The sequence below is a fragment of the Homalodisca vitripennis genome, chromosome 5 (genome assembly GCF_021130785.1).
Source record: "Homalodisca vitripennis isolate AUS2020 chromosome 5, UT_GWSS_2.1, whole genome shotgun sequence".
Taxonomy (NCBI): domain Eukaryota; kingdom Metazoa; phylum Arthropoda; class Insecta; order Hemiptera; family Cicadellidae; genus Homalodisca; species Homalodisca vitripennis.
In genome coordinates, this window is record NC_060211.1 from 183,397,995 (window position 1) to 183,470,083 (window position 72,089).

The window sequence follows — 72,089 nt, forward strand, 5'->3', positions numbered from 1 at the left end:
AAGGAAATCAATAATCTATTTTTTATCCTGGTCTGGAACGTTTCCGGCAGTCCACTGGGGCTCGGATCAGCTGTTCCCGTCGACTCGCCCTCAAACATACGTGAAAGGGCGTCTGCCAGCGCATTATCGGTGGAACTTTTAAATTCCACCCTCAAATGGCAAATTCAAAATCCTCTCGATCCACCGGGCAAGTCTTCCTACCTTCCTTTTGTGATTGAGGACATAGGATAAAGCTTGGTTATCAGTTATTAATTTAAAGGTTCTTACTTCTAAAAAATTCGTGCCATTTTTCTATGCAAATTAGTGCACTCAAAGCTTCTTTTTCATAAACAGTATATTTTAATTCGGCATCAGTAAATTTCCTAGAGTAATAGGCTATTGGCATTAATTCATTTTGGTCGTTTTCCTGTAACAAACAAACCACCTGCGGCTATTCCACTAGCATCTGTCATTACTATAAATTGCTTTGAAAAATCGGCTAACTGGAGTACAGGAGGATCATTATAGCTTCTTTTTAACTTTACAAAAACGAATCTTGACATTTCACTTGTCCAAACAAATTTAGCGTTTTTTCCTTCTTAAAACGATTTAAAGGATTACATAATTCGGCATAATTATTTTATAAAATTTTGAAAAAGAAAATTGGTCAATACCTAAAAACTGTGAAATTTGTTTGGCGTTCTTAGGCGGCATAAATTCTCTTATACTCCTTGTTTCGCTCGGGATCTATAGTTACTGTATTATTTCTAATTAAATTCCCCAAAAAGGAGATTTCCTCAAAACAAAACTTTGCTTTCTCTAGGTTTGCCGTTAAGCCATGTTTGCTTAGTCTATTTACAATCTCTCTGACATGCACTAAATGCGAAATTAAGGTCTTTACTGTACACTAAGATATCATCACAAAAATTTATCACATATTTAAATTTTATATTGTCTAGGACTTTGTCCAGATAGGCGGACAATACAGCACTACTCAACATGTAAACCAAAGGGTACTCGTTTAAATTTATATTTACCAAATATTGTGCTAAATGAGGTAAGATCTTGACTATCAGGTGATAAAGGACATTGCAAAAAAACTTTTTCTTAAATCTATTATTGAAAAAATATTTGGGCTCCACTAAGATGTTGATAATAATTATTTAAATCACCAATGGGAAAATCAATTTTCTGTAACTTTTTATTTAATTCGGTATAATTGACTACAAAGTCCTGTCCTTTTTGGTTTAAAAAGGCTGGACTGGAGTAGGCTGAAGTACTGGGTTCAATTATTCCTTGGTCCAACCAATCCTGTATTATTGTTTTCATCTTATTTACAGTAGGAGGGCTCATAAAATAAGCCTAATATTTTACAGGTGTGGGGTCATTGAGAACTAATTTCACTTCCAAATCTAGAGCTCTCCTAATTTTGGGAGTAAAAACATTTGGAAAATCCCCTATAAGGTTTTGTATCTCAGCCTCAGCTCTAGTGCACCCTATTTTTACATCAATGCTGTTTACTTCATGTTCAAAAGGCTGTTGTCTGACAATAGTTATTTTCTCATTACAATTGAATTTAAAATAACATGAATCTCCATCAAGATCTAAAATTAATTTGCTATTAGATATAAATGGGTTTCCCAATACAATGTCCCATTTTAAAATTATCCAATACAATAAATTTTACTTTCCAACAAAATTTAGAAATTTTTATCTTAGCATAACAGTAACCAAAACATTTTATTTCAGTGTTATTTTGCAGCAAACATTCTATCATCTGACTTCATTAATTTAGAAACATTTTTATTCAACAATAGGCTATCATAAAATTCTTTACTAATTATATCTCTTGTAGCACCAGTATCTAATAAGCAGTTTGTTTTTACATTTTTACCCACTATTAGCTTCAATTAAAGGCATATTGTTACACTGTCTAACATTTAGTCTTAAATTAGGTTTTCTATAGTTTAATTTACTCCAATTTTTAATTACCTTACCATAGACTCTCATAAAATAGTGTTTTTCTTTTCTTACTGTATTACTATTTATAAAATTATTATTCTTAAACTTATGAAACCGGGGGAGGGATATTTTTAGGTGTTGTGTGTAATACCACTCCCCTGTCCAACTAGTTTTTTGGATTCCTAAAACAATTTTTTGCTAAGTGACCAGGCCTATTACAATTGAAACATAACTTTGGGTTTTTGACAGTAGGCCCTACTTTTTCTAAGTTTCAACATGTGGTGGATACATGTTGTTAACATATGTCTTACTTAAATTGTCCCTTAAGTTATCATTAAAGGTTATATTGTTTACTAGCTATAACACACATTTTCCAAATCTGTAAAACAAATGGGATTGTTTTCAAAAATTAACTTATTTCTATCTGTAGGCTTAATACCTCTTTTTATACAAGTTACCAAGTCCTGTTCACTTATGTTACACAATAAAACTTGACTGAGCTCTTTGATTCATAGATGTATTCATACAGTGGCCTCATCAAACCTTTGTGGCCTATAAACTAAATCTAGTCTCAGTCTTTCAATTAGGCCTACAGGGATAAAAGCACTAATTAATTCCCTGTGTAGATAGTTGACATTTGGCATGACAGACTTACACTGTATTATTTTTGGCTAAAAGTGGACCTTTTGCATAACATGGTAACAATGCTAAAATTTCATTTTCTGATAGGCTAGTTTCACATTTTAGTTTTAACAAAGTTTTCAAAAAGTTTATTAGCTCAGTACTACTAAGCCATTTGTTACTGTAAAATTTTGTAAATAACATTCTACTACAGGGTTGTTTAACTTATTAAACATATTTAAACCAGGACATAGGTGACTAATACAATCATTGTTTGCATTATAAAGAGGCATTATAGGCAAAGTGGGGGTACTGGCAGTAGGCTGTGATATTGTTGGTGGTTGTACAGAAATAGGGCCTATTTGTTCTTTCACTGCCAGTTCCATAGCCTCATATTGTTCTAATGATTCATTTAAATTGGCTTCTAACACTTTAAAGCTGTTCTAGGTTCACTGTAAGTAGCAAGTTTTTAGCTAACTGTTGTTCAACATTTACTAGCCTACACTTTAAAGCTGATAAAGTTTCACTATGTACAAGAACTTAGTTCAAGCTGGTTGTCTAAAAAATAAACGGTTTATTAAATGTTTACACTTTTCTTGGAATTTGGTGATTTCTAAAGGTGAACTAGCACTGTTCAATTCACTGCACCCATGTTTCTAATAATATCACTTTTTCACTGAGAAGTTTTACTTCCTGATTGTGGTCTATTTTTAATAGGCTACTAGGAGTAGGTAAAATATTGTTTCTCAAACACTGTCTTAAGGACTTTCTGAGTTCATTTACTGTACTGTCATTATTTAATTTTAATACCTCTAGACATCAGTTCAAATACCAACTCATCTTTAGACAAATATTCTATTTTAATGGGCAGGCATTGTGGCGTTTTCACTCAGTTTTCACCCAGTTGATGGCAGAGTAGGCACATCAATAGCAGATTGGCGCAATAAAATTGTGTAACCGTATGACGATAACACATGGGGGTGGTGACTTCTGAGGTCTCGTAGTAATAATACTAGAAATACAAAGTTTTACTTATAAGTTCAGTTTAATTACGAAAACTTAAAAAGCACCACTTTTAGATGGTAAAGGAAAAGTTATGTAATGCCACGTTGCTGCCAATTAGAATATAATAACTAAAAAGTATATCTTCTAGGTGGGCCTAAGATATCCAATGTTCTATTGAATTATGCGTACGACGTATTACTTTACAAAACAATAATATTTCACTTCCCTTCGCAATAGGTAGACTCACAACCCGGGTGTCGGCGTCTTGGCACGAGACATTGAAGCTGTAGTCTAAGAAACGGTTATTTCTTGAAGAGGAGTAGAAGTTAGGAAGTGGTAGCCATCTATTCAAACAACACGTGAGATACATCAGCTACGTAAACTCGCCTAAAACAAATTCGCGACGGTATTTAGCCATTTAATGATACAAATTACTATTTATAACAATGTGCTCGTCGCCATAAGGACGACGCCACAACCTTATCTATCTCCATCAAGCAAAATAAAAGATCTTCAAGGGTAAGTTACTTTACTATTCACATCTTTACTTTACGTTACATTCATTTTATACGTTTGGCATCAAAGGGCTAATTTAATAATACGAAAAAGATAAATTTTTACTTACGAACATAGCGCGCGAGGTGAAATCGGTCACGTAGTTGGGCTGCTACGAAGGGTTACAATAAAATATTCATACGCGTGCCAATTAGGTAGTTAGTCCGTCGATAATTTAGTTCCAGAACATTGGATAAAAAAATAATATTAAGTTATACTAGCTAACTAGGTTGTGAAATGTTGCATTTATATAAATTGGAACTAACTAAACGTACAATGCAATAATAAAATTGACTCCACGATTCCTAATCTTCGTATAACCTAAAAACACAACCTACCATCTAGGCTAAAGTCGATGCTACGTAGACTGCCATTGGATAATTATTGTTAGCCAAGCTATTAAAAAAGGAAAAGTAAAAGTAAAGATACCCTTATTTTACCAGGCAAAATTATAAATAAAGAAACCTTCTCTAACATTACCTGGGGGACCAACGGGCTTTCGACCCACCACCTATGGCCGGGCAGGAGGGTCTGCTTGCATGGACAGGATCGGCTCTGCTGTCACACATTACAAGGCACAGCAGCCACGCTCGACGTTGCTTGATCCGGATTATCTCGCGATATCACGGACGTACCCGCTACTCTGCGCCATTATCTACACTATCTTTAAAAATACATTTAATATAAACTAAAACTAACTACTCGTATATTGTTATGACTGAACTAAAGATCCAAGCGTATATAGTCTTCTATGTGTGACTCTGTGTTCTTATATTACGGAGGAACTGATTCATGATAGGCCTATTCTTAAGTTGATACATTCATTTATACTGATAAATGTTATCCATGGGGCAGGACTGTAAAAATCTAGCCTTGATGCACACAGTGACAGCGATGTGGTACGAATGATCGTCAGTAGCCTACCTGTGATGCTTCTATTACATAATGTGATTTTTAAACGTTTAATCATTGTATTTTGTATAAAATTGGAGTAGTCTATATATTTAACCAATCTAATTTTCTGGGAGCCGAGAGGCCAATTACATTGTATAAGCACAAAACCTGGGTCTCTTAATATCTTTTAGGGATGTTTGTTCTGATAAGGCAATAAAGGTCTTCAGCCCCGGCTAGTTTTTGGTAGGGGGCGAAAAGGACTCCAGTACTAAAGGAAAGTGTTAAAAAATTATGAACACCTCTCTATTTTTCTCAGACTAACATATTCGTCTAGCTTATCACGTATATAAACAGTTATGTGACTTTTGACAACTGCAGTAAGAGATGAAAATTCCTCTCTGTCTGAATGATGATTTACATTTTTATTTTTTGTTTTATGTGTTGTTGGGGGGTCAGTATCAAAGTTAAGAAAAGTTATGTATGAGAAATTTGCATCATTTATTTTGTTCAACCAACAATGTAGGACCTCTACATTTAGATCCCCATATAAATTACTAAGGCTTGCAATCAAAACATCTTTCTATCAAGTTTCTCCGATAAGATTTTTTAAAACTAGGTATTGTTTAAAACTAAGCAAATTGGTCCTAGCTTTGATTATAATACTACATGATCAATAACAAACAATGCCTCAATGTGCCATTGTTTCTTAGACTTACAGTCCGATAAACTATAAATTTTCAATATTTCATTCCCATTCCCTTCCATGTGACCTCCTCAATATTAGTTTGGGTTTCGAAGTGTAGAGAGTACATTATGTCGCTGCGTATTGAAGCAGCGGACGGGGTCGGTGTTTCCACGACTACGCTTCGTTTTCAATATTTTCATTCCATCCCTTCAATGTGACTCCGCAATATTAGTATGGATGTCGACGTGTAGAGAGTACATTATGACGCTGGTATTGATGCAGCGACGGGGTCGGTGTCTCTCGTTACGCTCGTATTCAACTATTTTCATCTCCATCCCTTCAATGTGGCTCCTAAATATTAGTATGGATTTCGACGTGTAGACAGTACAATTATGACGCTGGTATTGAAGCAGCGACGGGGTCGGTGTTTCACGAATTCCGTCGTATTTCAATATTTTTCATTCCATCCACTTCAATGTGACGTCCTCAATTTAGTATGGATTTCGACGTGTAGCAGTACATTATGACGCTGGTATTGAAGACAGCGAGCGGGGTCGGTGTTCTAACGATTACGGCTCGTATTCAACCATTTTCATACCATTTCCCTTCAACTGGGCTCCCAATATTTAGTATGGATTTCGACGAGTTGTTGCGAGTCTTTTATTCGCTGGTATTGAAGCAGCGGTCGGGGTCGGTGCTAGTCACGATCGGCGTATTCATATATTTTCATTACCATCCCTTCAACTTGGATCCTCAAATTATTTAGTATGGCATATCGAAGTGTAGAGTGTACTTTATGACGTGGTATTGAGCAGCGACGGGGTCGGTGTCTCACGATTACGGTTCGTATTCAATATTTTCTTCTCCATCCCTTCAATGTGACTCCTCAATATTAGTATGGTTTTCGAACGTGTAGACTGTACATTATGACGCTGGTATTGAAGAAGCGGACGGGTCGGTGTCTCACTCTCGATTACGCTTGTAATATTCATTATTTTTATTCCCATCCCGTCAATGTGGCTCACTCCAATATTAGTATGGATATCGAGTGTATAGTGTACTTTATGACGCTGGTATTGATAAGCAGCGACGCGGGGTCGGTGTCTCCCGATTACGGGTCGTATTCAATATTTTCATTCCATCCCTTCAACTTGGCTTCTCAATATTAGTATGGATTTCGATCGTGTAGAGGTACTTATGACGCGGTGATTGAAGCGCCTCGACGGGGACGGTGTCTCACGATTCGCTCGTATTCACATAACTTTCATACCATCCCTTCAATGTGGCCTCTCAATATTAGTATGGATTTCGACCGTGTAGACTGTACCTTATGGCGCTGGTATTGAAGCAGGCGACGGGGTCGGGGGTCTTTTTTTGGTTGTTTTTTTAGGTGTTTCACGCCTACCGCTCGTCTTCAATATTTTCATTCCATCCCTTCAATGTGACTCTCAATATTAGTATGGATTTTCGACGTGTAGACAAATACATTATGACTGCTGGTTATTGAAGCAAGCGACGGGGTCGGTGTCTCCGATTACGCTTTGTATTCATCTATTTCATTCATCCCTTCTCAATGTGGCTCCTACTATTAGTATGGATATCGACGTGTTAGAGTGTACATTTATGGACGCTGGTATTGAAGCACGGGACGGGGTCGGTGTCTCACGATTACGGTCGTATTCAATATTTTCATACCATCCCTTCAACGTGGCTCCTCAATATTAGTATGGATTTCGACGTGTAGAGAGTACATTATGACGCTGGTATTGAAGCAGCGACGGGGTCGGTGTCTCACGATTACGCTCGTATTCAATATTTTCATACCATCCCTTCAATGTGACTCCTCAATATTAGTATGGATTTCGACGTGTAGAGAGTACATTATGACGCTGGTATTGAAGCAGCGACGGGGTCGGTGTCTCACGATTACGCTCGTATTCAATATTTTCATACCATCCCTTCAACGTGGCTCCTCAATATTAGTATGGGTTTCGACGTGTAGAGAGTACATTATGACGCTGGTATTGAAGCAGCGACGGGGTCGGTGTCTCACGATTACGCTCGTATTCAATAATTTTCATACCATCCCTTCCATGTGACTCCTCAATATTAGTATGGATTTCGACGTGTAGAGAGTACATTATGACGCTGGTATTGAAGCAGCGACGGGGTCGGTGTCTCACGATTACGCTCGTATTCAATATTTTCATTCCATCCCTTCCATGTTGGACTCCTCAATTATTAGTATGGATTTTCGACGTGTCGAGAGTACATTATGACGCTGGTAATTGAAGCAGGGAACGGGGCCGGTGTCTCACGATTACGCATACGCTCGTATTCAATATTTTCATTCCATCCTCTTCCAATGTGACTCCTCAATATTAGTAATGGGATTTCGGACGTGTATAGTGTACCTTATGACTGCTGGTATTGAAAGCAGGGACGGTGGTCCGTGTGTCCACGATTACGCTTGTATTCAATATTTTCCCATACCATCCCATTTCCAATGTGACTCCTCAATATTTAGTATGCGAATTTCGACGTGTAGAGTGTAACATTATGACGCTGGTATTGAAGCAGCGACGGGGTTCGGTGTCTTCACGATTACGCTCGTAATTCATATTTTTCAATATCATCCCATCTCCACGTGGACTCCTCAATATTAGTAATGGATTTCGACGTGTAAGAGAGTACATTATGACGCTGGTATTAGAAGCAGGGACGGGGTCGGTGTCCTCACGATTACGCTCGTATTCAAGAATAATTTTCAGTACCATCCCTTCAACGTGAGCCTCCTCAATATTACTATGGTGTTCGACGAGTAAGAGAGTACGATTATGACGCTGGTATTTGAATGCAGCGACGGGGTCCGGTGGTCTCACGATTACGCTCAGTATCTCCAATATTTTCATACCATCCCTTCAATAGTGGTACTCCTCACTATATTAGTATGGGTTTTCGACGTGGTAGAGATTAACATTATGACGCTGGTATTGAAGTCATGCGACGGGGTCGGTGTCTCACGATTTACGCTCACGTAAGTCAATATTTTTCATACCAACCATTCCAATGTACTCCTCCAATATTATAGTAGGGATTTCGTTCGACGTGTAGAGAGTAACATTATGACGCTGGGTATTGAAGCAGTCGACGGGGCTCGGTGTCTCACGATTTACGCTCGTATTCAATATTTTTCCATATCATACACATTCCATGTGACTACTCCTCAATATTATTTAGTATGGATTTCGCCGGTGTAGAGAGTACATTATGACGCTGGTAATTGAAAGCAGCGACGGTGCTCGGTTTGTCCTCACGATAACGCTCGTATTCCCAATTATTTACATATCCATCCCTTCCATGTGACTACCTCAATATAGTTATGGATTTCGACGTGTAAGAGAGTACATTATGACGCTGGTATTGAAGCAGCTGACGGGGTCGGTGTCTCACGATTACGCTCGTATTCAATAATTTTTCATTCCATCCCTTCCATGTGACTCCATCAATATAAGTATGGGATTTCAGACGTGTAGAGAGTCACATTATGACGCTGGTTATTGAAGCAGCGACGGGGTCGGTGTCTCGACGATTACGCTCGGTATTCAATATTTTCATTTCCATCCCTTTCAACGTTTGGCTCCTCAATATTAGTATGTGGTTTCGACCGTGTAGAGAGTACATTAATGACGCTTGTTAATTGAAGCAAGCGACTGGGGTCGGTGTCCTCAACGATTACGCTCCGTATTCAATAATTTTCATTCCATCCCTTCAACGTGGCTCCTCAATATTAAGTATGTGGCTGTTTGGTTTCGACCTTGTTAATAGAGCGTAACATTATGACGCTGTATTGAAGCAGCGAGTGACGGAGTATCGGTGGGTCCTGGTGTCACCACTATTACGCTTCGAAATTCAATATTTTCATACCATCCCTTCAACGTGTGCTTCCTCCAATATTAGTATGGGTTTCGACCTGGTAAGAGAGTATCATTAATTACTCTGGTATTGAAAGCAGCGAGACGGGGTCGGTGTCCTCAACGATTTTACGCCACGTATTCAATATTTTAACTATTTCCATCCTCCTTCAAAACGTGTTGCTCCTCAATATTAGTACAATGGGATTCTCGACGTGTTAGAGAGTGTACATTATGACGCTGTGTATTGAATAGCGCGACGGGGGTCGGTTGTCCTCACTGAATAACGCTCGTATTCAAATATTTTTCCATACCATCCCTTACAACGGTGGCTCCTCAATATTAGATGAATGTGGATTTTCGAACGTGGTAGAGTGTAAGACATTTATGACGACTGGTATTGAAGTAGCGACGGGGGTCCGGGTAGTCGTCCACGATTACGCTCGAATTCAATATATTTTAAAAACATAAACCAATCCCTTCAAAATGTGACTCCTCAATATTAGTATGGAAGGGTTTTCGACGGTGTCTACTCGATAAGTACATGCCTCATGAAGCGGGTAATCTAGTTAACGTGCAGCTTGACGTTGACTTGATACACCGCGTAAGTCTCACTCGATATAATCTCTGGTCAATCGTATACAATTCCATATAATTTTTCATTATCATCCCATTCCATGTGACTCCTCACATATTAGTAATGGAGTTTCGACGTGTAGAGAGAGTACATTATGACGCTGGTATTGAAGCAGCGACGGTGCTCGTTGTCCTCAGCGATATCACGCTCGGTATTCAATAATTACAATTCATATCCATCCCTTCCATGTGAACTCCTCAAATAATTTAAGTAATGGTAATTTCGCCGATGTAAGATAGTAACATTATGACCGCCTGGTATTGAAGCACAGCGACGGGGTCGGTAGTCTCACGATTACGCTCGTATTCAGTATTTTTTTCATTCCCATCCCTTCCATGTGACTCCTCAATAATTAGTATGGGTTTACTGACGTGTAGAGAGTACATTATGACGCTGGTATTTGAATGCAGATCGAACGGGGTCGGTTGTCTCACGATTAACCGCTTCGTATTCAATATTTTCATTCCAATCCCCTTTCAACGGTGGCTCCATACCAAATATTAGTGATGGTGTTTCGACGTGTAGAGAGTATCGATTATGACGCAGGTATTGAAAGCAGCTGACGGGGACGTGTACCTCACGAATTACGCTCGTAATTCAAAATATATCATACATCCACAACAACCGTTGCACCACAAAAAAAGAAAATGGTTACGACGTGTAAAGAGAACATAATGCACGCTGGTTCATTGAAGCAGCGACGGGTACTGTGTCACACGAGTTACCCTTCGAATTATCACTAGTATACATTCCATCCCTTCACCGTGGCTCACCACAATATTAGTAAGGGTTTTCGACCTGTAGAGAGTACATTATGACGCTGGTAATTGAAAGCAGGCGACGGGGTCGGTGTCTCACGATTACGCTCGTATTCAATATTTTCATACCATCCCTTCAATGGTATTGCTCAGCTTCTTATTGGGGTTTAAATGGGGCCTACATTCTGGTGACGTATTTAGGCCAATATTGTTGTACGAATTGATCATTGCAATATCAGAGAATTGTAATGATAGATTTCTCTCTTTTAAATCTCTGTGGAAAACTTAATGTTTATGACAGTGCATAGCGTCCTAACCATCATGTAAAGTTCAGTAAACTAACAGAACCCACTACTTTTTTAAAATTAACTCTCACGTGTTTCAGAGCGCTCTGCACGTCCTTTTCAGAGTGGCAAGGAACTCCTGAAATTCTTGTATGTTAGAGAAAGTACTTGTAGTAAAATTTTGCCTTTTCAAGTTATTTATGTCAATTCCTTTTTAATTTTCCCACTAACATGCTGGCGTAAGTTCTACGTTTCTCACTGACGAGGTCCAAGAGAGGAACTCTTGCCTCCTGCTGCCCTTCCATCATGGGTGGTCGCAGACACTTTCAATTCCAGGGGTTTCCTGCTGGTATTTATGAATATACCACTAGTCAACATCTGTGATACCCTGCTATTTGTTTAACTTATTTATTTCGTTATTGTTGCTAGTTATTATAGTTTATATTTTGTTATTTAGTTTTAAGTTTAGTTTAAATGGTATTTAGTTTCATTTCTAGGTTTTCATTAGGAGCCCGCCCTTAGCCGAAGGATACCGGGTGGAATTGGCAGTTCTTGTTTTAAATTATGGCTGTTTCTATTTTTTTTATTTATCCAGGTGCACCTTAGACACATGACAGAAATTTTGGGTTAACTGTAGTCATGAGTGTTTTTTTTTTTTTTTTTTTTTTTTTTTTTTTTTTTTTTTTTTTTTTTTTTAATTTGTCAGGCCAACAATTGTTAAATCGACAGGGAGGTTCTTATCTTGGTTGAAGATGTCTTTGATTTTTTTTCAACTCTGTGTTTTGGTGACCTTCAAATAAGTAAATTAATCTGATCACGCTATCCACGGTGTTCTTTTTTCCTTCTAGGTTTAGTTCTGATCCGCCACCCCGTTCACCACCATGGGTGCTCGCTTCCTAATTCTTTACTTTGGGTGTGTGAACGGGGATGTGCGGTTTTAGTAGTTGGGCTCTTTACTGGAACAGGCCACATATGTCTTTGGAAGTCAATGTTTCCATCTCCAACACTGATTAGAATTCATATGATTGCCTCAAACATTATTCGTAATTCCCTTAAGTGGCCATTAATTAATGGCCACGAACTAATCATCACGGCAGTGTTACGTAACTCTTAGCCTCAACAAATGATTGATCGAATCCATTAACCAAATTTGCTGTTTCTCCTAAAAGGTTGAAATGTATTATATTTTCACTCCATAAGAAAGGAAACAAAAGACTCTCAATCCCTCCTAAATTAGTAAAACAGTTTGTAAATAAATTTGTGTCAAGTGTATATTATTATCAAAAATAGCTACAGAACTACAGTCCATCCAATCTTTACCGGCACGATAAAAATATTGATTGTTAACTGTATTTCTCAATAGTTTTATATTAATAAATAAAGTTTTACTTCAGAAGTTTAAATTTATCATTGTTATATTAAAATTGTCAGATTGATATAAATTGGGGAGGTGTTGGAGGACGTGTTACGTAATTTTTGAGGGGTTAGGGTGACCGTTACAATAAGGGAGGGGAGGAGTAAAGTAAAGTAGTCTTGTTTTACCAGGCGAAGTTAGAGGTAAGAAGTCGTCTCTAACACTTAACCTGGGGACCAACGGCTTAAAGGTGACTTCCGAACCACCACCAACGGCCGGGCAGGCGGGCTGCTTGCAAGGACAGGATCGCTCAGTGGCTACCCATCCAAGCATCAGCCACGCTCGACGTTGCTTGATCAGATTATCTTGCGATAACCGTTGTACCCGCTTACACTACGCCATTGGCAAGGGAGTCCCCTTGCCTTTTATTTTTTGACCCAAAAATCAGTAGGACTCGTCCTCGGACCAAAAGAAACCTAAATACTACGAGTATGTTTGAGTCTCTTGGACCTTTCTATCAAGAGTTGTCGGGTAGCACGGGTGAACACTCAGACAAACGGACCTTTGAGCTTTTGACCCAACAATCGATAGGACACTACCTTAGACCTAGAGGAATCTACGTAACAAGTTTCCACTCTCTAGGTCCTGTCCATCAAGAGTTATCGCAAAGATGAACAGACAGACAAACGGGTTTTCTTTTGAGCTTCTAAGTCTCTAGAACCTTTCTTTGCTTGTGTTTAAAGCCCAAATGTTAAATGTTAAAAATTATTATATTATACTAGCGTATCAATTGTTTATCCTATAACAGGCTAATGTAGCCTTATGTACAGTATACTGTAGTGTATACTGTATAGTACTTATACAGAGTGAACGCATTACGTGGGCTGATACGGGTTTAAATTATTCAAATCTAACCGCGCACATAATTTATTTTTTTGCATATCAAACAACTTTAGTGTGTAATATTTTTCAAGACACAATGGTATTCACATTATACAAAATGGGTTTTTCCGCACCATTTTTGACCAGTTTTTTTTTAATAATATTTACTGAAGATTGAAGCACTTAAATATTAATAAGTTATTCCAAAATTATCCAAAACTGACAATTTTCTTCCGGTACCGTACTTGTGAAGTTTGCTCTATTCTAAACCATTTAAGTCAAAAATGAGAAAGTCAATCACCTTAATTAGAACAAATCAGCAGGAAAAAATACAAGTCTACGAGAGAGTGTGGGAGGGCTATATATTTATTTTATTTATATACCACTTACAAACTGTGGCGCATTTTGTGTTCACTAGAGTTAGTTTCCCCAACAGATTATTGTCTTACCCTCCTCTTGGATCGAACCCGTGGCCTTTTCTACCTTCTTAGGTTTTCATTGCAGTAGCGCAGCACATTTTTACTTACCAACACTATAAAGTATGCACCCGAGATGTATGTTCTACTAGATAGCTTTTACAAGAGCAATCTTGTTAAATTGCCATTCCAATGAGCGGTATGATATGCAATTTCAGTGGCATAGCAAAGGGGGGCGGCGGGGCGGGCCGCTCCGGGTTGTCACCTTTTTGGGGTGACACCCACCCGGTCTCTCAACTTTAAGAAAAATGTACAAACAAACAAAAAATAAATCGCAAGCACAATAATTTCTTTTTCGGGGATTCCTCCACTACCACTAGCACAGCTCTATGTATAATTCTGAGATTCCCGCAAAACATGTCGTGGGAGGAATGCCCGTCCCATATTTGCGATCTTTGACGTTTCAGTTGCAACATTTCTCATTTGTTTCGTGAAGTGTGCTGTGTTTGGTTGGCGTGAATTGTTAAACGTGTATTATTCTATAGTGATAGATAATAAAAAGGAAAAATATATTTTATCCTGACCTTTATCATATAAAATGTATAGCTTTTTACTTTCGATGGGGTGACACCACCAACTTCCGCACCGGGTGCCACCCAAGGTAGCTACGCCACCGGGTGCCACCCAAGGTAGCTACGCCATAACACAGTTAATGCTGTGGCATAGTTTAGTTATTTTGAATAGTAACGTATCGTATATAAAATTTTTATACGTTGAAGTAATCAAACAAATATAAACACAGTTTGACAGGTTAAATTAAACCGATAATATTATACGCTATTGGCCATTCAATCGTCACAGCGTTTCGTTATTCTCCGTGTAACATGTGTTTCCCTCACTCGGTCATCTATGATGTTAAATTTATTTTCAATGGGTTTTACAAATGGTTAGATTTAATTTAACTATGATTAATTTAATCTCTAAATACATTCCTTTTGAATTAATTCCTTTACAAATTACCGTGTATTGTAAATTAGACACTTAAGTTTAATCCAAATTTGGTTTTGTTTTATATTTCTGTGATTGCTGAAATGTTAATTTATTTTGCAGAAACCTCTACAATGGGTTTTCTCGGATATTCTAAGTTCTATTGGATTCATGTAGGCCTACTATGTATCGTATATATTAGAAATTATATATATATACTTATACTATATATATATATATATATATATATATATATATATATATATATATATATTAGGTAGTTGAGGATTTGTAGACAATAAGTGTTTCTTTATGTATTTTTTGTTTTAGATCTATTTTAGTGACATATACAATGTATATTTTATAAGTTAAAAAAGAAATAACACAACGTTTCGAGGATTGAAGTCCATCCTCGTTCTTAAGTATAAAAAGTACACTTAGTACACTTAGGTTAGTACACTATATAAATAAGTAAAGATAAAAATAAAATAAAATGGTCTTTTTATCTTTTTTTTAATGTACTAACTATTTTCCACCTGATGAAGATAATAGATTTCAATCCTCGAAATCTTGTGTTGTGCATTTTGTAACATATAGCGATGGCAAATGTCCAAAATCATATTCTCTGTTCAACTTCCCGTCGCGTCGTCAATAACAAACTTTAAACAAAGAATTTATACTTAGTTTAGAATTTAAAATTTTTGTATGTTTAAATTATCAAATCAAGAAAATATATTTATTAAGAAGATGATTGAAAAACTACCAATAACATATGTATGAATGTGAGGAAAATTCGAAAGAGCAATGTTACCTAGTGAGAACTTTTCAGGAAGGCAATCATAACATTCAAATGGATATTGATTGAGATTCATGTATTCTGCAGGGAAGGGCATCACCGTCTGTCAAACGTTCCTTACCGATATCTCATTTTTGTGGGCTTCTCAATTGAGGTTTACTTTATTGACTGAGTTGTGTGTTCACTGAGTCCCGCACCAATTCAGTAAACACTTCAAAGGACTATCTTTGAATGCTGACAATTGTTATAATTAGTATAAGGCGTTTTTTTAGTTTATTGTGTTATTACAATGACATTTATCTGAATAGCAAGAGTTCAAACCCTAGAATAAACTGTTTGTGTAATGAATGTGTGTGCCCTGAATAGTCTTGTAACGTAAGTCGACTTAAAAAGTACATCTCAGTGACTAAACAAATTAAAAGTCCTACATTTCAACTTAGATTTCGAACAATATAGTCTTCAGTCTGCCTGTATTTATTATCGTAATTTAGTCGTGGCGAATATAGGAAACGACAACACTCCTGCGATCTAGCGGTCAGAGTTTACGCTACTGGCAGTAGCAACCCGGCTGTGCAATCTGTGTTTCGTTAGGTTTTTTTTAATCGCCAAAAATAAAACCTAGTAATTTATTTTAATACATAAAATTTTTATATCTGTGTCTTGTTACGAGATTGCTGATTTAATCGTAAAATTTTAAATGTTTTTCTGGTTTTATAATTTTTGCTTTTAAATTATTTTAATGGTTTTTACAATTTTTGAGGTTATGTTATATGTTACATTTTGCACGATTACAGAACACGCCAGATAGCTTGAAGCATGATGAGGGGAGGATGACACTACCCCCCCCCCCCCCCCCACTTCTTTCTTCTTTAGCAAGACGTAGTTGATAACAAAACAGTGGCCTTGATAAAGACTATGAGAATGAAACGAACAAACCAGTCCATGCACAAAGCTCAAATTACTGGCGTCTCAGTTACGTTTCATACTTTTCATTTAAAGATACGCCAAAGTAACATGTTACCTTCTTTACTGTTTCTATATGTTTAAGTGTGTAGGCCTTCTTATTTTGGCGAGATAGTCGTGCAGTTCCATTATATGCGCAGTTCCATTATATGCTACAAACCTTAAGAACACCATTCAAAACGCAAGATGATAGTGTACACTTACTGCTACCACAAAATAAATTAGCATTGTAAAACATATACAAACATTTTTGACTAATTTAGCAAATTAGAATAAATTGTTTGATTAGCCTATCAGAAGTGCATAATAATTCCAATACTTCTACATATGTTTGAAATTAATTATTGATGTTCCAACACAATTTTTTATAATTTTTACACAACACAAGGCAGTCATGGCAATGACAGGGAAGGAGGAAGCACACAGGTGACAATAGGGGATGTAGGTGGGGGTGGGTCATATGTTATCTGTTGTTTTGGCGTGGATTGTCATCTTCGTGATTCATGGGCCTCAAAATAATAAATGAGACTGGCTCTCCCCTCCCTACCCCTTTCCTTCCTGCTTCCTTTAAATGGTGAGTTTTATTTTGTGCTATCATCATCACAAGAGACTATAGAATTGATAACTTTCTCTTTCCAAAGCCTTTTGTATCCTGGAAAATAAAACTAAAAAAATGTATACATGCAATATATTAACAAAAAAACATTTAGAACTGAGCAAGTAATTAATTAAAAATATTTCTTTATAGATTCCAATACAGCTTTACCTTCTGGACTAAGTAAAATATATGTCCAAAAATGTCAATATTTTTAGAAAAACAAAAAAATTTAAAACATACCTGCTTAGGTTAAGATTAAGGAGATTATTTTAAATCCAAACACACCTTCCATGCTTTAATAACTTTAATTTGTAGCTAACACAGATAAAAATCCCAAATTTCCGAAAGAACATGTTAAACATACTTATTTCATCAATGTATTAAATTAAAAGATTTTTATTGCAATTGTGATACAGACTCAATGTTTCTATAAGCTTCAATTTGTAGCCTCCAGTACTAACAGGGCCCCAATTGTCCGAGATTGGAAAATAAAATAGTAATACTCGTTCAAGATATTAAAATATGAATTATTAAAGTATCAGGTATGTAAACAGCCTGTACATTGGTTTTTCTAAGGCCTTTGACAGGGCAGGCCAAACTCGCCTGCTGAAACTAAAAGCTCTGGATACTAAACGTGTATGCGGATTGTTCCTTAAATCCAGTAAACACACTTTTGTTTAAAAAAACAGTATATTTTAAAACCTTTTCAGAAAACAGAATTGATGGAATGATTTATTTTGTAGACTATCAAGCTCCTGTCTCTTTGCAAATTATCTACTTAATACAACAGTAGTGGAAAATGTGATGAAGCAATAGCTCCTAATAACACAGCATGTAGTCAAGAATGTAGCAAGGAAAACATTTTGAGGGGAGGGAGTCCAGACAACTGATATTTTCCCGTAGTGGACAGAGAGTAAGGCCCCATTTTGTTCCTTAAAAAGTTCTTGGCCCGTTTCTTTGTTGAGAACGATCTTTCAGCAGTATATGTCAGTAATACTGAATTATTTAAATAATAATAATCGTTTATTTAAAAAGTCATTGGAAAAATTGATAATTTGGGAGAGGTCCGAACTCATTGGACCACCTCAATGGCTAAACAAAAAAAAAACAGTTCAGGTAGTATTCAAAAACAAAAATATAGATATAAGAATGACTGGTATTTAATGTAAAACTAACACCTTGGTATAGTAATTGACTATGCCAAGCCCGTCTTAGAAACTACGTGTTTACCAGCTATGCAAAAATATCTTTTCAGGAACATTTCTCATACGTAGACACAAGCAATTATGTACTCCAGAGGCAACAAGAACTGACTATTCTCCCTTTCTTGAGTCTCATGTAAATTATGGCAGGGCTTCTTGCTGAGGAACAACTTCCACAAATTTAGAAAGAGTCCTGATTGAATAAAAAAGAGCTATTTACATCTATATAAGAGATGTCTAGCAGGTCTTGTTAAGAAAAGAGCTGTAGGGCAGAATTTATTGAACTTAACATTCTAACTACTGTGGCACTTTATATAGAAGAAGTTATCCTTCACATAGTCTCTTCTTTACATCAAGACATTCACCACCATGGACATGCCTCGAACTTTTTTTGACCACCCCCATCACCTTAGTCTGTACAGCAAAAAACCAACATATGCTGGAGCAGAGCTGTTCAACTTTCTGCCAGAAGAACTGAAGAACACACCAGCGCATCTGAAGAAGCGATTGACTGATGAAGAGAACCTACTCTATTTGGTGGATAGCACTGATAGAAGACACTAATTTTTTGACTACTAATGTAATAATATGACGTACTGTATTACTAATCTTTAAGATTATGTAAATAAAGGAATTTTACATTGTAGTGCCTATTCAAAAATGAAGACTCGTGCTAAAATTCAAGCCTACAGCTCCGTTTGACCACAAAATATCATGCGGTCACAAAGACGGTAGAGAAATTTTACACATGACTTCACTAACACTCAACCAATGAAAAAAACTATAAAAACATTGATCATTCAAAACTTTGTAGTTACTTTTGTTGGTCTACAAGTTCAAAACTGTTTGTTTGAATATAATTAGTTACTTATATTTTCAATATAATTGAAAGAAGTTCAAGTTTAAAATCTTACTTGATGAGACATTCTTATGTAAATATGAAAAATTAAGATTCTCAGAACAAATGTATGTATGCAATTCTGAAAACTGGATTAAGATCATGGCCTATCTAAACTATTCAAAAAATTGCACACTGTCACTGTTCATAAATTCAAAAATTGCTTGAAAAAATGGTTAAAGGTTTTCTACAAGGTTGACGACTATCTAGCTACTGATTATGGTAAATTAAAAAGAATCTTTTACTAATTTTGAATTAACAGCTAAATTAAGACTAGATCGTAAAATGTATGTATTTTTATAAATGTTCTTGTAATGTATATATATGCTATTCATTGTTCATTGTTTTAAATTTTGCTAGTTTATTGTTTTTTTTTATGTTGTTAACCGTTGTCTAATTATTTATTTGTAAATTTATATCTTTTAATCTGTTTATAATTTACTTTTTTAATGTTAAAACTATTACAATATAGTTTATATAATGTTATAACTATTTATAGTGTTATTCTATATTTATTTTCATTTTCACTTCAGTAGTTACAAACAAAATGCAACAAACGAAGAAAAAGTAAAATTGTGTTATATTGCTATTGACGAAATTTATTGCATCATTGTATGTTGATTGATGAATAAAATCTTGAAAGTTTCCAACGAAGTATCAGATATTGGACTATTTGACCACAGTCAGTTAAAAAAATTGAAATCCTCTAGAGAAATAACAATGAGTATTATAATAAAAGATTTATGGTCATAAATGTAATCATCAAACTTTTCACTTATGTTGCTTTGTGTCTTTACAATTTACCAGAATCAATATCACTTTATTTTCTGACAATGAAATATTAAACTGTGTCCTGTTGTCTACATGAATACTGTTATCTCAGTTGTTATCTCTTAATGTCCTAACAAACTGATAATATTTATAGACAAACCTCTAGCTGTTTTGTATGTGGCTTGGTACAGTGTGAGCAAATCTCAAGATCTTGTTATGCATGAAGTCGCTAATTTGCTACCACAATGTATTAGACTGCATCTGATAAGCAATAAATTAATCTTGGTTGATAAAAAACCGTACAGTATTTTCTTAATTGTTTATTAAAATACATATGCAACACTTATAATTAAAAACTAAGTACTAGTTTGTACAAAAATAAAGTTACATAAATATAAATTATTGTAACAATACCTACAATGAATTATTGTAAAAGCTTACAATCAATATTTTACAAAACTATATTTAATTATTTTTTAATCTATATTTTACGCAGGTTCTAAAAAATTTCCTTTAGTTAAACCGTGTAGACTTACAGATTCAAGTTTTTTAGTTAATTTAGGTTAAATTGGCAACTTATTCATAATGTCTACAAAAATATTACATAAATGGAAATTCAGTCTTAAAGAAAATATTTATGTTAACTCTACTAATGCCACTTAAATAAATATTTAATCAGAACTTCTGATGGTTTTAACTCAGGTAAGAGTACTACTCACGTGGCGATTGAATTTGAATAATTTTAATTTAGAATATTTACTCATTTATACAATCGGTTTTTAAATTAATGTTATAAAATTAATATACCAAATAATTGAGAAGCAAACTAAATTTAGAAGATGATTTTAACAAGGTTACATTAACTATATAGGGAGAGGACTCAGACTGATATGGTACCTACTTATAATTTTGAACGCAACCATTATTGTTGTTCTTTATTATGTTGCATGAAATGAACCAGGTCATACTACAGGATGACAAAACAGAAAATTACTTCTGTAATAAATATTACTTTATTGAAAATAGTGTTAGTGGATGGCCAAAAATATTTTAACCCTAATACTGACAAACATCAAATTTTGACGAGTTCATAACGTTGTTGTAATGGCAAACGTCAAAAATAGACACGAAAATAATATGCATTTTGCAGCCTTTTTATACAGTACTAGCGGGCCCGGCGCGCTTTGCTGCGCATTTCAATAATTTTTTGCAAAAGTTGCCCGCGGCTTCGCACGCACGCAATTTCCCGTTGAAAACAGTACACTATATTCACTTATTCTTTTTCTATCACATTCTAAACATTGCTGAGATAATTGATAGTCGTTCCATCGTGAGCCTCTTGGGCGTATTATGAAGGTATGTACCATATTCCTGCCTCTATCTAGCTGTTACCCACGGCTTCGCACGCAAATCTTAAGAACCGAAGTCCTTATATTACTTAGTAAATTTTTTTTTTTACTATAATAAATTTTAGATTAAACTAGTTATATCTCCGATGCCACGATTGAGCTTGCTTTGTTGTCTCGATCGAGAGAATATGTACACACGGAGTTTTGAGAACCATACTTCTGTCAAAAAAAACAACTAAGGTTGATTTTATAACATTCTTTATATTTGTAGCCAACGTAAGATAGTAATTATGATATCTGCATTACTCTTCTGATCAAGCATGAGCATGGTTTATATTAAATAAATATTGCAGTTAAAGGTGAATTTTTACGTCAAATTTGAATTGTGTTATCTGGATAGTAAAGTCTATGTTTAACAGTGATTGCAAAAACAGTTTAAACAAAATTTGTCGTTTCTCTTAAGCTTACTCTATGCTTTAAAACTATAAGTGTAATATATGTTTACAAAGAACAGCTGATTAAAAATTTGAAAAGACGTTAACATATGTTTGCTGCAATGCATTTCTTATGGGTATTTCTGTAACCAGTGGGGCGGAATCCTGAATCGGGAAAGGGATGGGCATAGCTTATAAACCTTCTCCGTGGAAAAATACATATACGTACAAATTTTCATCATGATCGGTCCAATAGTTCACGATTCCATAAAGGACAAACATACAAACATTCATTTTTATATATATAGATAATATCATGTTGGCTATTGATATTTTGTACTTCATTCAAAAGCCTATTAAACCAATGATGAATTGTTTTAATCATATGAACGATAACACAAACTGTATTCACATCATCGATATTTGAAATCGGCCAGTTTATATTTGATGACATAGCAGTCAGTAATGGCTGTCGTCAGCAACAGTGTCTAGTTAGTTTGGAATTGTTTACGTTACATTAGCATAATACAGTCTGATTATAATTGGTGATTGTGTTATTTATATTGTTAAATTATGGTAATTATGTGATTATTTTCATTTAAAGTGAGGAAAAACATCAGTTTTATGCTATTTTCATAAACTTCTGCAGAATGTTAATATTTTGACATGGTAATATGTGTGGTATAGTATTAAAAAAACTCAGACTATGACTCTTTCTTGGGAACTAATATTATTATTATTCCTTGTAATATAAATTATTATTAAAAATAGCATGAAAAACTTTTGAGATAAATCATCAGATTTGGGAAAATTACAGCTTTGAAGCCTGTTTTTGATCAATCAGACTTTGAAAGGTTACAGGTTATGTTTATGTATGGTTGTAGATGAGTTATTTGACTATAAAAGCTGAATAAAGTATATATTTTCACACAATATTTTTGACATAGTTTAGCTATTTACAAATAGCTTTCAATTTAATATGTTTTGAAACATCGCCCCCCTTCTCTGGACAACTTTTCTAACAAACACATAACTTAATGGAAACAACACATTAGTCTTTGAAAGAGATCTACTTTCAGTATTTTGCCCTCAAGAGTTTTAGTGAATGAATGACATAGAGAAAAACTGTGAGAGGTCAATTTTGAAACATTTAATTCCAAAATGGTTTTAAATTTGTTAGCTTTTATGATAACACAGGCTAATATTATTCTATGATTTTAAAAATGCTATCATATAAATGCTTGATAAGATTTATTTTCTTCCAAACCTATTTCAATTACTATTTAGAATCACAAAAAAAGAAATTAACAGTTTAATCCTTTACAACTACATTAGGCTATAATAATGTACAATGTACATAATGTTTTTGTACTATTTTATAGTTTGATACTATGACATTCCATCTGATCTCTGTTGTAAATATGGTCAAAAATATTTTCATTTTTTTCGCTCTTAGGACAAGAAATTGCATCTAGTCCTAAAATGACCTTAGCGCTGCTTCCGGGGTGACAGGATATTCTGGACGAGTAAGGTTGGGGTTAGGGGCCGTCGGGATCCATGAGGAAGAATTTAGGGCATTAATCTCAGTCATATCCCTATGAACCAGCCTCTCCAGTCAAAACAGGCAGGGGGGTGGCCTTATATCTAGGCTAACAAGAATCTTTGACTTTTAGGGGAACCCCACCAATTCCAACAATCTATATCTGGGCCTATCAAACTATCCTTGCACCCCAGAATCCCGACATTTGTGGTTAGTGATGTGCTGCTCCTCATCAATATCCACAAAAGAATAGAAAAAACAGCCACCTGAACTACTTAGAAATGTCCCTAGTTATTTCCCTTGACTTCAGTTTTGACCATAAATGTCTAAAAAGAATTTTGAACAATAATATAACACACTCTTTATCAGGAAAAACAAGACAAGTTAAACAGAGCCATACAATTGATTTTATAACCTCACACGATTCTCCTCAGGATGAGAAATAAAATTACATACTTAATTTCATTACATATAATTAATTACAGCCTACATAATTAACAACTTTAACATGTAAGACTCATTAAAGATAAGAAAACAAATATGTATTTACATTTTTTACATAAAACTATAAGAACTTTTGACTTAATTATAACGTCTGTGCGGCCATTTGTTCACTTTCACTTCTTCTTCTTTTTCCTACTTGATTTTTTACTAGACTGAGAACTTGCTTCACTATTACTACTGGAACTTACTGACGCTCTGCTTTTCCTCGGTTTCGGCTGCGGTTTTCTCTCCTCTACAGGCTCACTCTGAGTGCAAGATGTGTCGCTCTTGGCGGAACTGCTGGACGGAGACGTGTGTTTCCCGTTTTTGAGTGTCTCCGCCGCAGACACGTTACCGGGTGAGGATTTGTTGGAGCCCGGAGACGCCAGGTTGGATTTGTTAGGTGCCGGTGAGTTCTCGGGCGACTGCGCGGCTCCTGGCGATGAAGACAAGCGCTTGGACCTGTTTGCCCGAGGAGTCGCACCACCCTTCGACAGGTTCAGACTTTTCCTGACTTCCGTCAGAGCAACAACCTCCATAACCGCTTTCTTCAGCACATCGTTGACAGAACCGTTCACTATTTCTCCTCTGCTGTCATCTCCACTATCTTCCTCCTCGTCTTCACCTTTGTTTTGCAGATCGTGCGAAATTTCAGCGGCAAGCTCTTTGTCAGCTGCTAGTATTTCATTTATCTAAAACAATACAACAGTTTTACTTACAACTTCATTAGAATGCAGACCAAGTTGCAGCGGCAGAAATTAGCCTGTTTCTTTTATGCTTAGCGTTTTATTTATGCAACTACTGTAACTAAACGTATTGCGTGTGCACCCTCACTTGTCTGTGATCTGGCTACTGAAAGTGTTCAGTACGTTTATGTAATACGAAACAATATGTTTGGTTCTTATAAGACACATCTTTGTATTTAGAGAACTGTCTGTCATTTAATACCAGATTACACAAAAACGTATCCTTCTCAGAATTAAAAAGTCAAAGATACCTCATGCATATTTAAAAACGTGAACACATATGAAACACCACAAAATACAATCACAACCATATTCCCTATCAAAATGCATTATCAATCAGTTTATAAACCGGAATGCAACGTTAAAATCATTAACACACAGCATGCATACCCCATTACCCCCCCCCCCCCCCCCCCCCCAACATTAGAAGCCACTTTTACCACCTCCCACACAATCACAACTATGCCGAATAAGGCTGTTTTATTTAGTTTGTTCTAAAAACTACTAAAATTCATAATTATGGATTTCAGATATTCAATAATATTTTTTTAACATTAACAACTTATATCTTTTCTAAGTCAATGATCATCCTGGAGAAGAAACATTTGTCAATAAATTTTACAAGACATGATTGCTTAAATTTTGTTGCAGCGTGGGCAGGATAAGAGGAAAATTTGTCTTGTATGACAGCTGCTTACATTCTTACTGAAGTATATTTATCTAGATAAATAATTTATAAATTAAAAAACTCTAAATTTGCGATAAAATCAAGAGGGTTGGAGTGACCACTTAGAGACATTCTCTGCATTATTCTCAATGCTCTCTTTTGTACTAAAAAAATCTATCAAAACTCTGCAAAGTTACCTCCCTCTCCTAAGCAAAAACCTCTTAACAAATATTTAAAATTTCCCAGAAGCGCCACCTCATAAACCAGGCATATTATTCTGTCCAAGACTATTACATAATATGCTCCGAAACCCAGGAAAGTTAATCTGACTGCCAGATTACGAGTATCCACTCAATAACATATAACACTGGTGGAGAAATCGACAAAAAAAAACTGAATACATAATAGGAACCAAGACTAAACCCTATGTTAAATATTTATAAAACTAATTCTATTTTGTATTATTTAGACCTGAAATACAGAGCACATAATTTTGCAATATTATAGACAAACAAGTACACAAACATATTTTTGTAACTGTAGGAGAGCACAACCATTTTGGGTGTTATTCAAAATGATTTGTGACCAAAACAATAAGAAAAAAGTGAGTGACTCACCTCGGTCTTGTAGTCCTTCATCAGCTCTCGCAGACAAGCCATCAGGTCTCGTACTAAAGGTGATTTGAGCTGCTTCAGTTTGTGCTTCAGCTTTATGAAGATCGGAACTATGTTCTCTATCACGTTCTTTTTCACAACCTGAGAACGACAATGATAGGCTATACTGGACTGACATTGAAAAGAATAAGACAAGTATTGTATAATATGATGTAAGTTACAAACAAAATAAAACAATTATTTTTATTCCTGAGTTTATTAGAAGGGCTTATATAAAAATATTGACTATTGTATTAAGAATAAAATGTCTTAAATTAAAAATGTATCATGCTGTGCAAAAGTTAGTTTAACCATTTGAGAACCAGGTTTTAAACTAAAACTTGTGTGAAAAATACCACGTTGATATTACAATGTTAACTTCAATTTACAAGGGCAAGATCATATTGCAACACTAAAATTTCTGCAAAAACCACTCATTAAGTTTACTAAAACACACTCTATTTAAAGAGAAAATGTTCTAATTAAAATTAAAAATCTCTCATTAATTATTTAAAATTTACATGTTGTATATAAAAATACAATTTTGTATCCATATACAAAATTTACACTTAAAAATACAAAAATGTAAACATAAAGTTTTAGCGTACATTATTCTAATTAGTGTTCATGAGGTTTTAAATCATATGACTATCTTATAATGAAACAAGAGATGCAATTTTCAATCACATCTACAAAATTAACATTTTTGCTATGGTCTTTTTCACATTTCGATGAGAATTGTGAAACACAACACAGAACACAGAAACACAACATACCAAAACAGATCGGTTCTCAAAGGATTAACTAACTAACAATTCTTATTAACTATTAACTCAATATTAACTATGTATGTACGGCATTAAACATGTCAATATATTAGAAGATGCAATGTGTAAAATTTATAATGATAGAACAGGTGAGGCTTGCACAAGCAAAGTCGGTAGACAAAACATACAATCCACTCAACTTATTCTATTATGTTTATCTCCTATCACTAGGTAATGTTAAACTGGTTGGGTGAGTTCCTAAACTTTTGGAACCAAATAAGGAATCCAATGTTCTCAAACTCACCGAACCTGCAGTACCTATACAGATTATTAAAAAATCATGAAAGAACAATCGACAATAACTATAAGAATAATCTCACTTATTCTGATGCTCCAAGAATGTTTTCAATTTATTTCGCTTATTGTATTTTTTCTAAATGATTAGTGAATAGAGACCTTTAAAATGAGGTACGGCTCTCACCTCCCTTTAAATTTGAAAATCTTTCAAAAATTACCCCTATCAAGGACATTTGACCACTACGGAGGTCTGCAAAGTTGCTTAGCTCTATTTTAACAAATCATTTTGCCAGCTAATTTTCCCTTCAGCCCTGAAAATAACTAAAGTGTATCCTTTACTTCAGAAGGGAAATGCCTGTGAACCTTGTAAGTACAGACCTTTATCACTCATATCAGCTCTTTCACAAATTTGTGAGAGGCTATTTCTGAAGAGGTTACTTGGATACTGTGCTCAACGTAACATACTAATAAATTCCCAAAATGGCTTTACAATAGGAAATTCTACAACAACACCCATGATCAAACTCATAGAAAACAATATTAACCATCTAGAAGCAGGCAAACACTCAACAGGTACATTTCTGGATTTGATTTCTGGAAAGCATTTGACAGTAGTTTAGGTCATGACCTCATTATCAAAAAACTAGAGCCCCTAGGCGTGACTGGAACAGCAAAACATTGGTCCAGAAATTATCTGGAGGGACACAGACAAATCTTAGAGCAAAAACACTTACACAATGATTTCATCGCCAGCACAAAATCAAAACCCCAGCTGGTTAGTCGAGGTGTACCTCAAGGCTCTGTGCTCAGACCAATACTGTTTATACTTTTTATCAACGACATGCCACAATATCTAAGCTGCTATTTTTACACAATAATGTATGCTGATGACTATTCTAGGATGTATTCTGTTATCTTAAGCCTTCAAAAGGACAATATGGTTATTTATAAGCCATTTCCGAACAGTGCCAATACATAGTTGCACTGAACTGCTGCAGACCAAAAATTGAATTTCAAAGATCACAAAAATAATCAAAAACTACTACAAAGAGTTGTAGGATCATGATTTTCACATCATTAAAATAAGAAATAAGTAAATGTTGAAAATTAAAAATTTTAATTTACTCAATTCCTATTTAATTTTTAATTTGTTCATAATATCTGAAAAACAAATACATTTTTATTTCTCACAAACAATTTAATTTTCATTATTAATTGATATCTTACGTCAGAAATTTTTAATTAATTTGAGTAAGTTGTTGAGCTGCGAAATATGATAGGCTTAGATTATAGATGAGTTCCTATGGTAACTACACAATCACAAACATTCAATATAAATAAATGTCTTACACTGTTTAAAATTTACAGAAGAAGCAAAAGCACACATTTGTTACAGCATTTTAAATTTTCTAATTAGACATTCTTCTAAGCACTGCAATAATCTTTCTCAACCAGTAGAGAACATTCTAGCTGACTGTTCACTTTGGGATTCAGAGTCACTCCCAATCCGCCTTGCCCAATTCAAAAACATACACCAACGAAAAACCAAATCTGATAAGTTCTTGTCTCTCACAACATTTAACCAATGCCTACAACTTACGGTAATATTAAAAGATGGCTTTAAAATTTTACAAGCCCCTAACATGCATAAGATTCCCTAACATATGCTTCCACTGCCACTTTCAAACAATCCCCCTAATCTGAAAAATCTACTTTTCAATCCTAAAATCACTGATCCCTAAACACCTAATTTTGCAAGACACAATATCACAAACTTCAATAAATGTTTTAAAAACTTCATTTATTTATTTATTATTTATATATTAACTAGTTTTTTACTAGTTAGTAAACAATACATTTTAAAATGCATCAAATTGGTTTCAAGCATATGGATTTTTGCTAAATAAGGACAAAACAAAACAAATGTTATTTACTCTTAGGCATAACTTGTATGATTCTCAGGTCTCTCTTAGGTTTATTGAATGAAGCCGTTAACCCTTAAAGTGTCATGTTATCCAGTCAAGATGAGAACTTTTACTTCTCCCTAGCAATCGTAAGCTAATATGTATATGATATATGACGTATATATATATATATATATATATATATATATATATATATATATGATGATAATTTACATACATCAAAATCAAAATTTCCTAAATTTTAAACACAAAATTCATAAACACAACACTCATTGAGGATGAACATTCTTAAACTCACAGTTAAGATAATGTGAACTAGCAAACCAATGGATAACAAAATCAAGAAATCCTCCAAACCTAAACCTGAGCTAAGTCCCTCCCTCCACTCCCTTCAGTAGATTAAAAGTTTCCATAGATACATAATGTAGTACTCTACTCGTACATTGTCAACACAGTGATAAGTGTCTAGAAAAAAGTGAATAAGTGAATCAGCATCCATGCTTCCCATAGTGACCCAGCAACCCAAAGTGAACAGACAACTAGAATGCTCTCTGCTGGTTGAGAAAGTGCAATCCAAAATTTTTAGTTATGTGAAAAATATGTGTTTTTATGTGTTCTTCTTTTAATCAGTGGACCCTAGAAGATAGTTTTCCAGGTAATCCTGCTGATTTTCCCAACAACTAGTTACAATCTCTGGCTTTCACCCCTATTAACTCAAGCCTTACCTATAGTTGACTATAGGACTTGAGACAAAGCATGCTTACATAGACATACAAACCCAAGCAGAAACAAGAAGATGCAAAAACAAAGACAAACAAGGACGACAAGACGAGAACTTCAAATCTTGTACACAAAGCAAAGCAACTTTACAAACAACATTTATGTACTTACGTTGAGTTGTGTTTTATTAATTTTTGGCTGAAAGAGAAAAAACAAATTTGCATCTTCTTTTCAGAAAAGTTGATGTAAATATGTATTTAGGCAGAGGATCTCTGATGAGTCCAAATAACATCTATTGCAAATGGACAATACTTATTGATGTTTCAGAAGTCTACAATAAAACTGAAGTAAAGCAAAAATTTATAACTGAAAATATACAATTCACATGAGGTAAATCATAAGACAGCAAATGTGTGAGAATAAATAAGATGACAGAAAATGGACAAGAACAAGAATGTAAAAGTACAGACAAGAAGACCAAAGCATTCAGAATTCAAAAATAAGAAAGGAATAAAAACAACTGAAGAGACAGCAAAAAAATATTCATGAAATTAGAAATGAAACTGCAAAGTTTAATCAAGAAAATTATGTTGGTGAAATGATATTTAAAAGACACTGTAGGATGTTCCATGGAACATGAAGACTGATGATGGTTTAGAAGTCGATGATGATGATGATGAAGCAATGATAACAATGATTACAAAACATAAAACCATTCATATATTAACATAATAAAACACAATAAACTAACCTGAGAAACTAAAGTCTTGCGAGCCAGATCGTTGATGGCTGTGGCCACCTGAGCCATTTCACCTCCACCGCCACCATCATCATCGTCGTCATGGTCCTTGCTGCTCGGGCGCAGCTGTGACAAACGGATCTCATCACAGGACAAGACGTACAGGGCGTCCTGCAGCAGTGTGGTACCACTGGCAGAGAGCGTTATGTCTCCCTCGGCCACTCCAGCTAAACAGTGATTACGTTACTTCGGAAAACGTTGTGGAATTTATATTCTTATTGCATGCTCTACCCGTATTACTATGACGGAGTATGAGGAAGGAAGTGCTGATATCTAGAATAAAACACCAAAACTATTTGCCAATGGCGCAGTGTAGCGGGTACAGAGGTTATCGCAAGATAACCAGATCAAGCAACGTCGAGCGTGGCTGCTGCTTGGCTGGGTGACCGCTGAGCGATCCTGTCCTTGCAAGCAGTCCGCCGCCTGCCCGGGCATTGGTGGTGGTTCGGAAGTCACCTTTAAGCCGTTGGTCTCCAGGTGAAGTGTTAGAGAGAGCGCTTCTTAGCTCTAACTTCACCTGGTAAAATAAGACATTCTTTACTTTACTTTACTTTACTTTTTACTATTTGTGTGATGCGCAGTTGCCATTAGAAATGCTTCTTGCGCATAGGGTGATCAGATGCAAATTCCTAAAAGGAGGACTTTGGGGGGTGAAAAGGAGGACATTAAAGCAAAAGGGAGGACAGTATTAAATATTCTTACAAACTTTGCCAAAAACACTAATTTGTACATTATTTAAAAATATGCATAATATAAATTAGTACTGTATTGCTTGTAATGAAAAAAACTCAAATTGGATTGCTTTGACATATAAATAGAAAAATAAAAGGAATTCATATTATTAGCATGTATATTGATGGATAAAAGTATTATTTGAGGCTATTAATTTGTAAGTGGCATCAGATTAAATTAATTATTGTTACAATTTTTCTCTTAGAGAATTATAGAAGAATCATTCTGAACCCAAATTTTTAGAATGATCTTAAACTAAATATTTTTAGTACTATATCTTAAACTATATTTTTTTATAAACTAATATTTTTTATATTTGAAATTAATTTATTTTATTGATTCATTACATTATTAATAGTAAGTTATACTAACAGACATATACAAGAAATTATCAATATAACAGAAAAATATATAGTGTATTATAACAAAATTAATCTGTCATTCATAATACATAAATAGAAAATCAAGGGATAGTAGCGCCAGTACAGCTGAGCGGATATAAACAACAGCGAGTCAGTGACACTATAGACAACACTCAACATACACCTGAATCTAACAGCAGTTCACATGCCACGGCATTACGTGTGCGCTGCAATAACTTTTCATGGCCTATCTTCGGGACTTTGGAAATCGGAAGAACGTAATGCTACTATTTTTGAACATTTAAGCTTTTGCCACAAAGCTGAATATTTTACACAATTTTCAAAATCTGGGAGGACAGGAGGACATGCTCTCCTAAAGCCGGACGTCTGGTCACCCAGCTTGTGCATTATTAAGGCAGACAATATAATAAAACAGGAACAGTAGCACACATTTACGCAATCGCTAAGAACGCAATATTATGCAAAAAACAGTGAAGGGGCTAAGTACATTTCTTAGGACGGTGAGCATGGCCTAGACACACAACATGTTTGCTGTGATTAGGCTAGCACTTATTTTTTATTCTAAAACAAAGTGCTATGGTGTTCTCTTTTTTCAAATTTATGTACACAGTTTTTGCCATTTCACGTATATACAATTTACTGCAAATAAGACTAAATCCATTGTTTGTACAGTGTCAAAATGGTCTGTAATGGTCGCTGGACTGCAGCTGACGTGTGGTGTGAAACGTAGCACAGCTTCGAATAATCTGTTGGTTGCAAACTGCTCTAATTTGTGCAAGTATTGACATATTAGCTTACGATTGCTAGGGAGAAGTAAAAGTCATCATCTTGACTGGATAACATGACACTTTAAGGGTTAACGCCTTCAGTGCGTCACAAGCAACCGATAACTTATGCCCTAATTAAAGTGCAGAGTAAAAAGTTCTCCATCCTTACTGCACCGTAAGGTGCATTTTGAATATTTTGTGAATTTGTTGTTTGGCTGAAATAAAAGTTGTATTTGAAAAAAGATAACTTTTTAAAGATAAGTTAATATTTAGGCATGGAATGATCGGTTATTCTTTATACACCTAAATAATGCTTACGGAATTCCAATAAAACTGTGAATGTTTTAAACAAACTTAAAAATTTTTTATGTGCGAGTCATTAATATTTGTTAGTGCATAGCAAGTTAAGTATCTCACTTTTTTATGCAGTCTAGAGTCTGATTTTAAAATTGTACACAAAAATCGGCTAATAGTACTAATACTCACTCTACAGAAATACTTAAGCAAATAATACGGCAGTACGGTATGAGAAAACAAATCAAATCAAATCAAATCATCTTTTTATTGCATTTTCTTTACAATTCAACATTGCATCGCAATCGTCAAGAAACCCCTTATAATTATAGTTATAAGCAACCCCTTATACATTCACACACACACAGTCCAAACTTACATCTTCATACATTCTCTCAAACACATTCTCACTGACCTCAGATCCTATGCTCTCATAAATCCCAGCGGCTCATCATGAATTCATCGACAGAGTAAAACGCTCTAGACACCAGTAGGCGTCTTAGACGAGTTTTAAATTGATTTTGATTGTTGGAATTCTTTATACTTTCAGGGAGCCTATTGATCAGTTTGACACCAACTTCTTGAGGTAGATGTTGCGACAGCGCCAGTCTGTGATGCTGAGTTCGATAGTTGTCCCTGCCTCTTGTTTCATATTGGTGAAACGTCCCTGCCACGAATCAGAGTACACCTTGATCTGCAGTACGTAAACACCTCAAAAATGTAGAGGCAGGGCAAAGTCATAAATCCAAGCTCCTAAAAGATTCCCTACACGACTCTCTGAAACTCAACTTTTGTATGATTCTGACAGCCTTTTTTTGAAGTCTGAATACTCGTTCCAATCTATTTTTGGCACAGCCAGCCTCCCCAAAGTCTTACTCCATACGCAAGTGTGGATGGATAAGGCCATAGTAGGCCATTTTTAAAACTTTGGGGGAACATAACTTTGCTAGGTTGCGCAAGGCATATATACCTGCGGAAACTCTAGCACATATGTGGTCGATGTGGTCGTCCCAGGTCAGCCCTCTGTCAAGGAACATTCCCCGAAACTTTGTAGAGTATGTTTCCTCTAAAAGGACATTATCTACAAATACAGCTGGCCCATCCGAACGTGTATTCTGCCGAATGCAGAAATGTACAAAATTTGATTTGGTTTGATTTGTTTTTCAAGTTCATTTCAGAAAAGAATTTTGAATACATGAATTCACTTCAACAAACGTTGTGATTTCCAGTTCTTGCAGTGTTTTGCTTTTAAAACAGAGAGTCGTGTCATCAGCATATTGAACTAGTTTTCCCATGTTTGGATCACCGAGTTTAATCTACTGACATAAATCAGGAATAAAAGAGGCCCAAGGATAGATCCCTGAGGGACACCATGAGGCATTTTGATTTTGTTAGATGTGACGCTCGAAATCTCCACGCTCTGATCCCGCTCCTTTAGGTAAGAAGCAAGCCACAGCTGCGGGAGTCCCCGAACGCCACATTTCTCCAACTGGTGCAGCAGTGTCTCATGATGCACACAGTCAAATGCCTTGGACAGGTCAAGAAATATGCTAAGCACATGTTCTCGCCGTTCCAATCCATCGACAACATTTTCCAAAAGGTTGTTCACAGCGTCAATTGTGGATTTGTTTTTTCTGAATCCAAATTGCTCTGGATTCAGAATCCGCTTGTTTTCTAGAAAGCTTTCAAGTCTTTCATAGAAAAATTTTTTCAAAAATTTTGCTGAACACCGGAAGAATTGATATGGGCCGATAATTGCTTGGAATGTAAGGATCGTCCTTCTTGAAAATTGGAATGACTTTGCTGTCTTCAAAAGAGAAGGAAAAGTTCCAGATTCGAATGAGGAATTTATCAGTTTTGTGAGTGGTCCTAATAAGTGCCTGAGGCACCGTTTAAGTAAACCAAACTGACATCCCATTTGCGTCACCTGTTTTCTTCGAATTCAGTCCCTGTATGACACGTGCTATCTCATCCCCACAAACAGGAGGCCAGAGCCATGGACGCAACCGGCTCCGGAACACGCCTTCCACAAGATTGAGTTTCCGTGAATGACGGATTCATTGAGGCAACAGAAGAAAAAATATTTATTGAATTCATTTGCCACTAGTAATTGATCTTCAACAATTGTGTCATCAACTTTGATCACAAATGATCTGGAACCCTTGTCCTTACTCGTATCTCGAGAAGAATCATTAATAATTTTCCAAGCTGTCCTTGAAAAATTTTTACATTCACCCAAGGCTCTATTGATGTCATAGGCTTTAGCCGCTCGTATGACTTTCTTGTAGATCCTCCGGTATGTTCTAAAAAAATTGTTTAAAACGTTCATTTTCAGATTCAATAAAGATTTTTGTGAAAGAATTTTAGTTTTTTTCGAGATATGAGAATGCCCTTGGTCAACCATGAAATTGTCTGAGGTTTGGTATTGATTTTTGTTTTTTTTAAAAGGACACACAACATCTAGATAGTAATTGAAAGCATTACTAAATGCCCGATACCATGTCATTGACGTTTTGAAAGTTATTTAAAAAAGTTCCAAGATTCATTTTTTTAAAAGTTTTGTTCAGATGGCAAATGTTTTGAAAATTACAAACACGTGAAATTTTGAATTTTGAGTTTGTAGTTTGCATCCATGAACCACTATCTCCTGCGCAAAATGGTCAGAGACCGCCGTATTCAAAACAGAGACTGTGGTGTCAGAAATGTTGGTAATGACGTTGTCGATGGCAGTACTCGACGTCGCGGTCACTCGTGTCGGTGTATTCACGGACCAATTTAAGTTAAAAGATCTTAGAACATCGCGAAAGCCGCTGGGTAAGGGGGTTGGTGTGGTCCATTACATTTGATATTAAGATCACCAACTAATACGAAATTCATTGAATTTTGAGAAAGACGATTTAAGAGATGCTCAAACTTTTCAAAAAAAAAGAATGTTCACAGCCATTTGGAGACCTGTAAAGTCCAATAACCGTTAATTTACCAAAAAGAGTTTGACGAGACTTTGATACCTACGGCCTCAAAATCCAAGTCCAAAACTGTTTTGTAAATTTTAAAAGATTCGATTTTTGAACGATTTTTTTCACAAAAAAAATTGCCACACCCACCCCCTTTAAAATGATTTCGACAAAAATAGTTTGCCAATTCGAAATTTTGAATTTTGAAGATATCGATTGATTCGGGCTTGAAACCATGCTCCGAGACAACCAGCACATCAGGTTTAAGCTCTTCACACAAAAGCGCCAATTCGTAAACCTTGTTAGTCGCAACTTGAGCGTTCTGGTGAATTACTTTAAGCTTGGTGATTTGAAATTTTTGAATTTTGAATGTTGAGATTAGAAATATGAGCATTTTTTGATGTTGGATCCGAGGTCCTCCCTAGGTTGGTTCCGCACTGGTCAGCACTGTCAAGTTTTTTGAGACAGGAGAGCGTCCATCGAGACCATCACTAGGTAGTCCTCTCACGGTGTCCGCGAATGAGAGGCGCTGGAAATTTGAGATGGCTGTAGGGTCCCAGTCGAATCTCCAACAACCTCAGTAGGCACTGGCTCGAGCGGAGAAGATGCGATGGCCGCCGGAGCGCTCTCGAGGGACGTTGACGGCGTCTCTGGACTAGAAGAAGCGAGAGCTCTGACAATCATCCCTGCCAGCATCCGTTTCCCCCGCATGGAGAGATGTTGACCGTGTCTCGTGAAATACCTTCGGCCGACTTCATCAAATTTCAATAAGCGGACGTTGTGCCGGGCAGCCAGTTCCTCCACGAAGGCATTCACGAGCACGGTCTCCACGTGTACGGGGTGGTCCAGGTCCAGGTCGTGTCGATGCGGCAGAGTGGCGAGGAGAAGCTCGGTGCCGGCCGGTCTGGCCACGATGTAGTTCTCCAGGTGGCGGTAAATGTTACGCTGCTCGCCGACAGCCAAGTCATTGGTGCCGGCGATTAGCACCTCACACACCGTGGTCCAGGTCAGGTGACGTTTGGTCCGGACGTATGATGTCGAGCAGCCGGGCTCCAGGCATGCACATGCCGCTAATCGATGTCCTAGGACCGGTCAGCTTCATCACCATTCCCGCGATGTGACGAGCGTGGCTGTCCTCCTCTGACGGTAATTGATGTGTAGTGAGGGATACATGTCTTAGAAGATTGGGAATTTGCGTGTGTTAGTTGAGGTTTTGTTATTTTTTGAAACTTTAGGATTTTTGACTTTGTGAATGTTTTTTGCTGCATTTGTCAATATTTTTCTGCTTAGTTTTTTTATTTTTTACTTTTTGATTCGAGGCAATCGGCGTTTTTCCCCCACGTACCTGCTCCTTGTGGTTTACTGCTTGTTGCTATTTTTTGTTTTATTTCTTCCTTTTACCTCCGTCCATGGCTCCGCACACTCAAACTTTTCAAGTTGGAGTTTCAAACACTGGTTTTCAGCTGTTAATACTTCCATGGTTTGTCTTTAGTGATTTGATCAATGCTATGTTTTCAGTGCATTGACCAACCATACAAGTAGGCTGCTCCTGTAGATCACACTGAACACCTGAGTCCACGAGAGCTGGAGAGGAAGCTGGAGGCACCTCACACTGGACACCGCAGTCCACTGTCGCGGAAGCGCGGGCGGTCTGGTCGACGCGGGGCGAGACACTCACAGGAAAAATCTGATCAGTGAACTGTAGCAGCCGAGTGTCAGATTCAATGGTGTGGTTTAGAAGTTTTTTATATTCTTCTTCAAGGCGCTCAAATTTATTCCTGATTATGTGGATCTCTTCTTCAGAGGCTTCAGGTGTTGGTAAAGTGTTGAGTGATATGGCGTGGGCGGGGGTGGAGTAGACAGGCGGCGAGGCAGGTTGCGGTGGCCGAGGGTGTGGCGGGAGCAGGCAGCGGTGACGAGGTGCCGGCAGCGGCAGTGGCAGTCCGGGGCTGGAGTTGCGGCGACAACAGCGAACGCATAGTGACTGGGTGTTCGCCACACTGTGTTTTTTTGTTGCACACAGTCACTGTTGTCTTGTTTGCATCGGTTTTAATAGATGCGCCGCAGTTTTTTTTCCCGAGACATCGCCAGGAAACGTCACCACTTTTTTAAAACCCTATGCTGCCTGTACTTAACATTTTCAAAAAGAATGCAAGGTTTTCCAGTCTTTGTTGTTTCGATGGTAAATGACATCTTTCAATAAATAAATAATTAATAAATAGCAAATTACTCCAACAAAACAACAGCAGCAATAGAATATGTATAACAAAAACAAAAAAAACAGCAACAATAACAATATAAAATATAACAGTTAAAATAATTAAAATCAATGGCGTTAAAATACAAAGCAAAAAGTAATGGTCAGGGAGTAGTAAACCGATCCAGCGTACCCTGGCATATCAGGTTACGACGATACTGATAACGCCACTAACGATGATTGTACGCGATATCAATACCGGCTGATAAGGCTCGGCGCTCCGTAGTTGCGTCAACGTGGTTCTATTGCCGTGTACAAGTCTAACCTTGTTAGTTTTGAGGTTAATTGTACAGCTAGAACTCACGGTAAATATTGTCCACGTCACTATAGAATTTCCTCAGCGCAGATTAGTTAAGATTGTTCACCGTATTAAAACTGTTTATAATATTCTAAAACTTAATAAATTAATTATTAAACTACGGAGCGTCACTAAGCGTGTTAACAGCAACAATCATAATCTTACAAATTGCTATTATCGTTAAATTTATAAATTGATAAATTCAGTTCAATTGCTGACCAGTGCTAGTTAATCATGGAAGAGTAGCAACTGAAATATATTTACAAACTGATTAATAATTCATTTAGTACTAAAAATTTATCAAATGTTCAACAGTAACTGATTTACACTGTTCTCTCACCCAGTATATCGGTGCAGAGCCGATAGGTGACCTTGAAGCGATGGTCATCCATCATGTTCTCCAGCATGAACCGGTAGATGTACCTGCGTTGCTCCTGCTTCTCCTGACCCTCCAGGGAGAACACTGCTCGCTCCCGAGACCCCATCAGCCTGCCCTTCGAATACGTAGAGTGACCCTACGCCAAGACATAACCCTTCATCAGTAAACATATTGCTGCATTGTGTGAGGTTTAGATTAACAAATGTCGAGAAGAAGTTTATGTGATCTTAAAATCTAATCCTAATTACTTACCTTCATTTTTTAAATGAAAAACCGTACAGAACTGTTTACCAGAAATATAACACTTCACATCATGGATTCAGAATCAGATTCTTTATTAGTTATTAAATCAAACAAATTACAATAAGCTTCATCCAGTTAATACAGCTAAGTCATAATATTACAAGAACATGTAAATTCTTACATCATTAAAATCACAGTTAAAATTTTCTTCAGGGATATAAACACTTTTCTTCCTTAACCAACTACATATCACACTTTTGTATTTATTACAATGTAATTGCCTTGCTAATGGTAACTTGTTAAAAAATGTTTATTGTTGATATTTAAAACTTTTATGAGTGTTGTCCAACCTAAAATTTAGGGTCATTGAATTAAGGTGTTATCTGGTCTCATGACTGTGATAAAAACCGTGGTTATTAAACATACCAAACTGTTCTTTAACATGTAGCAAATTACTGCATATACATGCAACTCAATGTCATAATGTTGAGATCAGGAAAGGACGCTCTACAAGAGTCTGAAGTTGACAAACCAGTGATTGCCTTTTTTTGCTAAACAAAATCTTTTTTGGTTGCACTTGAGTTGCCCAAAAACACCATAGTTGAGTTGCAAATGAAACATAACAAAGCAGAGCATTCACAAAATTTCAAAGTCGACAAATGATCTTAACTTTCTTTAGAGACAGGTTACTTAGACAGTATCTTGCAAAGATTGTTGTTAACATGTGCATGCCAGCTCCGTTTTAGTGTCAAGAACTGTGCTTGCCAGCTGTTACCCAAAAGATTGACAAGATAAAAATAAGGATCATACAAAATGTCTATAGGCTATTATGTTTTAGCGAGAATAGTACACGTTCAGTCTTACTTTTATTAATCATTAAGTTATTTACAGAGAACCAGATTTTGGTTTGTTCTAAAGAATCTGTAAGCTGGGGTTTAACATTAATAGTGTTAGTATTGTAACATAGCAAGGTTGTGTAATCTGCATATAACATTTAAAAACACGGAACATTTATAAAAAACCATTAATAGTAAAAACAAAAAGGGTCTCAAAACAAAGCCTTGGGATACCCCTTGCAACTACACTTAAGAATTCTGAGGAACAATTATTAATACAAACCTTTGTTATACAAACCTTACAATTAATAGTAACTCAAAATTCTCTATTCCATAAAATTCAAGTTTTTTTTACATAAAATAGAGTGAGTAACAGTGTCAAAAACCTTCCTCAAATCTATCAGTGTATTTCCAGCCACCAGTTTTTTTTCAAAAAAATTTAAGTCAACCTCAATAATTGCTTCAACAACACCCATTACAGTGGAGTTATTTGATCTAAAGCCAAATTAATAAGGATAGATTAAATTGTTAGATGTAAAATATTGGAAAAGTTGCCTTATTAAATAGGATTCTATTATTGTACTAATTATCGGAACTATTGTTATAGGACCCGGTAGTTCTCTGGTAAATTCTTGTCTCATTTCCTACATAACACATAATAAAAGTAAATGTTTCTTAGATTGTAATTTAGTACTAACTTACTTCTTACATTTAAAGTAGTAAAAATCTAGATTTGAATATAAAATCCAAGACAGGTAACTGAATACAAGGACAGAAATTCATCAATCAATTCTTATTGACCATATTTGTCACACTGACAATCCAAACAAGGCAATATATCAGATTTCTTCACCTCTTTTTAAAAACCCTACTATCAGACAGTTCACTACTAGGGACACAATGGCAAGAAGTTCAGAGAAAAGGTGCATTTGTACTTACCGTGGGCAGTAACAATACAAACTTTCATTCCTACCTGACAATAACAAACTCAAAACACAATGTTTGAATTGAAGAAGGAGCTCTTCTCATTGGAAAACATTAAAAATATATTTTGCAAGTTTACAGCAATAATGAGGTTCGAAGTATCTGTACTGAATAATAACAGTAGTAACTCAGCAGGTAAGATAATGTAGGAGTAAGGATGCTTTTCAGTACGATCATCTTCTTTAAAACTATGGCAAGATAAACACAAGAATAAAAGCCAAATATTATCCAGAGTGACTTTCCTGCTTACCACCGGACAAAAGCTAAATACATATCAGTGTTTCTGTGGTCAAATATTTTAAGTTTTATGATGTCTCCCTCACTAAGCTGGTGCTGAGATACTACCTCTAAGGTTTATTCTTAGTAAAATAAAGTGAAAGTAAATTTTCTGCAGAAGCTTAAATAAGTCCTCACCAGATAGGCGTTGTAGTGGAAGAGGCTTTCCACAAAGTGCTGCACCAGCACATTCTTCTGTTTGACCAGCAGCGAGTTGATGATGAAGGACGATGTCATGTCTCGGATGAGTTGCTCCTCATCGCCCAGTGTGGTCAGGATGTGGAAGAACATCGGACATCGCAACTTGAGGTAATCCTCCTGTATCAGTTGTATCATCAGCGTCAACGTGTTCTCTCTAACTTGCAGGTCCTGGTCCCGCAGGCAGATACACATTTCAGGCAGATGGTTCTCCACGAGAGAGGTGAACCTGCAAATCAAAAGTTATGTAGTTGTACTTTGGTGAATAATTACAGAAGATGTTTATTCTAAAAGCCTCTAAAAATATTGTTTCATATTCATTTGTAAAGTAATGAAAATGTATATTTCTGCTAAGTAATTTTCATTTCCATATAATACTTTCTTCACAATAATAACGTGTTTTGTTGATCAAACATATTTGTCAATAATGGGACATATAATTTTCATAATCACCAGAATTGGAATTCATTATGCCAAGCCTTCCATAGCACAACATTACAAAATGTGAATAACAACCCAAAGTGATTGACAGCAGAAATATTTCTTCACAAAATGCAATAAAACCCATTTATAATTTAAAATTGTCCTTGTTATCCAATGTATTATTACGAGGCATAACCAGAAAGTAAGTGTACTGAGGTTATCATGGCCGGAAGGATTTTATTTTACAACATATTGGCTACACTGGTGTGTAACCTGATTCCTGTCCTCTGCAACTAGACCGGTTCGAGGTCAGTACGTTGGTAACTGTCGATGTGACAGTACGTTTCGTGGAAAATATCCATCCAATCACCCTTCAAGAGAGAAATATGCGGTTTTATCATTTATCTCTTTGCAAAAGAAAAACTCCAGTTGAGGTTTATAATGAGGTAAAACTGCGTGTGGTGATAAAGCTATGAATCGTGTTCAAGTGGTGTCATGAGTTTAGAGACACCCATACATTGGTGCATGCTGATCAGAAGAGCAGAAGACCTTCAATTGTGATTGAAAACTGGAAATAATTGAAAATGCGCTCAGTGACGATCACAGATTGACTGTGGACGAACTTTCTGCAATCACAGAAATCCTCGGAAATCGGAAATGGTTTGTTGGGTAGGTTCAAAAACAATTGGTGACAGAGTAAGAGTTTTTGAGATGCTAAAAACTCCATAGAGATCAATTTCTCCACTCCATCGTTTGGGATGATGCATTTTTTGATGACGACAGTGTAGCCAACATGTTGAAAAAAATCCTTCCGTCTGTAGGAGCCTTAGTGCACTTACTTTCTGGATACATCTCATACAATAGACACAAATTGTGTTCTGATTCAGCATTTCATGTTTAATTCTGATACCTAATTTTTATTATATACCATATCTTTCCAGTTTAATTCACAATTATAATCGAATATGAAATGCTAATCACAATACAATTTGTGTTTACTAATTCTTTTACAAAATCGTGTGACACCAATGGAATATTGTTATATGTGTAAGCATTTGATCAATGTGTCGAAACATATGCTTTATAAGAGGTTACATAATTAAAAATGGAGTTGGTTATTACACATATTGTGCCATATTCTTGGATTTGATAGAAGAAAGAACGAAGGAAACAACAAATCTGTATAAAACATGTATAAATTCCATTCATTATAACAAATCATAATTCAGGGATCCCACTCAATCTGAAAAATGTAATTCACGTCTCTTTCATGGTTTTTACAGTAAAAAATGGTAATTTTATGGTTGGTTGCTTTTATAAACAACATTAAGAATGAAATGATTACAAAAAACAGATGGTGTTGGGATGGGGACAAATCGGAGGCGTTGACACGACTCAAGACGCAGTGAGATGGTAAAATTATTTAAAAACACCAAAAATACAAATCCTTTTTAGGCTTCGACATGTGTCCAACAGTATGGGTTGCTAAATAATGAACATAAAAGGGAATAAAATTTGCCACTTGTGTCATACCCGAGCTCTTACTATTAATCAGATTTCATAAGAGTTTACAAAAAAATTAATTACGCCTGAAATTATTAACTTAGAACTCCCTATTTTATAATTTAATTTTTTAAGACACATAAGAAATGCTGTACATGAATTTTTTTACTGTCATTATTCTTTGAATAATGAGGAGACAAAGTGGAGAAAACTTAAATTAGGACCAGAAAACTGTTTGTAAATTTGATTAGGTACACTATTAAATCATGCCATGGTAGATCACTGCTATTAGGCTTGAGCAATTTTCGTTCATATGTAAACTGGGCCCTACAACATAGTCGCTGCAACAAGTTGTAGAAATTTTCACAATAATTTATAAATTAAATTAACAGCTTATTAACGGTTCATCATGGTAAACAAAATTCACAGCGTAATCACTGTTCTCTAGGTTGAGTGTAGACCCTGGATTATTGACAACAATCACACAACACCAGTTACAGTACTGGAGAAAATATTTTAATTAAATTGACTAAAACAAGGATTTTCTAAAAATTTCATAAATTAAAAGGACAAAATAAACCAATTGAGAATTTGTACAAATTCAATCAGAGTGATAGAAATCCATGTTTTCATTTTTCAATTTTATTTAAATTCTCCGGATTACAAGTAGACCAGATTAGGAAAGAAAGAGAGGAAAGGATTGTTAGGCTGAGCACGGTTCCTATCAAGTCATTCAATTCCAACTCCACACATGCACTACCAACCTCTGCAGCTCTGGACTAACAACTATATACTTAGATGAAAAACATAAAACCAATATTTAAGACTTTTTTATTGATTTGTGAGGCCTTTCAACAGCGAGGCTGTCTTCTTCAGACACATCACTTTTGTGATGTGTCTGAAGAAGACAGCCTCGCTGTTGAAAGGCCTCACAAATCAATAAAAAAGTCTTAAATATTGGTTTTATGTTTTTCATCTAAGTTAAAAGTGACCAATATAAGCTCCATCTACAGCATAACAACTATATACTCACTTGATGCACATATCTGTAAGCGCTATCATGGCATTCACTTTGATCTCTGTATGTGGGGTCTCACTGAGCAGGCTGCCGAACAGAGGCACTAACACCTTGGCCGTGTGTTCCTTCTGCAGGCACAGTTTTCCCCAGGCTGATCACTGCGACCGCCTGCACCGCCGCACTCACCGAGCCCTTCCACCGCTTCTCTGTCATCATAAAAGACAAATGATATTAGTGCGTTTCTTCATCATCATAATTCATATCATAATTCAATTTACTTTTAGCTTGATAGCTTCAATATTTTTTGAAAAAACTAAACCTCAATGTAAAAATGTCAAGTTTTCAAAATCACAAACTGAAACTCAAGTCTCACTAAACCACATACAAACTTTACACAATTCAAATACCTCTATGGCAGTAGTTTTTATGCTCTTTATCCCTATTTTCATTACAATTTCCCTCTAGTTACTGTCCTTCTTGTTCTCCTCATTTATTTATTTTCAGCCTTTTTCATCACAATTGCATTAAGTCATTGGAGGTCGAAAAACGTAAACTTTCCTGAAGTGATATTTAGTTGTTTTAGGAAACCATTACCATTTACAGTATTGAAACTCTTGCTCGGATTTTGGATCTTACTGTGACGTCAACAACCGAGTAAGATGCAGTTAAGTAGAGATTTCCTTAACCGAGTAAGAGATTTCCTTGCAGTTAAATGAATAATTAAAAATAAAAATCATCATCATCATCATCTGACGTTTCCGTTATCACGGGTCGTCGTACACAGCCTCCTCCACTTTTGTCTGTCATTCCAGGTCTCCTCATCCTCCACCTGCACTTTCTGTAGTCCCCTTCTCTCTATGTCTTTCCACACTTGGTCCTCCCATCTTCCTCTCGGTCTTCCTCTTGGTCTTCTTCCTCTTTCCTCCTTCTCCAGTGCTATTCTAGGCATTCTATTATCTCCCATCCTCTTCACATGCCCCATCCACTGTATTCTTCTTCTTTCCATTGTCTCTTGCAGTGAAACTACCTTCAATCTTTCTCTGGTTATTTCGTTCCTTATTCTATCTCTTCTTGTAGTCTTCTCTATCCCTCTTAAAAATCTCATTTCTGTAGCTTGCAATCTGCTTAAATCATTTTTAGTCCACGTCCACGTCTCTGCTCCATATAATAAAATTGCTTGAAAATAAGATTTATACATCAATACTTTTGATTCTTTCCCAATGTTCCAACTCCACACAATCTTCTTCACCATATTGAAAAACTTTCCACTCTTCCATATTCTGTTTCCTATCTCTTCTCTTATTGTGCCCCTATCTGTTATGATACTTCCTAAATAACAGAATTCCTTCACCTTTTCAAGTCTTTTTCCTTCAACTAACACGTCTTTGTTATTTCCTTCCCTTCTCTCTACTTTCATTACTTTACATTTTTGTATGTTCATCTCTAAACCATATTTCTTCGCCACTTTTGCCCATTTGTTCAACTCTCGTTCTAACTCTTCTTCCCTATTTTTCCCATATCATTATGTCATCCGCATATGCTATCGTCTTAAGTTCTTCTGCTCCTCTGTTTCCTTGTACTTCTAGAATAATTTCATCCATTATAATATTGAAAAGGAAAGGTGACAATATGCTTCCCTGCCTTACTGCTCTCTCTGTTTTAAAAGTTTCCATATATATTCCTTCAATTCTCACCCTGTTTTTACATATGCCGTACAGGTTCTTTATTCTTACTACTATTCCCTCACGCAATCCTCTCTTTCTCATACTCTCCCATATCCTTTCTCTCAGTACCTTATCATATGCCTTCTTAAAAATAAAAATAATACATCTCTAAATGTGTGGATTCGTACAGTAACAGATAGAAGTAAAAGATTGCAACAGTATCAATAACAATAAAAATCAAAACACTCTACTACCTATACAAACTATATCTAGATAATCACCTCTAAAACAATTGACTGTTTGGCATATAACGAACCTGTATCATCTTTGTCACATTCATCACTACAGCCTGTGAGCAGGTTTTGTATCAGCAGCAGAGACGAGTGTTTGAGTCTTGCAGGACAGATCTGTGCCGCGTCCCCCACCGTGAAGATATACTGACACACAGCCTTTGCTCATCTTCCACAACTGTTGGGCTGTCAGCTCCGATCACCTTCTCCAGGCGGGACTCGCATATCTGTAACAGATGAGCAGGCTGTTCGTAACACACTTTTCTACTGATGGACATCTACAACAAGTCTATTTTCAAAGAAAATCCAGAAAATTATTTTCTATACACTGAAATATGAACAATGCTGTGAATACGACAGAAAGTTAACTTTTATTTCACCAAAGTTTTAGCATGAGAGTTTTGATAGAATAGGAAACACAGTTATGGGTAATTAGCAGAAAAAAACTGGTACAATTAACATGCATAACTCAACAAAAAAATATTTTCACAACCATAAAGCCCCAAGTATTGTTTATTTGTTAGTTTTAACGCCAAAACATACAGATAGACTATAAATAATTATATAAACGTATAAGTAAGAAGTGATTCGTACCCTTCAATGCTGACAGACATAATCCACCGCAATATTTAGGATCAAAGAGGGGAAATTGGTGCTGACCTGTATTGTAACACCACGGAAATGTCAGGACAAACTAACCAATTTCTGAGGAGTGCTTGGGGTTAACACACAACATTATATCTGCACAATCTATACATGTTACCAGCTCTTTAATAATTCTGGAGAGAGTTAAATATGGAAATTATATTTAGTTGATTTCTTTAGATTATGCTAACCCCTCAGTGGGAAAGAAATATCCCATTATTATATGTTCTTTTAATTACTCTATAATGTCTTTTAATGTACGTGTATTAAGAAAAGGATTATCCTTACAATCTAGTTTTGTAGATATACCCACTTTTACTATCCTATCAAAACTCTTAATGCTAAAGACAGACTTTTACAGCTCTTTAATATTATTTCACTAACAGTTTATCCTTTTTTGTGGTTATAAAAGGTTCACGCCATGAAAGAATATATTTAAACTTCTTATATACGCTATCTTTAAGTATTGTTTGTTTTAATACAGACCATTTTTTGTAAAAGTATATCTAATAATACAATCTTATGAATATGTTATTTTACAGTATTAATAACTAAGATAGCCAAATTAAAAAAAGATCAGATGCAGATAAAAAAAAACATTGTTCATAAGCCGTAGTAGTCCATAACAGGATCCATCAGATATTAGCCTATTTGTGACCCACGGGACGAACATGTTCAAAGGACATCAAAATAGCAGTACACTATAAACACAACGAATTTAATAAAAACAAATAACAATTTACGGTAATAATAATAATTCAAGGAACAATAGTGAGGATGTTACCGAGATGAGGTTGCCCGCCCACTCAATGATGCGATCCCTGGCCTGCTCGGGGGAGTCGGCATGGGTCTCTGTGATGAGCTGACAGATGTCCATACAGCGACCAATCAAGGGCAGTGGCACTGTGAACTGTGACAGATGTCGCAGCAGATTGTCACACAGCGTCACCTGCTGGAGTGCGTTCAACTGACGCCAGCTCAGGTGCATCGTCTCTGTTACCAGCTGACAGCAGTATTCATCCACCTGTAACGCAAACAATGACTAATCACTGGAAGTAGCACGGAGAACGATATCTGTCACCACCTGACAGTAGCATTCATCCTTCTTTATCACAGACAATGACAAATCAATAGCAGCATCACAGAAAACAATATCTGTCACCACTTGACAGTAGCTTTCATCCTCCGTATCACAAACGATGACCAATCACTGGAAGTAGCACAGAGAGTGTTCTCTGTCACCAGTTGACAGCAGTAGTCATTCATACCCCTTGTATCACAAACAATGACCAATCACTGGCAGTAGCACAGCGAAACGATATATGTCACTAGCTGACAGCAGTATTCATTCATCCCCTTGTATCACAAAACAATGACCAATCACTGGAAGTAGCACGGCGAAACGATCTCTGTCTACAAGCTGACAGCAGTATTTATTCATACCCCTTGTATCACAAACGATGACCAATCACTGGCAGTAGCACGGCGAAACGATCTCTGTCACTAGCTGACAGCAGTATTCATTCATCCCCTTGTATCACAAACGATGACCAATCACTGGAAGTAGCACAGAGAAACGATATATGTCACCAGTTGACAGCAGTAGTTATTCATACCCCTTGTATCACAAACGATGACCAATCACTGGAAGTAGCACAGAGAACGATATATGTCACCAGTTGACAGCAGTAGTTATTCATCCCCTTGTATCACAAACGATGACCAATCACTGGCAGTAGCACGGCGAAACGATATATGTCACCAGTTGACAGCAGTAGTCATTCATCCCCTTGTATCACAAAAAATGACCAATCACTTGGCAGTAGCACGGAGAAATGATATCTATCACCAGCTGACAGCAGTAGTCATTCATCCCCTTGTATCACAAACAATGACCAATCACTGGCAGTAGCACAGAGAAACGATATATGTCACCAGCTGACAGCAGTAGTCATTCATACCTCTGTATCACAAACAATGACCAATCACTGGCAGTAGCACGGAGAACAATTTCTGTCACCAGTTGACAGCAGTAGTCACTCATCCCCTTGTATCACATGCAATGAATGACATATTAGAAATTATACCAAGAAACTGTGTCTGTCACTAGCTGACAGGAGTATCATCCACCTGTGTTACAATCAATTAGATGTTACTTATATCAATTCTTTACCTACCCCAACAAACCCTATTTTTTTATGGCTACACATTTTACACAGTAACTCAACCTCATCATCTAGCGGCACATTATAAACTGCAATTATGAGAGTTACGTAAATTAAATAGTCACACCCTATTTGAAGGCACCCAAGTTATACATCATAACTGAAAGTTGAAATTTATTTTAAAGCCAATTTTAAAATAAATTTCAGCTTCAAAACTAAAAGCTTGAGTGTTAGTCCACTTTATTATAAATTACATGTACGTGTACAATGGCTATAAACATACACTTTTGACAGATTTTCTTTATCGTGGCAACAAGTCAAACTCTACATCAGCTTTGGAAATACAATTCACTTGAACCAAAAGTGCTCATAAATCGGCAAAGCTTACGAAAAGGGTGCGAATCTGCGGGAAACAACTAGTTTACATAAGAACTTTAACCACTTTTTATTGCTACAGTGTTACTTTAATTACCTGCTGTGAGTTTAATACGTTCTCGTAGAAATAGTCCATTACGAACTCAGGGTCCTTGATGTCCAAGTACTCGGAGAAGGAACTGAGCAAGAACCAAGCAGCAACGTTATTCTCCGTTCCAATGTGTGTCTTGATTATTGTTATAAGGCTTTGCCTAAAACACAATTCATAAGCAACATCACTCTACTGCAGATAAAGAAACTACTGCATGTTGATAATTAATCAGTAAAGTATTAAAGTTCAAAATAAGATTTATTAAACAGAACTTCTTTGACATTTTGTTGACAACTTTTTTGTTAGGATTGAATTTGAGGAGACAAAATTTTAAGATAAGATAAAGAGATTAAAAATATTTTCCTGGGGTTATAAACAAATTGATCACGCTACAAGGTGATTCACTGGGTGTCAGTGTTTGACAGATAATATAAACAGGTATGTCACCTTAGTGAATTTGTCAAGGTCCACTTGTGACAGGCAAACAAGAAGAGTTTCCTCTTATTGTGGTCAGCGATGAGGCCAAGCAGCAGCCAGGGCAAGGCATGGAGTGGAGTCTTCATCTGATGGTGTGCCACTAAGTTGTCCAGGATTGTGGTCTGCAGGGCCTGGAATGAATGGAAATCCATCAATTCAACTGTTAATTTCAAAATGGTACTTTTTTATTAAACAGAACAATCTGGTAGGTTTAGATTACTTGAACGCTCCCGAATCAAGAGTACAGATATTTTGTTAACTGTGCTTCTTCTTCTTCTTCTCCTTTTTCTTCTATGGGACTGCCTATTGCCATGCACTTAAACCTCAAGGGCCTTTTGCGCACCCCGGAAGCACACCTTGAGGCCTACCAGTTTACGGTTTCAGCAGTTCCACAAACTGGTGAAAACAACCTATCAGTTCTCCTGGAGAAATTCACCACCCTTGTCCTAAACTACCAAAGATGGCACACCGCTCCCTTGCTAACTGTGCTTAATAATTAATACGTTCATTCAATGTTTTTTAGTCGGGGCAACCGCGTGATCAATTGACTTGCTTTTCACATATTTTAAGTTGTTTACTTAAAATCCAAGCTTAAGGTCCAAGTCAAGAACAGAGTAAGAGAGTACACATTACATATAGCAACAGTCACATGCAGTGATATGATACAGGCCAACAGCCCATGAGGACGGGCAGAATTAGGTTTAACACATTTGCTGCGGTGCTACGCTGCGCTAGAAACAGGTGGTAACTCTGGTTACCACTGCTACGCTGCGCTAGAAACAGGTGGTAACTATGGTTACCACAGAGCCTTTGTTCTGAAATGAGCTCAGTGTGCGGCCAGCACTCGAGCTATCACAACACCATATTTCTCGCTCCTCGGCAGGTACTTTTCCGTGTGTTTTTATGCACTCTGTTTTCACATTAAACTTATCATTGTTTTTTAATGATTTTTAACACAATGGATCTTCCCCCGGGACCAAGTGGTGTACAACAACCAAGTTCTAGGCGTATTTGTAAATAATAAACAACTTTTGGGAGGGTTGGTTAGGATGTATATACACATTTGTATCAATATTTTATTTTAGTAAACTTATTGCTTCTTTTTTCTTACATTTTGATAAACTTATGTACTACAATATTTTTTGTAAACTACAATCATTTCAAGTAAACGTTTAAATATATTTTGTTATAATTACTCATCACATATTTGTAAATAACAAATGAATTTGAGTGAGTTAGCGGAGACGTATATAAACTTTTTCACATTTTTATTAACTTTTACATTCATTTTGGTTTACACATTTACATATAAATATTGTTTACGTTTGTCTGAAACGAATAAAACACAGTTCACTTAGCTACGATGTATTCGTTTTGGAATATTCCCACTGCCATAAAAAAGTCTTCCCTAGTGCGAGCGGTAACTAGAGTTACCAGCTGGTAAGGAAGACCGTCCTCAGGAGCTAGCGGTAACCACAGTTACCGCATTCTCAAAATGGTAGAGAGTGATAATTTTTGTGACTAATAAGTAATTTTTCATATATTTCTATCATATTTCATCAAAAAGTAAGTAAAAATATATTTACAAATTTCAGCATATATACGGAACTATATAGGGATTTTTAGCAGTGAACGTGTTAAACAGGAATCTGTTTCTCCTTTTTTGTAAAAAAAAAAAACCATTATTGTCTCAAAGAGCAATGACCAGACCTTGAATGAGTTTGGAGTCAGCCAGATATGAGTACACCAGAACCAAGTGATGGATAGCCTACTAACCTAACTTAACAGCTACAACATGCTGTGTTAAGACGGTCTCCATTTAGTTATAAAATTCCTTAACACATTTACGATGACGGATTATTTCCAAACCTTTTTATTTGCCATCAAATTTTTTAATAATTATGGTGAAAAACTGTAGTCTATTTTAACGTTAAACGTCTAAGCATAATGAGAAAAGTGTGTAGGCTTTGCAATTTTGCACAACAAATTATTTCAATATGTTTTTCAATGTTTCTCTGTGTACCTCAAGGGTGTCTAAAAACTTAATTTACCTCAAAAATTAAGCAAACATGTACCTAAGAGGTAACACGATAGTCTGAGGTATTTATTTAAGCACCAGACCAAATTTAACAAATCACAATAAACAATAACAACGTCTACCCTATTGGGCGCACAATACGCTTTACGAAAGCCCAGTGTGTACCTGATTGGGTACACAACTGCAGCTGTTAAAGATCGCGTAAACCTGATGGGGTACACATTGTCGTGAACGGGTTAAAAAGCTATGCTGCAGTGCCCTTAGTTAGTTTCATAGAAAACAACATTTTGGAAATCACCTTTATGCCAGTTTGGAAATGACTCACATAGTTGACCATGGTATGCTAAAAACTTTAAAAAACCAATAAAAAGTGCATCAATAATTGAGAAGACATGTGAAAAATGTTGTGAGAACAAAGCACAGAATAGAGATCATTGCGTCTTAACTTTTTCTAAATTAAATTACCTTTCTTATAAAGTTAACTTTCAGTTGAGTACCTTTTTGCCTCCAAACAAAAAAACCTCACACTCGTAAATCACTTTGGCTAAAATTAAATAGATTAGAAAAAGCACACACAGACAGAATCTCTGTGGTGATTATACGGAAATTAACACTTCACGTATGAAACGAGTTCAATTTTTTATTTTAGCTCCGTTGACTTTCCACAATTCTTTTCTTTTGTTAATATAAATTATTAAATCTTGCTCTAAACTAACCTCGAGAACCTTCTCCTGGGACTTGATCTCCTGGTCGGCCAACAGCGGGAGAACTCCCATGACCCAGTACTTGGGCAGCTCGGCATGACTCGGGTAATGTATCAATAGATCAGTGAGGCACTGGACCAGCAGCTTGCGCACCGACACGGACATGTCTCGGCAGTTATCCACCATCACCTGCACACCATTAAATTGCTTTGAACATGTTTGAAGGAATTATCTTTCTAACCATCAATCTACAAATACCTACACACCATTACATTGCTTTTAAACATGTTTAAAGGAGTTATCTTTCTAACCATCAATCTACCAACACCTGCACGCCATTACATTGCTTTAAACATGTTTGAAGGAGTTATCTTTCTAAACCATCAATCTACCAACACCTGCACGCCATTACATTGCTTTAAACATGTTTGAAGGAGTTAACTTTCTAACCATCAATCTACCAACACCTGCACGCCATTACATTGCTTTAAACATGTTTAAAAGAGTTAACTTTCTAACCATCAATCTACCAATACCTGCACGCCATTACATTGCTTTAAACATGTTTGAAGGAGTTATCTTTCTAACCATCAATCTACCAACACCTGCACGCCATTACATTGCTTTAAACATGTTTGAAGGAGTTAACTTTCTAACCATCAATCTACCAACACCTGCACGCCAATACATTGCTTTAAACATGTTTAAAAGAGTTAACTTTCTAACCATCAGTCTTACCAACACCTGCACGCCATTACATTGCTTTAAACATGTTTGAAGGAGTTATCTTTCTAACCATCAATCTACCAACACCTGCACGCCATTACATTGCTTTAAACATGTTTGAAGGAGTTATCTTTCTAACCATCAATCTACCAACACCTGCACGCCATTACATTGCTTTAAACATGTTTTAAAAAGAGTTAACTTTCTAACCATCAATCTACCAATACCTGCACGCCATTACATTGCTTTTAAACATGTTTAAAGGGAGTTAACTTTCTAACCATCAATCTACCAACACCTGCACGCCATTACATTGCTTTAAACATGTTTAAAGGCGTTATCTTTCTAACCATCAATCTACCAACACCTGCACGCAATTACATTGCTTTAAACATGTTTAAAGGAGTTATCTTTCTAACCATCAATCTACCAATACCTGCACGCCATTATATTGCTTTAAACATGTTTAAAGGAGTTATCTTTCTAACCATCAATCTACCAACACCTGCACGCAATTACATTGCTTTAAACATGTTTAAAAAGAGTTAACTTTCTAACCATCAATCTACCAATACCTGCACGCCATTATATTGCTTTAAACATGTTTAAAGGAGTTAACTTTCTAACCATCAATTTGCCTAAACTGTAGTAACTGTCAGACCGGTCTGTGATCAAGTCGATAATAATCTGAAGCACCTGCTCACATCTATCTAGGCAGGCCATAAGTAGTACCTTCACACATTCTACTAGAAATACCTTTACCCAAAACTGCACTCTTACACCAGAGTTTATCAATTACATTTAAATAGTGTGTAAAAAACACACAAAATTAATATTCTAATCCACATTATTTATGGACCAAAAGCTAAATTGTTTTAAGGATAATGGTAAGAGTATAAATTATGGTTATTAAGATTTTTCCCTTTATTTATGATTCAAGTAAGTGTATTTGAATACCTGTTGATAGATTTTAAAATGGCTGATCTTTCACGTAAATTGGAGAGTACTCAATTTTTGAGGCATAATCCAATAACCCCTGATAGGAAAAAATTGATCAAATAACATTGCAAATAAAAATATTGATCATTATGTTTTTTTAAATATGAAACTAACAACAGGAAACAAAGACAGTAATAAATTACGGCTATTTAATTTTTTTTATTTAAATCTATACATTATCTATGTCCTGATAAACAATGTTTCTTGCAAGCACTTCCATGAAGTCATTGCTAAAAAAAATGTTATACACACTGTGTTTTGATTTTATGCAAATTACATGAATTTTGGAAACCATAAAACACACAGATTTATTTAAATACAAAAATTAATGTGAAATAAAAAAACTAATTTGTTTGCTGCCATTCAAAAAACTGTTTTTGCAAAAAATATTAAAAGGTTTTTATAATTTTTGGGTTGACAGTCATATAATGGTTTTGGAATGGTCGGTTTTCTCACCTTTAGTAAACCATACCAAAAATTAGAATTTTCCAATATTGCAAAGGTTTCATGACATTTTACATTGGCCAAAAATGTAAGAGACCAAACTGAAACTGCACCCGTTGCAGGCATTCCGAAACATTTAAGCAACAATATGATATTTATTAAAAAAATATAACCTCCTTTGTAGTAAAAAAAACTTTTACGGATGGCCTAATTTTAACACAAACATTCCAACTATTGCATATAGCGAATTAACTTAACCCTACACCACACACTACCTTGATACTACTGGGTGTCCTCATGGTTTTTTTCTCTTCACTGTTAGGGACAAACACTAAATAATGTAAGAAATTCAATAATAGCAAGACATTTTAACATCAACAACCAAAGGAAGCAAATGGAAAAACAACGATGACCTACTTTGTGGTTGCAGTAGTATGTTTTTCGTTCTATTTTGTGATAGAACAGAAGGATTACAAAAACTTAAAGGTAATGAACCAAAGTCTGTAAGGCCATACATATTTAAATTAAAAATTATCATCTTACATGCAAAAAGAAACACAATGTTGAAAGAATACTTCATCCAATGACCAGTAATTTATTTATGATGTATGTACAGCAAGAGAATATGGGTGGACAATATATTTTCCAATAATCCTTTTATAGAATAGTTATGTCTTGGATACTAGTCTCGACAAGTTGTACAATTTTTTTCAATATTAAGTCCTATTTATGTAATTTGAAACTCCTCTACAGTATAATCAGTAATATTTGGTAGATTATCAATATGATAAAGTGTTTTGTGATAAAAGTTACTTGTATGTGAATTAAAATTCTTACCTGTAAAAGTTTTTTGCTCATCCATTTTTCATTCATAAGGAATATATTTGCCAAAACTTGAAGAGCAGATTTTCGAACAAAGACTTTCTCATCTTCAACAAATATTTCAAGGAGATCAATAATTGCCTTAGCCCCTGGTAAAGGGTCCACATTTGGATTTGTTTCTTTCTTCAAATTCTTCAAAAAGTGTACAAAATCAAAGAAATTCTTCTCATACACGTTGCTATTTTCAATGTTTGTCAGCGTGTAAGTAAGGAGTGACAAAAATTGATTCCATTTCATGCTTCATATTTCTATTATTGGACGAAATGAGATTAGCCACAATTGCTAAAGCTTTAGCTTTAACGGTCGATGAAGTATCTCTGAATCTTGAAAAAATTGTTCCTAACAAGTATTTCGTGGTAGAAAAATCAGGTTGTTGTGTTAAAATATTATTTTCTTCCTCTTCTTCTTCACCTTCATCATCTGCAGATCCGTTTCTTTTGTTCGAACTTCGTTTAGACGGGGTGAAAGGCCTTAAAGGTGAACTAGGGGTTCTTTCATTCCCATATAAAAGTTTAGTGACAATTTCTAACCCAGTTATCCTGTACTTTGCTTGTTCACTGTGGCACACACTCATCACCCAAACTACTGTTTTGGAGTACAAAGAATGCGGGAAGACATCCAGGAGCTCTATAACCACTTGCACTCCTTTGATTCTCAAATCTGCCTTGTCAGGTATCCTCACTATGATGTGTTGTATTAGTGTGTACACTCCGTTGAACGCAGAATCTTTGAGGTAAATCAGCAAGTTGCGCACAAAATTTATCGAGTGATCTTTGATGACAAGAGCTTCTTTAGGTGTTAACTTTAGCCCTTTCTGATCAAAGATGAGGAAACCAGACATCATCTCCCTCATGATAAACCTTACAGTGTCTTCCACATCTCCGTGCTCTGGACAACCCAAGTCCATCAGAATCTTATACGCTTTGTAAGCAAGGTACGAGGGACTATTATGAGGTGGTGATTTAGAGAATATTGATGACGAGTTGCGTTCTAGCCTAGTGATGAGAATCAAAATCTGAATAGTGATGAGTAAAGAGTCATCCTGACCTTTCAGCTGAAACCTTTTTAGTGTAAACGATAAGTCAGTTAAAACATTGTTTAACAGTTTAACAACCTTAGCTCTGTCCGAGGGTACCAGCTCACCCTCGTCATCAGAATCATTGTGTACTTCTTCATCATCTTCACAATCGTCATCGTCCTGGTGCTTTCCTCTACGCTTCTTAGGTGCTGGTTTTGAACTCCCCTGATGATCCAGTCAGTACGCTACAGATTTTCAAATTTTCTACAGCATGCGAGTACAAAATTGGATTGAATATGTGGAACACTTGACTACCAGGAATTGCTAGCAACATAAGGTAGAAATCTGTTGCTATCAGCCCGAGTCGCTTGACTTCAAACTGCTTCTTCTCCGTCTTTCCCCTTAGGACGAAAATGCTCAACATCGCGACTAGAGCTTTGTGTTGCACATTGTTCGATATGAGATTCTGCCAGGAATTGGAGTCCACCACGCTTGAGTTCATACTAGATCTGTTGTCAGACACAGACATTCTGCTGGCGTTAGAACTGCTGTCTGCTGATTCCAGCCACTCTCTAATATAACTACTGGCAGTAGTCATGAGTTCACTGATGTCTGTGTTTTCCAAAAACATTTCGTACTCTGTAGGAAATTCCACAGCTTCAGAAAAATCATCTTTCCACAGATTTTGAACCCAGTCTCGTGGTAAAAGATCAAGTTCAAACTTTGAAAATAAATCGTAAATATCCATGGCTTCAACAGTTCACTTCATTAGGCTAAATCCACGCTCTTGACTCAGCTTTCTGGAACATAAACCATCAACAGTGAATTTCCATTTGTCAATAGGGCAAAAGAATTAGAATTGATTATCAAACACACAAATGAACCTCTAATAAGAAGTGGAAACAATAAACCTTATATAATTATGTCATGATATACATTACATCACTATATTGACTATCATTTTTAAAATACACCGACCGTATATTTAAAATCAACTGTCAGACTTACGCAAAAGGTATCAGAGAAATTACAGATCATTTCTACAATAAATGTGATTTAATTCAGGCTAAAACGGCAGGGCATTGTCATAATCAGCATATTTCCCCAATTCACATTACATTAAAAGATTGATAAAACAATTAAAATCTTGAGTTATTTTGTTCCACCACGAACTATCATGTGAACAAATGTTGAACTGAATAATCAAATTTTGAAACATAAACAATTCAAGTACATATCACTGTTATCAGTAATCACAAACAATCAATCAGTGGCCCAAGCTATTCAACAAGTCATGATAAAAGTTGTGACAGGATAACTAAGTTACTGAGTTGAAATCATAAAATTGACGATGGTAATGCCATAATTGGGCAAAACACGTCACATTAATTTAACTTTTACAGATTGCTTCAGAGCCAAATAATATCAGCAATTCCTGAACCATACTCAGATAGAAAAATAAAGTGATGAAAATAGAGTTGTAACCATTTTAAACTTCCGACATAGCTTTCCGTTTTAATTTAATGGCACTAAAATTATTTGATAAACTATTTAAGTTACACAGTTTTATTTTTTTAAGTTAGGTCTACTAAGTTATATACTATTAAAATGTTACTATGCATACATTGTTCTTACACTTTTTCACTCATGCATAGGGCTACAGAATTTGTCTACATTTAGAAAATTTCGAATATTTAATTTTGTCTATAAAGACCTAACACACACAAATTTTAGACTATTTAAAGTCTAAAATACCATTCAACTAATAAAATTTACTTCAAATCTACGTTACCTAAAACCGATTATATAAACAATTCCTATACTTGGCTAGGCATATATTCTATAAGAGAGCACATTTTATTGCATCTTTTGTCATTTGAATGGTGTATATATTTTTAGTTATGTATACACAATCTGCTCTGCATATATCTGTGTTAGCTCGTTTTTCATACCAAGTTTTTTATTTCTTCTTCATATTTTCCTAATGTTAGCAATATTATTACGTTATTAGGGTTATTGTGGTATAAAGTGTTAAACTGTATACTGTACTTTTTTGTTGCGAACTATGTATAAATAGTGTATTACCATGTATAAATTAAGCAGTATACTTCCAGTTCTGTAATAAAAGTTTAGGCGTTCATAAACAATAGCGTTGGAGACTGAGCTTTAGCAAAGCCTATTATTTATGGAGCTGTAAAAATTTCATTTCTGTCTATTCTCATTATATATTAAAAGCTAACTGTCCTATTGACTTGAAATGGTGCATGAAGCTTCATTTGTACATGAGGAACACCGAGTTCCATTATGGTACATGTCACTCCATGAGATTTGGCTGTGCATTAGCGAATATGTTTACATTGGTCTTATAGGTTAATCATGATGGCAACGAGAAAAGAGGAGAACAAATAAATAAGTTTTGTAAAGAAACGCAATACACCCAAGAGATTACACCCTAACTATAGATAACACACACAACATAATTTTATAGTGTAGACTTTTATTATACACTGATATGACACCCAATTTAATGAAACAAAAATCTGAATATATCATGTGGCAAGATAGGCTATGTGGAGAAAGACATATTTTTTTTTTCATGTAGACTTCAAATTTTGCATGATACTTACATTTCTACAAGAATGAGTTGTATGATGTATCATTTTTTGTATGATTGTTTTTTCTGTCTGAGTGTAAAATTTGAAATTTTGTATGCAACCTCAGTGAAGCCTGTTACGACACATCCTAAGTGTGTTGTACTTTTACCTTGTTAATAGAGGGGCTCATGCACTTACAAAGTTTCTTACAAGAATTGCTAGGACTGGGTTGAGTGTCAATGTTATGAAATTCGCCTATATTGAGGTGAGATTTGTGTTGGAGTTTGCTAGTGTTATACGAACCCCATACAAAGATTTCTTTGTGCAGTTAGAATGAAACTTGACTTCAATTGCGGCACTGTACTGGTGGCATGGATTGGACTCTTGGGCTTAATGTTACCTTAATTAGACTAATTATTTTGTTTAAATATGTTTTGCACATGGGCTGCAATATAATAAGTGGCACCAAAATAATTGAATAATTATTAATTACCGAATCATCGATATTCATGACAATCTAAAAATACTGAAAACAAAATGTACAACCTATTTACGTAATAGGTATTTCAAATAAAAATTTATTTCTGCTGGTTTAAAATCTTAAATAGTAACATATTAACAATAAATTTTAAAAAACTATCTACGCTAGCTATATTGATAAAATTTAGAAAAAAAACAATGACATTTACTTAACTTTTACTGTTTTCAAGGATAAACATGCCTGACTCCTTGTGAAGCAAAGAACATTTACATCATTCTAATTGCCGGCATACAGTAGTTAAATTCCAAACACGATTTTACTTTTAATTAATTAATTTGGAGCAATAATGTCGAACTGAGTTACGTTTTAGGCTTAAAAAAAAATAAATCGTAATCATTCATTCAAAAAAATTCACTCATTTAGTGAAATCATGTGTATGGTTATTGACTAATGGCAGCTTAACAATAACATTATAAAAGTGTTCTTTGTTTCACAAGGAGTCAGACGCGCTTATCCTTGAAAATAGTAAAGGTTGGTAAGTGTTATTGTTTTGTTTGTAAACATTTTATAAATATAGTTTTTTTTTATTTTACATTAATATATTTATTTTGTTATTTGAAATACCTTTTCGTAATTTAGTCCGACATTTTGTTATCAGTATTTTTAGATGGTCATGAATATTGATGATTCAATTGTATTGGTGGGCCGCTTATTATACTGCAGCCATCACATCTTCTGTTGTTTACCCACATGAGTGTGGGCACCTACATGTCACAGCTCAATCTGGATGGCATATGACATTATTATCACTGTCAACCTGTTTAAATTCTAGTTCCTTTTCAGTTTTTTTAAATGTTGTAGACCTTCCACACTTGTTTTTGTCCAGTCACTTTCTTAGTTTCCCTTAAAAATAAAAATATATGAGACAATGTGACATGGATGTTTTATTTCATTAACCCTCCGACTGCCATTCTTATTGGATGGATCTTAAAATATTGGTAGTATCTTTGTATCATTCTCCAAATGGTGACCCCAATATATATTTTTATGCACTCTTGACACATTGCTGTCATATATTACGCAAAAGACTAATTGTGATATTATATTGGGAGGCGATGTTAATATTTGCTTTGATGTTACAAAAAACACTGCAACAGTTAGCAAACTGCTTAATATCTTAAGACAGTATGATTTTTACTATTTTAAATAATACACCAACTAGAGGAAAAAATTGTCTAGATAATGTCTTTATAAGAAGACATTCTCTTAAGACAGCCTCAGTCAGTACGTTCAAATTCCCATTCTCTGATCATGATGGCATCACTGTCAACATTAGGATGAAAAATAGAACATTTACTAAAAACGATTACAATTAATTCTAGAACTGACTATCCCATTAAAATTGTTTACCCCTCTAATGTGATTTTGAAAATCTATCTTCAAAGCTAGCTACTTATGACTGGAAAAATTTAATATATCTAACTAAATTCAATGGTGCGGAATACATGTTTGAGTCTCTGTTCACTGTTATCTTTAACAATATAAATTTTTTTAAAGTATTTAAAAAAAATCAAAACCGAACAATTATCCAAAAAAAAAAGAATAAAATGTGGTATACTGACAATTTAAGGAAAATGAAAGAAAAATTATTGTTTCTTAGTGACTTGATAAAGGGGCAATCATAATCAAAATGTTTCCTTAAGAGAAGGTATAACGAATTAAAATTATCAGTATAAAAAGTCCATCAAAGAAGCAAAACTAGCTAGTAATGTAAATTATATAGAGCAAAGTAGTAATAAATGCAAATCGGCTTGGCATATTATAAAAAATAATAATGTTCAAGTTAATAATTTCAAAAACCAACATTGATTCTGATACTTTCAATAATTATTTTGTAAATTCTGTAAATGAAGTTAAACGAAACATAGAATCATCTGTTAAATAATGTTCAAAGTCATGAGTTGCTGCCAGCTATTGTGTCCAACCAGTACTTTTCTTGGAAAAATATAACTCCAGAGAACGTTTTGAAAGCCATTAAAAAAATGAAAAATTCTGACAGCCTTGATTTTTACGATATGTCAAATAACTTATTAAAAAAAATAGCTTTAAGTTTGGTAAATCCTCTAGCAACCTGTATCAACCAAATTACTAAAAGAGGGGGTGTTTCCTAGACAACTTAAAGTTTCCAGAATTTGCCCAATATATAAAAAGGGGTCCGAAGGATGGAGCCTGGGAGCTATCGTCCCATTTCTGTTGTTCCAGTCCATCAAAACTAATTGAAACGCTGGTTCTACGAACAGATTGTTGATTTCTTGGAGAGCAATTATCTTTTAAATGCATATCTCGCAATTTTGGTTTTAGAAAGACTAAATCTACTGTTGATGCAATAGATGATTTGATTAGACAAATTAAATCAGGTATTTGAAAATAAGGCTTTTGCTCAGGTCCCCCCCCCCCCCACCCCCCCCCCCCCCCACCCCCCCCCCCCCCCACCCCCCCCCCCCCCCACCCCCCCCCCCCCCCACCCCCCCCCCCCCCCACCCCCCCATATAAATATTCTTTTTAAACATTTTACGTTCCTATTATTGTTCTTTTTTAATGTCAACTGTCAATGTTTTTTATGCAACTAAGGTCTATGCAGTCTGGTATCTTTCCTCGGATGTAAAACTAACCTAAAGTTTAACCTAGCTACGCGCTAGTCTAGTTGTTCACCTAAGAAAAAGTTCAGAATGCAGATCTCAAGACGTAGTATTACTGATTTTTTGTATCTCTAAATGATGGGAAATGTCCGGAAAAATCCTATTTTCTTCGCAATAACTTTCATCAAAAACAAATTTGAAATTTATTATTGTCTTCTTTAGCGAGGGAATAGATTTAATAAATACACCTTTTTAAATTAAAAAAAATTATACCTTGAAAACGAAAAGTGTTACTAACTATCTGAAGCACATAAGAAGATTCACAGAAAGAACAGTTTTTCAATATTTTTCATATTGTTGTTTTGAGTTTATGGCTGTGTATAAACGAGTTATAAGCGGATAAAGATGATGATAAAATTAAAATAATAAGAAATTTTCTTCAATATTGTCAAAATACATCAGTTCAAATTTTGATACGCGTGGAATAGTTACATGAATGGGGAAAATGGTAAAGAAAAAAACTTAAAATTTGTGTAGGTAGTTTAAACATTTTTTCATAACTACAAACAGCACTCCTGAGATTGACTCTAATTAACGTTGTGTGGTGAGAATTATGGAACAGGGGGGAAATTTAAATTTAAACTAATTGTGATAAATTCGCCTTTGAAAACGCAATTCTAAGTGTTTCTCATTAGTGTCGTGGACACTTAATTTCCGGTCACTAAGCGTTATGTGCCCACTTCATCATGGTTAGTGATTTAGCAACTCGAATTGTCCTCAAAGTTAGCATTTCAGCAGTGGTAAGATTAAGGGGAATTGCCCACTTGATTAGAACTTTCGTTTTGTATTTTATATGTTTTAGGCAATAATACAGTTAAAAACGGATTGACATCTATGTTACACAGAACTGATTTGCATGGAACAATAGCTCCATGATTATTAAAGTCCTTGTAAACATAGAAACAGAAAACATTCAGATAGATTCACACATAACATGTTTGTAAAAGCGGTTCCACAACATTCACAATGAATCAATCATTTCCACCATAAAACGTTCCATTACGTTCTCCTAGTATAACTATTATTTTCAAAATAATCCTGAATTAAAAAAATAACTAAAATCCTAATAATATTATAAATACGAAAGCGCCTTCTGTTTTGTTTGTTTGTTTTGCTCTCAACGTATAAACCATTCCAACCTTGTACTGAAAGTTTACATGGACATTCTCAGGGTCCTTAGGATGAATAGAGGTCTATTATTTTGCCGAAAGGTCCTTCTGGGCTACGTCCCACCGGTTTCTAAAGCAGCAAAATTTCTCATCTTGGTCTCTACAGTAGCCTGTTAAATGTAATCATTCTATGTAAACATTGCATTGTGACAGCATTACCAAAATGTTTAATTAATTTCACAAGTATTTTCAATTTATTACATTTCTATAGGGTGAAAGCATAACTAAAGTAATAAAATCTCTTGTCAAAAACTCAAACTAATTAATACATTTTGGATTTTATCTATTCTTTATATAAGTAATAAAATACTTATCTAAAGTAATAATTTAGCTGCAATACTCTTCTATATTCAAACCAATAATGACAAAAGACTTGTTTTATCGTTAAAAAAAAACAACCATTTTATATTTAAACTAAAAAAACAAAACAAAAACCTCTCGTCTAGTTTAGAAGTACATTATGTAATAACAGATCTTAAACTGAATTATTCAAGGACAATTCGGACAAATTCAAGTGCTCTTTTTTCTGCCATAAAGTTGGTCTGTAAAGCCGTATTTCCTCTCTGTGACTTGCAAACAAGCTTTCTGTCTAAGTGGAAACAACAAAAACTGCTTGCAGCTCATTCTTATTTACGAACAGACCATGAAGTTGTGACTAAAACTTCTCCCGGTAAACAACCTGTGGCAATGATCAAGTGTAACGGTGGTCGAGTAGAAGGTGCTCTACTTCTATTCGCTTTACAGTATCTAGGTTTTCAGACGATTACGTTATAATATAAAGTAGACTTTAGTTACTTAAGGTATGCAATATTCTTTGAGGCGAAGCTGCTGTAAAATTACAGTAATTTCCTCTCAGCTTCTCTAAGCTTTAACAAGAGCAGTGTAAAATAATACGTAATGACAACGTTTGCTTATTCTAGTTACCTATATCTGACGGGGGACTGATTCCATAGACTATTGAGGAGATCCTGCAAGGTATCGCTTTAGAGGACAAGATCTACTTTATGAACAAAGAGAACAAAATTGAAACACAAAGGTACATTATGTTACACGAGACTTTGAAAAATTGAAAAGACTATTTATAAAATTTACTTCCAGAGAACAATTAGAACTAATGAATTCAAGTGATTTTTAAATCATATGTATTTTTAGTGTACTTAATTATTTTTATATCTTAATCTATTTTTTCATTTTTCCAGAGTTTTTCTGTGCTCGAATATTCCATCTGGTCATTACATTCCCCAACATCCAACCATTCAGGAATAAAGAAATTTGTATTGGTATGAAAGGAAATGGCTTAAACTATTCCAAACGAAGGTAATCTGTTCTTTCCTGAGAATAAGAATTACAGAAACCAATGTATATAGTTTTTAAACGCAATTTCGTTATGTATTTAAATCAAACTTACTTTAAATAGAAAGTCTCTTATTGGCCTTGTGTTTCTTATAATGCGTTTGTTAATCTTCACAGGAGAAGCATAGTATTACATACACTTGATAAGTTATGTAATTATGCAATTAAAACTTCGAGAACCATGTTATCGGTTACCTTAAATATTTCCTCTACGAATGGTTTCATTAATTATAAATCTGGAATTCATAAATTTTGTCCCATTTGTGGTTATTTCAAAAAGGTATTTTTGTTGGTGATAAATTAATGTAAATTGATCAATAACGAAAATGAATTGTAAATCCAATGTTAACAAAATATAAATACTGTTTTTAATTTTAATATTTTACCTTACACCTTAGTTAATAAATATTTGCTTTTTTAAACAGGTTTTCATTATAAACGGTAAGCCGTTTATTGTTATTTAAATTACATGATAGTAATTGATGAGTAACAATTCTTTTAGCCATTCTGGAAATCTCTATGTGTGAATTATTCAGAACACAAACCCATTACAAAATCTTGTTGGAGATTTAAGCGCTTACACAATGACCTTGTTTTTTTCTTACCCATCGCATCAGTAATCATCGAGTGTAAAGTTCGGAGTTCGTTAAACAATTATATTAAGTTTACTAGATCTATATGACTTCACTTAATGGATCTGCCTCGTGAAGTTGTATTTGAGTTTATAAACAAATTATATGAGGAGATAGACAAGTTAAAACTTTATTATAACTTCTTAGCCAGGAGAGTTTGGTACTTGAGTTTATAGTATCCTTCATTAGCTGGAATAGCCGATTCTCAACTGAGTACGCTGTAACACAGTGACCGCTGGAATCTCCTGTCCATCTGTATCTGGAGATACGAAACGACGTCGAAACAGTTTCACTAGGCGGTGTATCTGCGCCTTCGCTCAATCGCGATTCCTTCGGGAGCTTAGTTCTCTCTTGATTCGATTCTTGCCAAGATTCGATTTACTAAAGATTAATTTTGTCCATATAAAGTCGAGGAATGGATGAAACAAGTAACTTATTGAAAACCAACAGATCACAAACTTTTTTTTCCTTGAGGAGTAGAAAGTTTGAAAGTGGCGACCACGTACTCATAGCAGTTCATGTTGTGCAAGGTGGGAGTTTAACTTATTGATGACCAACAGATCAAAAGTTTTGTTCTATTCAACAAAATTTATGCGTTGCTTCATTAGGAGGCAAAACACACTCACGATTGTGAGTGTTCTGTTTATGAGTGATGAGGGTTCAATATTGAGAGCTCCCATGGTTGGGCTTGAGCGATCCTATGCCGGGGGGGGGGGGGTCGAAGCACAATAAAACGATTTGAGAACTGCAGCTGAGGCAGTGCGTGAAGTAGTTTTGGTTGACATCTGTTGACTTTAAATGGCTCTCCACATTGGGGCCGAAATGTAATAAAAATTTAATCATGTAAACTTTTTTTGCTGCGGAGTACAAATTGACACCGATGTAAGATAGAGGTGTAAATTTTCAACAAAAAATTATTGGCAACATCGGCCAAAATTCATTTACAAAACATCACATTGACAACCTGCTGAAATAAAAGACTTTGAATTTAACACAAAATGTACTAATCTTTCAAACACACGGCAAAACTAATTTAATCAGTCTGGTGAGTTTCAGTGTGTAAACGATACGTTGTTTGTATAAGATAAAGTACATTATCCCACAAGGTTAAAGGTGCAATTAAAATTAATTAACTCCAACAAGCCTGATCTATAGAGATAAATATTTGAAGGTTGGAAAATGTTTACCTTTGTTTCAAAACCAATTCGGTTCTTCTTCGGAGTAAGAGAAACAAATAAACTAAGTTTTAAGGCTGTGACAGGCCTATCAAGAATTATCGAACTAATTTGGAAGATGTATGGACGGGATACTCTTTTACTTTTAGTTCCCAAAGACAATACAGTTCTTCTTCGGACCAAGAGAATCCAATAATCTAAGTCTCTAGTCTATGGCATATCTTCCAAGAGTTACTGCACACATGGGCAGATTGACAGACGAAGTGCCCTTTGTTCCTAAGATTAGTGTTCTTCTTTGAATCAATAGAATCCAAAATTCAAATTTTCAATCTCTATGACATTTCTATCAAGAGTTATCATACTCTTGGACGGGGAACTGCACGATTTAAAAATAGCCCTGTCGCTGTCGGGCCCTTTTTAACCACAACGATTATTTATAAGATCAGCTGATTGTAAACAAAATCAAGCCGACTGTAAACTAAATCAGCTGACTAAACAAAATCAGATCACTGTAAACGATTTCCTTGTCTCTGTGTAAGTATGTGAGACAGTGATGTTTGATGGGAGGGGGTGGAATAGTTGTTGCCTTGGTAATTGCTGTGCAAATAACGTCTCGCCCTTTTTTCACTAACACTATCCAGGTGAGAGGACAGCAGAAAAAAACCACGTTATAATTTAGGTTAAAGCGGTTCGAAACGCTAATTTCCTCCAGTTCATTGCAGAATACAAAATTAATGAACTGAAAATAAGTAACTGCAGGAATAATTAGAACTGTATTACGGTACACCATATTGTTTGTACGCTTGGCAAGTAGACAAGGTCGGTAATCTACTGTTACACGATTATTGTGTGGATGGGATAGGATTAAGGTTCTCATTGGAATTGAATTATTTACTTTAAATCATTATGATGAATTGCACATTATGTTAATACTGTGTTAATGCTCTGTTTACATTTTGATTAAGTTAAGGATCTTTAGTAAAAGAGGGATTAAAATACGAAATCAAGGGTATTTTTAAATTTGACATCTGTTAATCCCTTTACCACCACTCTGAGCTGCCAAAGTTTGGTACATGTGTACAAAATGTAAACGGCTTTCATGACACACTAGCAGTTACCCGCGGCCTTGCACGCTGTTCCTATTGAATAATAGATATATAATACGCATATCCTTTATAATGGTATAATAAACCAATGCCAATGGAGCTGTGCAGCGGGTGCAATGGTTATCACAAGATAACCAAATCAAGGAACGTCGAGCGTGGCTGCTGCTTGGATGGGTGACCGCTGAGCGATCCTGTCCTTGAAAGCAGTCCGCCTGCCCGGGCGTTGGTGGTGGTTCAGAAGTCACCTTTAAGCCGTTGGTCCCCAGGTTAAGTGTTAGAGAGGGCTTCTTAGCCCTAACTTCGCCTGGTGAAATAAGACATCTTTACTTTACTTTTAATAAACACTCATGAAAATTATTGTCACTGGAAGATACTGCAGTCTTCTGATAAATTTCAGAAAAACCAAATGTAAGTATAAGAGCAATGTTTCTAGGCCCTGAAGTCGGAGAGTGCCAATGAAATAAAAATAAAATTCTCTGTAACATTCCACAATACTTGAATGGACAACTCCAACAATTTCAGTTAGACTTACAATATTTAAGGCCAAATTGAATACTAATCTTAAGTAGTAATTTTAGTACAATCAGTCATGATGTAGGAGCCTACAACAATAATTTTGAATACGAAGTAGACATGTGTAATGTAAGTATTATATAAGTGTTCTCTACTATCAGTACAAAGCCACATTAAGGCGAAACCGCAAAAGGCTCATTAAATAAAGATTAACACCATTTCACTACATCACTGGCTCTTATTTTAAGTTTATCGTGTGAAGAAGCATTTCTGGTTCGGGTCAATTATATTTCACATTATATTTCTACTCAGTGAAAAAATGTCTACTTCTAGCCATTGTAATCTTCTCCCGGTTTAAGTAACGTTTGTATTGTTGAGCGATAAATCTCGTACTTCGGTGACAAAGTGAGTACTTCCGGTCCTTGGAAGCTACTTCCAGTACTGTAGTAGCGTTTTCATTGTTGCTCCGACTAGGGAACTTTACATTGTTGGTGTTTAAAATCTACTTTCGATCAATACAAGCTACTTCCGGTTTAAAGTATCCCAAGTAACGGTAGTCTGTCAAGATTATAATACACATGTGTGTATAATTGTATACTTGTATAGGAGAAGTGGATGTTTAACAACAAAACTTTAGTTCTTCTAAGGGCTGCAACCCAATTTTAACTACCCCTTTGGTTGATTGATCTGCATGAAAATGATTCCTTTTTCTATTTAGGTAATTAAGGTCGTGTATTATGTCAAATGTTGTCCTTCTAAAACATTGGGAACTTGTAAAAACAAAAATATAGTTCGTCTAAGACGTTTAAACTTAAAATGTTAAACACATGGATGATACATATGTGGTGGTAAAAATTTATAGATGTAGCAGGACCAACCTAAAGGAAGTTGAAAAATGAAATATAATTCTTCAAGGGGTTTCAACCCCTATAGAAAGTTGGATCTTACGAAAATGATTTTTCTATTTAAGTCATTAGGCATGCGTGTAGAAAATTTAAACTTTATGGCATATAATAATAATAATATATAATAATTATATAATATATATACGTTTATTTTTACCACTCTTGCTATGTACACATAAGAAGCCGTATTTTATTAATTAATTTAAGCACGAACCGAGTATCAGCGTAACATTGAGAGCGAATTAATGATTTTAAAACCAACAGCCAAGAAAATACGGCAACAAATGAAGGAAGGCGGTTCACTCAAACATTTAACCAGCTGATCTTGGGTAAATTTACTTTCTCAGAGGAGCGTCTATGGCTGGAAAACATTTTAATTGTAACATTATATTATAACTGTAATATTATAACAGCGAGTTACTGTTGTATTTCAGTAACCTTAATTACAGATGTATTACTAATTATAAATCTTTGGTTATTACGGGGGTCCACAAATCCGACCCAAACCTTATATATTATTGTACAGGCTAAATTTACAGTATTCAATATACTGTATAATTGCATTCCTGCCTTGCATGGGTCTTCATATATCTATCTGATTGTATGTGTTTCTATAAAACATTTTTCTGAATTATAAATCACCCATAAAGAAGATAATCAGCGCATATTTTAACTTTTTTTAACTTTTCTTAAAAACATATAATCTACATGCAAAAAAAAAAAAAAAAAAAAAAAAAAAAAAAAAAAACTGGATGCAAATGGAAGCTTTTTGAAAATGTCCATTAGTTCAAAAAACTGCTTATACGGAAATAGTAATAATCGTAAACCTAGCTTTTTTTCACACATACGTTATTTTCGTATTTGGCTTTATGAAATATAAAGATATTTTGCATTTATTTTAGTTTTAAACTGGTTTTTTCAAAATTTGTATTATTGTTTTGTTAGTTTTATAAATACCATTAATATTTATATACATTTACCATAATTTTGATATATATACCAAATTGTTAAATTGAATTCTAGTAATACACATGAGGATGACTGATAGAGATGGAGGCCTAACTCGCCTTGGCAATAAAATGGTTAAAATTTCGTACATTGTTTTAATTTGTTGTATCACAAATAATTGAATAAAGAACTAATTGAATTTTTTTCAATTCATGTAATTATATAAATATGAAAATTTTTGAAATCAAATTAATAGAGCTAATTTCTATTTTACCAATGTAATAAAATATGGTGTTTTAAAACCATGTTTTTTTAAACTTTTTTAAATGGGTTATTCTTTTAATATTGCAATTACATAGGCAAGGCATATGGTAATCAGGCGTTAATAGAATTATAATACCCTACGGTAATCAGTGATTTTCACTAACCTAGATGAAACAAAGCTAGAGTACACTAAACTATGCTTGAGACAATGACAAACTATTATTCATTAGTTCTAAGAAGAACGAAAAATAAATTTAATACTACATTTCAGTAAGATATCAAACATCTGTCATAAACTGCTTTTGAGATACACAGCTCAGATTTAAAACACAAATGCGCGTGAGATGAGATGAGAGATAAAAAGACGGATTGTCTGTGATACAAGTCAGATGTAAACGATACAAATGGTTCTGAATCAGTGAGACAAGAGTGCGTGTATCATTCTGCGTGAGTTTGACTGAATTTCTCTTTGTCATGTTACACAGTATAATCGTAATGTTCAGCCTGGCGGAGTACGTATATTGTGAAGGAAACAGGATTTTCCGGACATTTTCCATCATTCAGTGAAACAATAAATCAGTAACACTACGTTTCGAAATCTGCAATCTGATCTCTTCCTCAGGTAAATAACTAACCTTATAGAGACACAATAAAGACCCCACTGTTTTACTATGGAGGTCAGGTTATCTAGATTCCCAAAACAGTGTTCTAGTTTATTCATTAGTTTATTAGTTGGCTGAGCGTTAGTGAAGCCTACCTCTCCAATTTTCCTTTCTGTCCGTCTGTCTATACGATACTTTGAAATTGACGCATTGACTTGAAATTTTACATGACCAACATCGAGTTCGATGGTGGTGCATGACGGGTTGTTACTATAAATAAAACAATTAACTATCCTTTTGGGACAATATTCCTTGAAGAACACAATAAACGGCTAATAAATGGAACTTAAGAAATAGAAGTTGAACTTAATAGAAATTTCGAAAAATTCTCGTTTGGAACAGTTCATTCTAGAAGGTCAATGTTGAGTTTGAATTATTGATGAACTGCAGATTAGTATGGTACTAAATTTCGTTTAACATATCCTACCTAAGAAAATCATCATCAAAATCTCCCCTTTTTATGTTCTTTAAGGAATTTTCTTTATGAAAGTCAGATTTCATAATTAACCTTAAAATGTCAGGAATGTTCCAGAAGTACCTCAAATAACGTTCTGGAAAATCATGCCTTTTTGAGATTAAACGTGACGAGGTTAAATTAGTCCATAATGGACACGCATTTTCTAGCTATAGAGTGACGAATTGCCCTTATACACATGTGATATATGCCATAAACTCGATATGGTACATACAAGAGATGTGACAAAGACCGCATTGACAAAGAAGAGCATTCTCAAAATAGTTTTGCTTGGGTTTGGGATAGTTTTTCAGTTGAAAACTTAATTGAGGAAAATATAAATATGTATGTATGGCATCCCCTAAATAATGTGTTATTAAAAACAATATATTTTTACTTTATAAGGAAACGCTCTATTTTAATATTATGTATGACCGAAAAGCAATTACTTTAAAAAATTGGTTCGCAATCGCACGTTGAGTGTACAGATTTGGCCTTGACGAATTGGCAGATTTATTTTCAATGGAATT

The 72,089-nt window shown here is 35.2% G+C and overlaps 1 protein-coding gene across 1 annotated transcript; it reads right to left on the reverse strand.

The window, feature by feature from the left end:
* Nucleotides 1-23,940: 23,940 nt before the first annotated feature.
* Nucleotides 23,941-57,370, reverse strand: LOC124363776 (condensin-2 complex subunit D3-like). The gene is given in 15 exon segments (XM_046819038.1): nt 23,941-24,659; nt 25,998-26,135; nt 30,494-30,708; nt 38,567-38,741; nt 41,083-41,371; nt 44,102-44,232; nt 44,234-44,292; nt 46,189-46,267; nt 47,470-47,709; nt 49,323-49,476; nt 49,764-49,924; nt 52,548-52,724; nt 55,542-55,778; nt 55,780-56,829; nt 56,831-57,370. Coding segments are annotated over 15 exon segments (4,185 nt in total). The 5' UTR covers nt 57,353-57,370; the 3' UTR covers nt 23,941-24,101.
* Between the last annotated feature and the right edge of the window lie 14,719 nt (nt 57,371-72,089).